The 72,089-nt window shown below is 31.8% G+C and overlaps 2 protein-coding genes and 3 pseudogenes across 4 annotated transcripts; 2 read left to right on the top strand and 3 right to left on the bottom strand.

Moving 5' to 3' along the window:
- Window positions 1–13,926: 13,926 nt before the first annotated feature.
- Window positions 13,927–45,274, top strand: LOC114749904 (hexokinase-1). Of its 3 annotated transcripts, none has more exons than XM_028938442.1 (10): window positions 13,927–14,027; window positions 14,171–14,535; window positions 15,301–15,451; window positions 15,539–15,721; window positions 16,035–16,109; window positions 16,331–16,486; window positions 16,618–16,716; window positions 16,785–16,915; window positions 20,241–20,322; window positions 20,572–21,075. In XM_028938442.1, the coding sequence occupies exons 2-10, from the start codon at window positions 14,264–14,266 to the stop codon at window positions 20,917–20,919; spliced, it is 1,497 nt and encodes a 498-aa protein (XP_028794275.1). In that variant the 5' UTR covers window positions 13,927–14,027; window positions 14,171–14,263; the 3' UTR covers window positions 20,920–21,075. The 3 variants fall into 3 exon arrangements, with proteins under 3 accessions (XP_028794275.1, XP_028794276.1, XP_028794277.1); XM_028938443.1 differs by lacking the exon at window positions 13,927–14,027 and adding an exon at window positions 45,170–45,274 and having other exon boundaries at window positions 14,035–14,535; window positions 20,572–20,926; XM_028938444.1 differs by lacking the exon at window positions 13,927–14,027 and having other exon boundaries at window positions 14,035–14,535; window positions 20,572–20,926; window positions 21,061–21,215.
- Window positions 21,802–25,214, bottom strand: LOC114749902 (receptor-like protein kinase 5; annotated as a pseudogene).
- On the top strand, window positions 26,484–45,173 carry LOC114749911 (hexokinase-1-like; annotated as a pseudogene).
- Window positions 45,275–45,924: 650 nt separating the features above from the next.
- Window positions 45,925–49,437, bottom strand: LOC114749903 (receptor-like protein kinase 5). The gene is made up of 2 exons (XM_028938441.1): window positions 46,755–49,437; window positions 45,925–46,662 (listed from the first exon to the last, which is right to left on the bottom strand). Exons 1-2 carry the CDS (start codon window positions 49,285–49,287, stop codon window positions 46,253–46,255), a joined length of 2,943 nt encoding a protein of 980 aa, XP_028794274.1. The 5' UTR covers window positions 49,288–49,437; the 3' UTR covers window positions 45,925–46,252.
- Window positions 49,438–62,682: 13,245 nt separating this feature from the next.
- On the bottom strand, window positions 62,683–65,665 carry LOC114749910 (receptor-like protein kinase 5; annotated as a pseudogene).
- Between the last annotated feature and the right edge of the window lie 6,424 nt (window positions 65,666–72,089).

The following is a 72,089-nucleotide window of genomic DNA, read 5'->3' as shown; positions in this document are numbered from 1 at the left end:
GAAACAAACCAAGGTGTTGAATTCTTGGCCATTGAAATTTAAGTGAAGCTTTTAAAAATAAAAATGAAATCGTACCTCGATGTAAAATGACTGAAATGCTTTATAAACACCAAGCCGTCAAATCTATTTATTAATCATATAATGCAAATTATGAATTTTTGAAGTTAACTTAAAATCTGCAAATAACAAAAGCTAAAGGGAAATGAAATTGGGCCTGAACTTGAGTCCTTCTCATCTCTATTTATTACTACCTCCTATTGAAAATATAAGCTAAACTTTTTTGAAAGGGTTGGTTTTTTTTATAAGATAACATTTACTTTTGTCCAAGCATTTAATGAGTTTTTTTTTCAATTTTATCTCAATATATTCTCTTTCCTCTTTAATTCATTTATTGCATCTTTTACTTATTCTCTTCATTAATAAGGGTATATTAGAAAAAATAAATATATGCCTTACACATTTATTGTTTTAAATTGATTTTAATTAGTTTCTTTATAAACATAAATGGATAAAGTTTAGCTTATATTTTGAATCGGAGGGAGTACATTTTATGAAACCCAAGTCAGCTTTCATCGCCAATTATTGGTCTCAGCCTTTTAAAATAAGGTATTGGCCATTTGACTAGATGATAAAAATAAAACACTGAAAAAGAAAATTATTAAAATTAAAATTTTATTAAGATGATGATGATGATGTAAATGAGATGAATGCCAGCTAGGATGAAAATGATTCGAGTGTATGCAAAAATTTCACATCATGGGGACTAATTCCTTCCGTTAAACCTAATTCCTATTGGTATGGTAATTCTTTATTAATTTCAAGGGGAAAAAACCAAACCGGACCGGCCAGTTCAATCGAAAAATCGGTGAAGCGGTCACCAGTCCAGTCTGGCTCACCTAAAGAACCAGTGCATTGTTGAACTGGTGGAAAATGGGTTCAACCAGTCAAAACCGATGTGGAACCCGTAACCACCAATTACCCGGTTTAATTTTTTTTGGCTGAGCCAGCTTAAAAGTGATGCTATTCTGTTTTTTTTAAAAATCTCTTAACCAAAATCTCCTCCGGCGGCCCTCACTCTCATCCAGCTTCGTCTTCGATCTTCTCATCTTCCCAAATTTGAAAATCCCCTCCCCCCAAATCGCAGTATCGTCTTGCTCCTTCTCCCATATTCAAGCCTTTCCCTCCACCGGAATCCATAGCTTTGCTGACAGCGGACCTCCTAGTTCGGCCATTCATTGATAGTGGTGCCCAGTCACATGTCTCCCTCATCGCTGATGTCCTGCTTCGCCTTCGCTGTTCACTGGCTTCGTGCTTTCCTGTTGCAGCTCACATAGCAAGTTGCACAACAAGTCGCAGCTCACTGGCGTTATGCTTGAAGGATGTTCTACTTTGCCTTTGCCGTTCACGGACGCTTCACCTTCGGTCTATGTGTTGAGTTGTATTATGATAAAATTATAAAAGATAAAAACCAATGAATGTTCAGCTTGTGGGTGAACATTTGCTGCCTTGTTTCTATAGTAACACTTCAAAGTGTTGGTAAATCGTTGAATCAAGTCTAAATTGAATTGTACCAAAAAAAAGGTCTGAATTGAATTAATTCAAAAAATTGAAAGCACATGGTTTTAAATTTGATATTATGATAAAATTATAAAAGATAAAAAAATTAATTTTTAAGATGTGTTTTTTATTAATGTTCATTTGGTATAATTAAACATTTAAACTACTTTGGTAGCTTCTTATTTTTTTTTTATAGTGATTATCATTTGTGAACTTTGTTCTATTTTAATGTTGTGAATTAAATTTTACTATTTTAATATGACCGGTCCTACCCCGGTCCGATCTCGATCCGACTAGTGACCTTTGGTCCACTGGCTGGACCGGTTTAGATCCCGGTCCGGTCTTGTTTCTTGATTAATTTCGTCAATGTTTCATATTAAATTTCCCTTGATTGAGGTGGGCTTATGGGCCCAGAAGAGATGGGCCTAATTTATTCTTCTTTTTGTCCATCACGCAGTTTAGGCCCTTTGAGGAACGAGGGGAACAAAATAAAAATAGGTTGGACCATTCCAGAAAGAAAGCCACAACCATGGACAATGGCGACCGCATCCAAGAGATTGAAGACCGATCATCGGCCACCGCCTCGCCGGTAAATCACTGACGCCACTGCCGTTTCTCTCTTTCTCTTTTTTTCTTTTATAATCTCGCTCTCTTTCTTCGTCTCCAAATTTACGAAAGCAGTTCGAGAACTTGTTCTCCTTGTGGATTCTTGTGAGAAATATAATTTTGTCGTGGGTTCGTTCCGCTCGATAGAGAGAATAACGTTTCATATTGTCATTAAGAGCGATTTGATACATATTTCTGGTTCATAATTCTGCATCTTGCAGCTTACCGTTCGTTTATGTTTACTTCTATCAGTTCAATCAAAGATCCATTGATGTTCCATGAGATTTCTCTTTCTCCTTAAATTCTGAATGAGAATACAAAAGGGGCTAAATTCCGAATCCTTCTTGGTTACTTACAGGAATGTAGCTTCATCGGATGAAAAGAACGACAAAGCTGCAATACCAGCAGGTGGATTGCAGGTTTGTCTCTGTTTATGGCCGTTTGTGCTTGTGGCATTGGTATATTCAATGTTCTTATATTTAGATCTGTTTAGTAGTACAATTCCAAATTTCATGTGTCATATTCAGGCTCCTGTGGCTCAAACAAGTGGATCCAATTTGAGGGTTCAACAAGCCAAAAACTTTGCTGTTGCACAGGCGCAAGCGGATGGTTGCACTGGGAACTACAAGATCTTTGATTCATCCTTTGGCAATTTTCTTGTGCCTGTAGTCCCATCTCGTGCAGATCTAGCCCTGTAATTCGTCTTTGGACCCAATTCGAAGCCGTATGTCTCTTATTTTATGTGAAAGGGATGGAGAAATGATAATATTGTAGAGGAGATCACGGGTTTGATTTCATTCATAATTTATCGGTTAGTGCTTTCCTTTTAATTAAAAGTAAAAACATAAAAATCAAAGAATCAAAGGTGTTGAATATAATAGAAGAAATTAGTTCTTTATACTTGGAGATCCAAAATTTGAATTCCTTTGGCCTTCTTTCAGATTTCCTAATTAGTTTAATTTTCAATTTGATTCTAAATATAAGATCTTAATCCACTTTATTTCTTTTATTTATTTATTTATTTATTTTAAAATAGTTTTTATAGTAGTTGCATATGTTAAAAATTTCATCAAATGATAGTTTTAACTAATATATATGATTAGTAATAAATTAGTCAATTAATTCTTATATTAATGACGGAAGATAGTTTCATATATAAGCTGAAGTTGCGGGAAAGTGGTCTTTAGCCCTCTAAACTTTTAAGTCCCGTTTGGTATGAAGTTTTGAAAATGAGAAGTTGAGATTGAGATTATGATTGAAAAAAATAATTAAAATAATACTTAGTATGAGTAATTGCTTGTTATATGGGATTAGGCAAACCCATGGAGATGAGATTGAGGAATATCACTTTCTGTCGTGATATTCTCCAATCTCACATTTATGGGTTTGGTTAGTCCCATATAATAAATAATTTCTTATATTAAACATTCTTTTAATAGATTTTCTTAATTACAATCATAATCGTAATTTCTCATTTTTAATATTTCCTACCAAACGTAACCTTAAATTTGTTAACTTTATGTTTTCTTAAACTATATTTTTGTGTGCGTATATAACTTCCTTAGATTTTGAGTTATACGAAAATAAAACCCTTAAATTTAAATTATTTGTAGATAAATAATGAACAAAACCAATAATATGAGAACATAAATATAAAAGTTCAAGGTTTACTATAAAGTTTCAAAAATTAACGAGTTATTTACATATAGCATAAAGTTTAATGGATTTCTAATATAATTTAGCCTATTATTAATTATTAATGCTGTTTCTTTAATGTTTTTTAATGGTAGGAATTTTGACTGAAGTTAATCATATCATTAGAAACTAATTTCTTGATAAAAAAAATTTACAGACTTGAACCTAAATTAACCAAAATTTGAGGGGGTAAATTTTATTTTAAGTAAGAGATATATTTCGAGTTTAAGCTTTCTTTGTCCCTAAATATAACTCATAACATCAAGGGTAAATATTTGGTTTTTCAGTTTCATTTTTTATTATGACCGAAATAATTAAAGAACTGAACAGAGGCAATTTCAAAAACAAAATCAAAATTAATTAACCAAATTAACAGAAACTGAATTAACTAAAATATTTTAATTCGGTCAATCGGTTAAGTGAAATATATAAATGTAAAAGGTGATTTTAAATTAGAAAATCATGATAAAACCATTGGCCAAAAAAATAAAAATAAAACACAATTACAACCATTAATCCTATTTTATTATTTAATATGATTTATTATAATGCTCCTCTGGCGCTAAATGACCCATTTTATAATGTAATGGGTTTTATATTTGAGATCTAAAGGAGTAATATTTACTATAACCATATTTATTAAATATAAATATATTTAAACTCATCGTTCAAGCTCACATACTACCGTATATATACTTATTATAACAATATTTATTAAATATAAATATATTACATATGCATTTTGGTTTTTTGGTCCTGAACTTTATTGTCTAATAACTGAATTCAACATGGAACACCGAATTGTTAAAAAATAAAATCAAATAATTAACAAAAAAATCAAAATTGAATTTGATTTGATTCAGTTTTCAGTAGGGGTGCACATGGGCAGGGCTGGGCAGGGCAAGACCCCTGCCCGATGCCCAGCCCAAAGTATGAGCGGGCTACATTTTGCAGCCCGATGCCCGGCCCTGCCCATAGAAGCCCTAACTATTTTGGGCTGGGCATGGGCGGGCTGAGCAGGGCGGGCTTTGCTGTCCAAATGGTGATGACTTGCCGATATCACATGTAAAAAAACTTTCGTCCATAACTGAAAATTACATTTCATAATTTTATATTTTCACACATTGAAATTATCTAGAAATAATTCAAAACAAGTCTTAGCAAATATCCAAATAAATAGTATTCATAATTCATTTAGAACAAAACAACTCTCAACATTGTAATTAAATCTTTGAAATTCAAACAGTTCGCATTAATCTCTAGAAAGTTGAGAAAAGAATAAAACATCTGAAAAAATTGAAGAGGGGTTGAAGCACATTGAGATATTCCATTGAAGGTCGGGGATGGTGATATAATAGAAGCTTGATTATCCATTCAAGTGGCAAAAATTAAATGTTACCTAAAAGATTGCAAAATGATATTAAAACTGAAGCCATGGGCTAACAGTAATAATATAGACCATATAAAAATAGGGTGAAAATAATTGTAAAAAAGAAAAATAAAAAATCTTATAATAATTTAATATAACCCCTTTTAATATGCAAATACTTATTATGCGATACAATGTAGTTAGCAGTCCATACAACTAAAAGACTTCTTTCCATCATATGACTTGTTCATAAAAAATTAATACAAAATAACTAAATATAAATTAAATAAAACATAAAACATGTAATTCAGATAATTAAAACCCAATTTTCTTTTCCTGCTCTTACTCCAATCTTGTTTTCTATCTTGTATAAATATTTCAAATTGTTGATTTATACAAATATATAATGTATGAACTCCATTTTTTAACAAAGAAAGTTGTTAATGGCATAGAAGGGAAGACTGACTTATAAATAGCCAACATTACAACAGCAACACACAATAGGATATACCCAATAAAACTCACTAAGAACAAGTTAAAAGCAAAATACTATTGCTTCTTTAAAAGAATTAAATCCCCTAAAATGAAAAACTAACAGACATGTGACAATAATAAATTAAATTGCAAAGGGGAGGGAGATAACTTTTTTTGGGGTAAAAAAAGTAATATATTAATATTATTTCATAAATTATAATATATATATATATAATTTGGGCAGGGTCAAATGGGCAGGGCAGCATGTCCTGCCCAATGCCCAGCCCTGCCCATGAAATGCCCAGCCCAAAGATGCCCATTCTTTTTCGGGCTCTTTTTTTTCGGGCTGGGCTGGGCAATTTTTCTTCGGGCTTGGGCGGGCTTAGCGGGCTTCTGGGCTTCATGCACACCCCTAGTTTTCAGTTATGGTTCTGTTTTGCTCACTCCCACATAATAAAGATTTTTAGATATAATTAATAATTTCTTTCAAAAACAAAATATCCCGCTTGGCATAAAAGGGAGGTTTTACTGTTAATCTTCTATAGAAACAGAGAAAGGTCTTGTTGAGACTTTCGTCTCTTTGCTGGTTCTTCTCTCAAGAGGTGGAAATTCTTAATCATAAGGATCTATCATCTCAATACAAGGAATGGGTTGATTTGAAAGTGGTTGGATGACAGGAATTACCGAATCTGAGTTTTTCTTGGAAAAAAGATCTTCATGACTTTTTTCTTTAAGTAAATCATACAGAGATAATTTATGAGAAGAAACAAAAGAAATAGAAAAATTTCATTTTTTGCAATTTTGTTTTGAGCCATGATCATAATCATCATGATGATATCTATAATTTTTTTGAGAACAGGAGGATGCATAAGTCTTCTCCCCCCCCCCTTTTTTGCTATATATCTCATATGGTAAGCCCATTCAGTTCATCTCTATCCTTCGATGTTTCCCACCAAAAAGGTTCATCTAGTGCATGATCCCATAAAAAATAACTATTTATGTGAGATACATAACAAGGTCTAGCATTCTGATCTACCCAAGTGGTTGGATGATCTCTTTTGGATGAAATATAGGCTGGAGTGATTGACAAAATATGTCCAGAAAGAACAAAAGGTCCTTCTCAACCTGGTCTGGTAAAAACGAATTTGACCATACCATCTGAGAGTCTCCTCAAGGTTGGAGATATAGAGATGTGTACTTCCTTTTGGCCATCATGAAACTGTTTTTCATAATTAGTGATCCACTTAAATGGCATCAGTTGAACAAGTTCTTCTTTAGGTATTTGTCTAGGGATCTGAATGATAGAGGTATCCTTAGCTCTTTCTGAGACAACATAAAGAGCATCTTTTGAAGAGTTAAGAAAGTAAAGATCTAAAGCATGATCTTAAAGTCTGTAGATAATTTGATGATGTAGAGTTGCTACAATAGCTCTAGAATCTTGATTTGCTTTGAATATTTGAATTTGGACTTTCAATCTATCAATCAAGGTTGGATCTAAAAGTTTTATATTGAAGTCTAGAGCAATAATGAGAATGACACTGCCATTACTAAGAGTGGTCAGTTTGAAAGTTTTATATTGAAATCTGGAGCAATAGTGAGAAACTCAATATGTGCTTCTTTTTACAGATAATGAAGAAATCGACTCTAAATCCTTATCTTAAGAAGAAGAACAATATGGGTACTTATACTCTCTTGATCAATCTGTTAATACCCTCTAGTTTCCAAATTCCTACCTGTCTAACATCACCCGTCTCTTACCCTCAAGAATTTGATTGCAGTAAGGTTTTCAAAATGTCTTATTCTATCTTAAGACAATTAAGAAACCTCAACCATTACCTCTTTATGTGTAATCCAAATCTCTTCCTAGACCTCTAGTAAGACCAACTCATTTCCCTCCATTTGAAAGTCTTTTTTAACCTTCACTTTCATATACTAAACCCATTGAACCAAAACCACCCTCTCGAGGAGTAAAAATCAGATATCCGCCATATTCTCCACCTAAAACAAGTTCTCCTCTAGATAAAGAAAAGGGAGACTTGGAGAGAATTCATGAAAACACACTTGGAGAGTTCATATAACTCCTTTTGCCCCTATCACTTGGCAGAGCTTAGTTCTTATAGACTTTTGGATTACAATACGACAAATAGACTAAAATTATTGTTACAGACATTAGAGTAAAGATTCTAGACAGACACATAACATAAAGGTAAAGATGCTTTTAATTATTAAAATAGGACAAGCACTCTTTAACTTAAAACAAATTTAAAGTAGACAAGTGACGTAAAGATACATGAGTAACTTAAAGTAGATTCATGGTAAGTCATCCTTATCTCTAGTCCTTGTGAATGTGTATATGATTTGGAGACAAATTCATGCAATGTTCAGAATCAAAGTTGTCTGGATCAGAATGATAGATTTCATATGCATAATGGAACTGGAAAAATGATGGTAATTTTGGTTGTAGAAATCAAAGTCCTTCATATTGGGTAAGTTGAATCTGTAAGTCATCCTAATAAGGATCTTGGGAGTGTTTACTATTAATTTATTTACTCATTTCATTTTCTCACTATTCATATAAAGTCAACAAACAAAAGGCTCATCCCGCTACAATTCAATGGTTCCAAGTCAGATCTCCCACGTGGCATGATGATGGCTTACACGCATATTAATAAATTGATTTTCTGATAGCAAGCATAGAGTATGGGTGGAAATTCAAGTAGGCCTAATCAGCACTGCTTATTTTAGGTTCCCTAAGCTACAAGTAAGTGTCTCCATCTATATAGGGTAACTTTTACATGGCCATTCAAGCGTCTCTGCTACATTTTAAATTATTTTAAATTATTTTTTCACAATTACTTCTCCATTACAACTGTTTTTTCAAACAGAAATTTGATTATATATATTTTTTGAAAAAAGACGCTATTTGTCGAAGTTAAGAATCACAACTTCTATAGTTGCTGGGGGCACACGTACTAATTAATAATTTGATATTAGGTAATACGAGTATAATTTTATTTGTGTCACGTTCGTTTTCATTTGAATTGTGGGACATCGTATATGGAAGATATCGAAATGATTGTACTTATTCACATCTGTTGTCCGTTAAAAAACTGCCGAGTCCAAAGCTATGCACATGCGCACGACCAATATACCAACAATATGATGGCAAAAAAATAAAAAAGGAATGGAAGCGACAATATAAGCAATAACTTTATATTCATATTTATCATAGATCCTAGTTGACCTCAATTAGTTGAGATTTTTTTTTGTGTTTTAATCATTTAATTGTATAGTTTTAATAACTGTTTATTGATAAAAATAAGCTAATAAACTAAGAAAAATTTACAATGAGTTTATATCATTGTCCTCTACTTGTGAGTTTAACAATCTTGATGCATAGATATTTTTTTAAAAGAGCATCTGCTTCAGCCAAAGTAAGCTATGATCGTGCATGCTTTCAAGCTCAAATCTAAAATTAGTCATATTTCTATTTATGTATAATGTTTAAAATTAATAGCAATTCATATTATTTATAAATAATACATAATGTTACTTTTTAAAAAAAATCTTATTTTTTGCAAAAGGATGTCTAAATTTTGAGATCCTTGAGTGTTGTTTATTTTTCAATGAATCATATTGGAGCCTTTTGTGCTTTAAAAATAAGTAATACTACTATTATTCATGATTTGAAAATAATTTAACTTAATGTAAATTTTAGATAAGATGACACATTAAATTTTTTTTAAGAAGATAATACTCCCTCCTTATTATGAGTCTCAAATAATTAATTCATAGATAACGAATCAAACTGTTAGTTAAAATTAGTTAAAAACAATAAATTAGTTAGAAATATAGTTTTGTTTTCAAATATGTCCTTATAATAAATAAGACAAAAGATAAAAAAAGAATATGTGAAAAAATGTAATAGGAGAGAGTACAATAAAGGAGGGTGAATAAATAATTAAGGATAAAATAGAAAAAATGTATTAAACATTAAGACAAAATCAAATTAAAATTTATAAATAGACTATATTCTTTTCCAAATTGGAAGCTTATAAATATGACCAGTGGGAGTAGTACTTAAGAATTTCAAAATTTGGAAATAGCAAACTATAACTAATTCAGCTTATTAGTGGTTTGGCAGATTCCTTCTCCAAGATATTCCCTTCAAGAGCCCTTACTAGTTATTAGGAAGTAGGAACATAACGATTTATTTTTCGGGTTAGTAAAAGCAGAGACCCTCTTATATTTTTAATTTGGGAGAACTAGAACAAAGGATCTATAGAAAAAAATATTGGGAAAATTAGAGAGAAGGATCAGGAGAAAAAGATATTTATTAGAAAGGATCTTAAAAACTTTAATTATTTAAAAAGACCAAATATTAAAATATAAACTTAAAAAGATTAAAATCACCCCTATTCACACCACAACCCCTATATTCTCTCACCACTTCCTATAATTTTCATATCATTTAGTAGAATAATTACAATTTATTTGAATTAATTCAAACTAATTTAAATTTTAAAGTCAGACATTGATTCTAATTAATTAAATTAATAGCAAACATTAACTAATTTATTTTTCCATTATTTTTAATTAATAATTTTTTGTGGGCTTTCTGAAAAATGAGCAGGGTAGTAAAGTTCTACCATTCACCAAAAAAAAAAAAAGTTGTTCCACATTTTTACTTATCCATTTTGTACTACTATTTTATTTGAATAAGTTGAATCCTCTTACTTAATAAAATTTAAAATTTAAAATACAAAATGACATAAGAAATTCATATTAATAAATATTTGTCATAATAAAAGTAGTTATACTAGTTTGAGTAAGAAAATTCAAGTTTAAACGTACATGATATTTTTTGTTCTTATTAATTATGGATAAGTTATATATATTTTTAATTTTTAATTCAGCTATATAATTTTGATCAGCTCATTATTTAGGAAGCTTAAAATAGGAGTTTCATTTTTTTAAAAAACTAATGGAAGAATAAATTAATTAGTATTACTTACTAATTGAATTGAATTTAATTATTTAGAATTGTTTTGTAACTTTGTAATTCCAATTAGTTTGAATTAATTTGAATAAAATTTAATTATTTTGTTAAAAAAATTATAGGATATGGTTATAGATAATATATGGGATTTTGCTAAGGGAAAATTGGTAATTTTAAATTTATATTCTAGTATTTGGTCCTCCCAAATAAATACAGTTTTTAAGATCTTCCCCCATAATTATTGTCGCCACTAGGTCCCTCTCCCTAAATTTTCCAAAAATATTTGGTGCGGAGGGTCATAAAAATTATAATTATTTTAAAAGATCACATATTAAGATATAATTTTAAAGAGACTAAATTGCCCATAACTAGTCTTCTTATATTCTCTCACATGATATCTCACTCCATGTAGATTATTTGATTCATTTATGATTAGTTGGTAAGTCTACAACCATATTTTTATATTAGGTGCCTATTCCGACCTGCCCCAAAACTGGCTACCAAGAAATGATTCTTCTCAACCTGCAAAATCAAACATGATATAGTTCAATTCATTTACCCACAAAAACTCCATAATTTGTTTGAGAACAGCGTTAATCGTTAGTGTTAAATACTTGGTCCCTCCCAACAAAGCTCCTCAAATCACAGACAGTATCTCCTTCGACATGAGACAAAAAAACAACCACCAAAATTAACCCTTAAATCAAATGGAAGTGGTGTGGAAGTTAACATTTTATGAGAATTAAACTAACATTGCCTCAAATCCTTAAACTAACATTTTATAAATCTTGCTCCATTTAGGATTTCCCCCCCTTAAATGAAAACAAGAGCAGAGGCAGAGGGAACAAAGTGGATTGGGTCAATTTGGTATTTTAAAATTTATATTTTAACATTTGGTCCTTTTAAATAATTCTAATTTTTATGATCTTTTTTACTAAATAGTTTTCTGTAAGGTCCTCTCTTCTAATTCTCCCTTTTAATTTTGAAGCCATTATTCTTTTAAAAAAGTCCCAAAATATCACGTTCTCTTGACACACACCCTCTCTCCTCTCCCTCACGCACACCCACATTGATATCTTAGTTAGGGTGGTGAATTTTTGTTGTTGAAATGGATTTTGAGAATAAAATAGATGGTTAATTAATTGATATAAAATGATAGCATAATAATGTTGGTGAAGTGGAAGTATGCTTCATTTTATGTATAAAAAAGAATTACTCTTTATTTTTTTTAGTAAATTTTTAAATCAGTCTCCATGTATAAATTTTGATATTTACGCAATGTAGAGACTTTTTTTTTATTAAACTAAAATCGAATATGCCTTTCCTGATATTTTGTGTTAGGTATACCCTTTATAAAGTTATTCTTTGCATCGAATTTAAATTTAAATTTTATATTATTATTCATGACATAAAGTAATTAGGGTATGAAATCTGCAGACATATATCCATTTGGCTAAAAAAGTTATTTAAAACAAAATCGAATATGTCTTTCCTGATGTTGTATGTTGGATTGCTAGGATACACCATCCAAAGTTATTCTATGTGTCTAACTTAAGTATAAATTTTATATTATTAATGACATATAAATAAATAACTATAATATTGATGTATGAAATTTGATATCCATTCTTGGGCCAAAAATGAATTTGAGAATTATAATGAGGTGTAAAAAAAAAAAAGTCTTATTGATAAGTTAGAAGTTATTATTTCTTACATTAAATTTTGTCATTACAGGCAGCTTAATTAAATAATTGTCATTAGAATTTTTTAATAATTATATTTTTTTATGACTTTATTGCAATTTTTCCAAAATAAAATCGGAGATAAACTGATTCTGGCAGAGGAAAAAGAAAAGAGATCCATTAATATAATGCATTGGGTTTATTTTTTATTTTTCTCATGTAGCATTGTGATCTTTTTCTTTTTTTGCCAATAATATTTTATTTCCAAGACAACATTGTATTATTTTGTAGAAAAATTAATTTTTGAATGTCGAAGTAAAACAACCACATCTTCTGATGAATGCGCCTCTAATTTGGACGTGTTTAGATATTTTAAGCCTGAGATAAGTTTCTTGGACCAGAAAAAAAGTCTGGATAAGTTTCTGTGAAGTAGTTCTTTTTCTTTTTTGTTGGTATAATTCTGTGGAGTAGTTATTAATTATGCTATTTCTTGTGGCTTGCCTCTTTCAACGGGAAAAAAAAAATTAATTTATGAAAATGAAGAATTTATTCCACTTGAGTTTATTTTTTTGAAAAAAAATCATCCATGCATATAATTTTTTGCCATTTTTAATGATAATTTTTATTTAACCAATGCAGGTCATATGGTTCGGACAAAAATTAAGAAATATGATATTTTAATGTTATTAGAGTTTCCACATTATGCTTATGAAAAAAGAGTTTTCACATCACATATAAATGACTTACAAAAATTGATTTGTTAACGTTTTTGTAGTTATATATATGGATACATAATCCCTAAATTTATATGTAAACAAACATGAACTTAGCAGTTTAAAAAAAGTTATGTAATTATATGAAAATTAAATATATTGCTATGTATATTTCCCTGAAATTAAAAAAAAATAAAATAACGAGCCGCATTAATTATGGTCTGTGAATGAATGGCATGACTTACTATGAATCTCTCATTATCCGCAGCGAGTTATCAATATCTGACTATAGTGGCATTTTTCAAAAATGTAATTTGGATTTAAACTTTTGGCTTATATGCCCATTTTATCTTATACTCATTATTTGAGCCAGTTAGTGATAATCTAAAGTTAAAGTTTATCAACATCTTGAATTATTTTTCTAAATATATTCAGCATTGTAAAATATTTTATTTTTTATTGAATATTCTGAACTATTTTCTAAGCTGGTTGAAGATATCAGTTGAACTTTAATCATTAAAGGGGTGTTTGGCAGCCCTCAAAAGTGCTTCTCAAAAGCACTTTTTGACAAAACGAAGCAAATTCCTCCACATATTTACTTCGTAAATCGTAAAAATATTTTTGAAACTATAGTTTGGTTTCTATTCTAACACCCCCTAAATTTACACTTTGACTTTTTATTGTGAAGAGGATGAAATTAAAAAGTTGCTTTTTTTTTTTACCTGAAATAAAAAAATTGCTTTACAATTTATTCAGTTGCCGCAGAACGGAAACAACATTAATATCCTGAAGTGTTGATCAGATGGGGACACATCTCCTGTACCTGGATAATGATATTTTATTTTTCCCACTGCGAAAGTTAACCTCCGATTATATGGCTTTCTCGAATATTTTTCGGGTCAAGTGGTCTCTGATTATGGAGTAACACCCCGGTAGGCGATCCCTTTCTTACCATTTCTGTCATTCTCCTAACTGGCATCAATGCAATTTTATGAATAACCCATCTTTCAGCTGCCAAAAAGAGCTTTTCCCATTAAAGTTTAGATTTAACCAACTGAGATTTTCATCTTTGAAGGAAAAAGTTTGAGGCTTTCCGAGGTTTTTCATTGGTTCATCGAGTGAGTGGCTACGCCTGGACCGTGGTTGTATTTGTTAGTGAGGAAAGCTGATGGGGAAGTTAGCGGTGGGAGTTACAGTGGCTTGCGCCGCCGCCGTATGTGCAGCCGCGGCACTGGTGGTGCGCCACCGTATGATCAGCTCCCGGAGGTGGGCCCGTGTTAGAGCTATTGTGGAGGAGTTTCAGGAGAAGTGTGAGACCCCTATTGGCAAGCTTAGATTAGTAGCTGACGCCATGGACGTTGAGATGCATGCTGGTCTTGCATCTGAAGGCGGGAGCAAGCTTCAGATGTTGATCAGCTATGTCGATAATCTCCCAACTGGGTTCGTAAATTTGTGCTGTCTTTGATGATTTTCGAGTATATTTATTTTCTTTGTGGCTTTTCATGGTTTGAATGCTTGCAACGATCACAATGGATCGAGTAGAGAATGCTCGTTAATTTTTGGGGGGGGGGGACAAAGTAAAGGCTGACCGATTCGGATTTAAGAATTATATCTCTCTCTCTCTTTTTTTTTTTTTGACATGGACATGAATTTAACATAACTTCAACTTTTTTAATATCTGTCAAATTATCGGTGCTGATGGGAAGTTTCATCCAACAATTCACTTAAACTAGCCTAGCAGTTTTTTTTTTTTTTTTTCCCCCTCAAAGAAACCTTCTGGCCTATTCTGAAACTTTACAACAACAACAATAACATATGCTTTATCTTACTAGGTGAGATCGGCTACATGCATTGTCTGACATTATTGTGTTCTGTCCAAGACCAATTCTTCTGATAAGCCATTAATTGAGAGTGATTCTGAAACTTCAGTTCTAACAAAAAATTTATGAAGTTGTTGTCAAATATATAAACTGATTCATCAGTCATGATAATATATAAATTTATCTTACTATGGGGATTTACTTCTAAACTGCACTTGATAGTAGGTTGCGAATAATCTGAAGACAACATCCGGCAATTGAGAGGTTTAATGATATGAATTACTTTGTTTCGACTTGTTGGGACGAGTATAAGTTTTTTCAACACTTGAATTTTTAAGAGATGACTTCCTTTATGGGACTGCTCACTTTGTACCATTGTTTCCAGGGACGAGAAAGGAATTTATTATGCATTGGACCTTGGTGGTACAAACTTCCGTGTTCTTCGCGTACAGTTGGGTGGAAAAGGAAAAGGTGTTGTCAGCCAAGAATTTGAAGAAGTTTCGATTCCTCGTCATTTGATGACTGGTTCTTCTGCTGTAAGTCTTTTGTGAAATCTCTAATTGTATAGGCCTCCCTCCAGAAATGCCTCTCAGATCTAATTATTCTAACTCACGACGTTTCAGGAATTATTTGATTTTATAGCAGAAGCTCTCGCAAAATTTGTTGGTTCTGAACCTGAAGACTTTCATCCTCCCCCTGGCAAGCAAAGAGAGTTGGGTTTTACCTTCTCATTTCCTGTGAGGCAAACATCAATTGCATTTGGGACTCTAATTAGGTGGACCAAGGGTTTTAATATTGTAGATGCGGTGATTCTTGTTACCTTCCCTGAGTTGTATTCCATTTTTTTTTTAAGTCGCTTTTATGTTTGTACTTTATATGCATTTATATTGATTATGATTATTGTGCATGGTCCAGAGACATGAAAGGGTTTTCTCTCTTTCTGTCATTGATTTCACAAATCACCATGCTAATTACATCATGACTCACATATGCAAATTTTGAACTCCTTTTGTAGAGATAATTTTCCTACTATTTTTTTCTTCATATTTCAGCTGTTCATTTTTTTGACCATGGTAACATAACAATTCTTCCTTTATGGCTTCTGCTTGGTTGTAATAGGTTGGAGAAGATGTGGTGGGAGAACTGACCAAGTCTTTTGAAAAGATTAATCTTAATATGCGTGTCTCAGCTCTTGTGAGTCTCACTTGCCTCTTTTAAAACCTTATTTTTCATTTCCCTCCTGTCATAAGCATTGAGAAAGCTGATGATTTAGTTATTAAAATAAAAAAGAGACGATGATTTATAAATTATCTGTCAGGAAATTGGAGTTATGACGTTCTATGGTTTTAATTATTTTATGCTTTGTGATTTAATGTCTTAAACTGGAAACAAACTGACATGGTAATGTAATTTAGGTTAATGACACTGTCGGAACATTAGCTGGGGGCAGGTTCTACAACAAGGATGTCATTGCTGCTGTCATTCTAGGTACCGGCACCAATGCAGCATATGTCGAGCGTGCTCACGCAATTCCAAAATGGCCGGGTCTTCTACCCAAATCAGGAGAGATGGTAAGTAGGATTTTGCACTTTGATTACTGTTATTGGAATGTGTTTGTGATAGTTTTGTCTTCATCATGGAAGAAAAGGTTGGTAATGATTGATTGCTGTCATATCATATTTATTTCTATTTCATGCTATAGGTTATAAATATGGAGTGGGGTAATTTCAGATCCTCACATCTTCCTATATCAGAATATGATCAAGCTTTAGATTCTGATAGCTTAAACCCTGGAGATCAGGTAACAGTCATCGATCATTAGTTCAAAACGACCAATGTGCATGTGTAACGCACTTACCCTATCTGCAGATTTTTGAGAAGCTGATTTCTGGTATGTATTTGGGGGAAATTGTGAGGAGAGTTTTACTGAAGTTGGCTGAAGAAGCTGACTTCTTTGGAGAGTCCGTTCCCCCCAAGCTAAAAATTCCTTTCGTACTCAGGTTTGATCTTTCATCCAATCAAACTTTAACTTTTTTCCTCAAGGTCCGTAGGAATTATAAATATGAAATGTTCATATTGCTCACCTTATTCTTTTTGTTGGAGGTATTTTCTTGCATATCTACCTAACTAGCAATGGTTGAAATACTATAACCTGCTCTTTTATTGCTGAAGGTATAGTGATGTTGAATTGTTGGGATGCATTCTTGTTTGTCTCATGCATTATCTTTGTATGGTTGTTTTTATTTCAACTGGTGTAAACCCGCCTTTTTTGTCTGCTTATATCTGATTTATATGGGATGCTTGACTTAAATCCTGATGCTGCTTTAACTGGTGGCCAAACTACTGGCAGATGCGAAGATTTTAATTTCTCTGGTTTATACTGGACAAAAGTTTGGAAATTGAATGAATGAAAATTATTTTCTATCTCTCTTGTTCGTCGGGTAAAATCATCTAGGAATGATAAAGTGTTATCCTGATAATAACTGTAATCCTTTTCATCCATAAATAAAGGAAATAAAAACATGTATTTCTGTTGGCATTAATTAAGACAAATATAGGTTAACAGGCAAAAGTCTACTTTTGGTTGGTTTTTTTGACATCCCACTTGCATTCATGTTTTGAGAACAGATTAAGTTGTCAAGGGTGAGATACATATAGCGACCACTCTATTGTTGATGCGTTGGGCAAAAGAAGGGGACAAGCTTAGGTCAAGCTCTTTATATTTATTATGTCAAGTTCTCCCAATATACATGGCTATGTGTCTTTTTTTATTTCATGTGATTTATAATTAAAGAGTAAAATACTCTAACCTCCCTTACATTTTGTCTTAATTACGCAGTCCCTCCTCTTTATTTTGGAAACATACACTTAAGTCCAATTGTTAACTCTGTTGAGAATATTCTAAAAATATTTTTTTTAATTAAAATTTATGTTGAACTATGTTTTTCATAATACTAAATTCCTAAAATTGGCTAATACTATTTTGAAAAATTTAAAAATTTTTCCTTGGCCTTAATCTTATTTTTTATTTTTATAAATAGTTATTTGTCTAATGTTTTTTATCATATTGGGACATAAAAAAATTGAATTGAAATTTGATTGATTCTTTAAATAATATATAACCGATTAAATAAGTTTAAAATGTGTGCTGCAGAATTTTTGTTTAAAAATTTTAAATTTTAAATTGAAATAATTTATATAATGCGCCAACCCACATAATTTATAGTATATGATGAACAAATATGCATTTAAAATATTTTCTAACCATTTAAAAGAAACCTAAATAAATGAGTTTCAATATGTCGTGAGGAATTAAAATTATATAATTTTATAATGTAATCAAAATTTATAAATTTTATAACATATGAAGAAGTTTGAAAATACATGTATTATAATTATTTTTTTTGTTTTATCAAAATTTTTTTTTGACATATATAAATGTTTAAATGATGTTTATGTTAAGGAGGGATATTTTGGTCAAAATATAAGTTTAGAGTCAAATTTAATGGGAAATTAATGGTTAGATTAGATAGAATAGAATCTCAAATATAATGGAGGTTTGTATAATATAAATTTTAATTTCAAGGAAGGTCTATATACATTTTCAAATAGAAGGGAGGTTTTGTAATTTATATAAAACAGAGGAGTAGTCAATGTTTTACTCATAATTAAACGCTATTAAATGCTAATATTTCAAAAATAGACACGTGGTGTAATTAGAGATTTTAACATAAAAGATATGAGGGAACTTGATGTAAGTATTGTCTAAAGAGAAAATATAATGCCATCCTATTATCTTGATAAAAAAAGTTTGTGGTTTCTTCGCATTCTCAAATATTTTGCCGTCACTCCCTCCAATTTATTCTCTGCTAAAGAGAGCCTTGTGTTATTTCGGGAAATGGATCCTTTCCGGTCTTCTCATGTGTCCGCTTGCTATCACTATATGTGGACCTTGTGAACAAGTGATGGTCCAGATCAATATCTAGAAAAAAGATTCCCATTAGTAATTTTTTTCTTGATTTTCTCTACTGCCTTCTTTCATTTTTCTATGCTAACTCATCCATTAAGAAAAGAAAAGAAAAGAAAAGAAAAGCATCAAGGAGGCACGGTTATCAATAGCAGTAGCGTAGGGGGAAGGAACTATATAATAGAAGGAGATCGCATTAAACTGTCATGATCTTTCTGGTAACCATTGCTGTTTGCAATTATACTCACGGGGTCTGGGACTGATGACCCTCCTCTTCAAGTCTTTTCCTGTAAGCCTTGTTGGATGACTCAGAGCATTTGTGCTCCCTCTCCTTTAGACAAAAGTAACAGTCTGTCGCCAGTAAATATGCTGGAGGGATCATGATGGTTAGTACTTGATCTTTATACAGGCTCGGCTCAATTCTAGAATCCCACAAATTCAGAGGTATTTTGCCCTTTTATGATCATATCCTCATCTGGGCATGTCTTGCTAGCGTAATAGTCACTTGCTTTCCTTCCTTGCTGTCACTTTGCATGAAAGAAATTCCTTATAATTATTTAATAAGGGAATTCCCTGCCAAGTGGATTGGTCAGTGCCAAAGCTTCGAGTGATGACCAGGACTTTGTCACTGGAGCCTTCCGTACTGAGATTGAGTGCCTTGATTTGAGGCTGCCCATTTGCTTCTCGTGACTTTGGTTTATCTGCACCGTTGGCTTGATCAAATGGTCCACAGACAGATAGAAAAGGTCAGGAGGAAATTAGACAAGAAACATTTCATTTTTCAATATTTTGGACAATTAAGCCTGTAGTTAAAATTTGAGGGATTAGACCCATCGTACCATGGATTTAGCCGTCAAAGGGTGGGATAATCTCACCAAAGGTAGGGAATTCGATTCCTGAGATTGTCGTGGCATTTGTGGAGGTAGATTCACAACCGGATAAAGCATGTAATTTGAGTTGATTCCCACGTGGTTAATGCTGTATTCTAGCCAATGACCTAGGCACACCGATGGCCGAAATGGATAGTGTGTGACTGACAGATGATTGGGTTGTCTATGACTGGCTAGTTACCCTGACCTTGGCTTGCCCGTGGCTTGTGGGTGAACCTAACCCCTTGCCTAAAAATTGATCATAAACAAAAAAAAAATTGAAAGATTGGTGGAGGTAAGTCAGCATGATTGCAAGAGAAGTTAACTGCATTCGAGTTTGCTTATAACATTATCGAACCTGTGGGTGGTCATATTTTCACTATGTTACTAATGATATCCTTTTTGAATTAAATTTACACAGTAATGCATTTATTGTAGCATGCTAGAACTTCCAAAATCCTTATTTTGCCTTGTTAATGAGATTTATAGGACACCCGACATGTCTGCCATGCACCATGACACATCTCCAGATCTAAAAGTGGTTGGAAGCAAATTGAGGGATATATTAGAGGTACGTACGCTTTATTCATGTTGAATACACATGAATATGTATGGTTGTCTGATCTTCCTTTCTAATCCTGTTAATTCTTTTTCTTGAATTGGATGCAAAAGGCAGGAGGTCAATTATGAACTAAACTAATGGGATTTACTGTCTTTGATCTGCCTGTCTGAAACAAAAGCAAGCGTATTATGTTATTGACAAAAAAGAATTGGCCTCATAGCAGTGGAGTAGTTTTCACTATGTATTTCCCTTTCTCAGATCTCTGATACATCTCTGAAAAAAAGGAAGATTGTTGTTGAGCTCTGTGACATCATTGCTACTCGTGGGGCCCGCTTAGCTGCCTCCGGAATTTTAGGCATTCTCAAGAAAACAGGAAGGGACACAGTTAAGGCGGGAGAGAAGCAAAAATCAGTGATAGCAATGGATGGAGGATTATTTGAACACTACACGAAATTTTGCACCAGCTTGGAGAATACTCTCAAGGAATTATTGGGAGATGAGGCAGCCGACACCATTGTCATTGAGCACTCGAATGATGGCTCGGGCATTGGAGCAGCCCTTCTAGCAGCATCTCACTCTCAGTATTTGGGAGTGGATGACTTTTGAAAATAAGGTTCATCCCACGCAGAAGAAGTGCAGAAGTTTCACTTTGTGTGCCATTGAACCAGTAAGTCTATACTCCAGATTGGGGCATTCTTTGGTGCTCGCTGGTTTTATTCTGTAGCCATTGATGCTGCTCTTTTGCAGGTGGTTAGGGCATTGATTCCCCCTCATTATGTTCAAGAATAAAGCGAGAGATGTGAACTATGCATTGGGTAGTTCCTGATAGCAGCTGGAGTGAATCAGGACTTTCATGTACAAACAGGGCTATTACTATCATCATCATTATCAGCATTATTGTTGTTGTTGTTGTTGTTATAATTAAAATGATGCTGCCAATATCCAATCTTCTCTCCCTCTTTGAAGTCTTCTTAGGAGAGTAACAGCATCAAAGATTCTGATTTTCTTTTCTACATAACTAAAATGGTTCTCTGCAGCGAAGCAGTGTCGGCAAAGTCACCTTCATGGAAGGCCTACTAGCTGCCTGTGTCGCTATACATATCAACCGAAGTTTGGAGACAGGAAACATTTCATCTGCGTAGCATGCTTCCTTAATTTCTTCATCTAGTACTTCTACGTCTCCATGCATTTGTCGCCTTGCCCAGTGGGGCAAGAGATTAGTGTTCACCTCCATGATTAGCTTCATTTCCAGTTGTCAGTTCCAATAGAACAACCCAAAAGTTATATACTTAAATATTCATTGATTTTTCTTGTTTGAATATACTCTGCATCTGAAGCTGAAAATTCCCCTTAGAATGTAACTTATATATGTTGGTCAGAAATTTAAATGGGTAGGTTTAACTGGAGCAATATAGTGGAATGAACTTGATATCAACTATGGGATTGCAGATTATTCTTCTGGATAATTACCTGAGATAGAACAGATGGTGGTATACTAAAATTCTTTCATATATTACATGGTGGTGATCATGTGTGAACATCTCTTTATTTCACATATAGTGACATTATTATACAACTTGAAGTTACATAATGAACTTGTTCACTTATCTCAAAGGACAAAAATCATTTTTCACTTTTGAGCTATCTGGAAGTTGAAGTGAAACCAAAATCTCCATGCTCTCAAAGTCACAAGAATCTAAAGCAATTGTTAGTTTACCTCCACTAACACCCGATTCTGACTTTGTAGAAACTAATATTGTTTGCCTTCTTCTTGCATCACCTGAAAGGATTTACTTCAACTATGAGGCTAATGATGCCATAAATCATCATCAATATCCAATCTACTTTCCCTCTTGGAATTCTTTAGCAGAGGGACAACATCAAAGATTCCAGGACTCCTTTCTCCATAACCAAATGGGTCCCTGCAACGAAGCAATATTTGTAGAACCTCCTTCATGGAAGGCCTATTGGCTGGTTGTATTTCGGTACACTTCATGCCAAGCTTGAACACACGGCATATTTCATCCATATAGCATGCTTCCTTGATTTCTTCATCTAGAACTTCTTCTACATCTCCACCCGACTGCACATGGCGACATGCCCAATTTGCGAGAGATGAATGTTCATCTCCGTAATTTGCTTCTTTTCCAGTTGTTAGTTCCAGCAACACCACCCCAAAGCTATACACATCGATCATTTCATTGATTTTGCTTGTTTGAATATATTCTGCATTTCAAAGTGAAAATTCATGTTAGATTGAAGCTGTATATGCATATAAAGACATAAATGAGATATAAATATGGTGAATTAGATATAAATATGGTGCAAGTAATTCACCTGGAGCAATATAGCCAAATGATCCAGCTACACCTGACATGGTGATGAGTTCGCTTGGCTTGATCAACATTCTTGCTAGACCAAAGTCTGCGACTTTTGCATTGAATTCCGAATCCAAAAGGATGTTACTTGTTTTAATATCACGATGAATGACCGGAGGGAAGCAATCATTGTGCATATAGGTCAGACCTTGGGCAGCTCCTATGGCTATCTGCAATCTTTTTGGCCAATCAAGAACAACATTACGGTTTAACCTATTCTTCTTGCTCAACCAGCGGTCAAGGCTATTGTTTTCTAGATATTCATACACAAGCATTAAAGAATCCTCACTTGAGATACAACACAACAGCTTCACAATATTGTTGTGACGAATGTTGCTCAAAATCTTACTTCTGCTAGGAATGCATCCTCAAGTTTCTGCTCCCACTTCTTATTGTCCATTATCCTCTTCACAGCAACATAGCCTAAACCATCTATAGGGACTTGATATACTGTACCAAACCCACCTCTGCCTATAATATTGTCATCTGTCAGTGATGATACAATGTTCATTCCACTGAAACTAAACCTGTGAAAGGAAGTCAACTTCCATGAAGTATCCAGTGCCTGCTTTCTTGATTTGTATACTCTAATAATTAAGAGTAAACTCAAGAAGGTTGCTAAAGAGGCCACTATCACTAGGCCTATGGTCAAAGCAGGAGACACAGATGATCTGTTGCTTGATCCTTGAAGGTCAGAACCAGAATTGCACAAGGGAAGGTTTAGCCTTTTGGTATCAGCACAGAGACCAGAATTGTTTAGAAAGCTATCAGAATAGACAAGGTTTTCAAATTCACTAGGAATCTTCCCTATGAAAAAATTTGAGGAGAGATTGAAGTTTGTGAGGGTCATTGACAATTTGCCAAGTTGAGGTGGAACATGACCAGAGAGCTGATTATTTGACAAATCTAATTGTTCTAAGACAGGTAAACCATCAAAAGAATATGGGATTTGTCCAGAAAGTTGATTGTGACTCAAATTTATAGCATTGAGAGATTTCCAAGATATGATTTCTGATGGAAGTGGTCCTGTTAGCTGGTTTTGATCAAGCAACAATTTCGTTAGCTTAGGAAGAGTCGTAAGCTCTTGTGGAATACTTCCATTGAAGAAATTCTTACTAGCTTTAAACTCGATCAGATTCTTCCAAGTAGATACTCCTGTCGGAATTCTACCAGAGAATTGATTGTTGCTGATGGACAAACTTGAAAGATTCCAACCCAATCTTTGAGGGAGCTCGCCGATGAACTTGTTGTTGCTGACCATTAAAGTCATCAAATTTTGTGATCTCCAAAGGCCGCCAGGGATTTTGCCGAAAAAATTATTATTATCAAGAAACAAGTATTGTAGGCTATTGCAGCTCCCTAGTGATTCTGACAGCTCCCCACTTAGATTGTTGTCATAAGCACTTACACCAACTAACTTGCCACTGTAACATAAATCCTCTGGCAATTTTCCTGTCAATCTATTGGATGGAACCTGAAAGGTTTCGAGTGGCGAATAACGACCGAAGTAAGGAGGAAGAGTGCCTGATAGATGGTTTTGAAAAACCATGAAGTCTACTAGAGCTGGAAGATGAGCAAGGCTTTCAGGTATCTCTCCTGATAGTTGATTCATATCCAAACTCAAGCCTGTTAGCTTTTTGAGCTTCCCTAAACCATCTGGGATTTTTCCAGTAAGCATATTGCGTGAAACATCGAGTATAGTCAGATTTAAAGCTTCAATTTTTGCAGGTATTTCCCCAGATAGCCTGTTTTTCCAAAGATACAGTATGTTGAGATTCTTTAGAGCAAACAAACCACTGGGGATTTGCCCACTTAAGCCATTCTGCGATAAATCCAATTCCACCAAACTGACCAGTTCTCCAATACTTTCTGGAATTCTCCCAATCAAATTCTCGTTTCCCCACAAGTGTAGCAATTCAAGATTGGACAAGTCGCCTATTTCATCAGGGATGCTACCGTTAAATTCACACCAGTGAAGTTGAAGACTTCTCAGCTCCTTCAACCTTCCGATGCTGGTCGGAATGTTGTCGGAGAATAGGTTGGCGCCAAGATTAAGGAAACGCAGGTTGGTCAATTGGTCAATGTCATTTGGAATCGGACCCGAAAGGTTGTTTTGGGAGAGGTCAAGGTACTCAAGCTTGGAGCAATTGTAGAGAAATTTTGGGAACTCCCCATGGAAATAATTAAGCTGAAAATCAATAAAGGTGAGATTTTTGAGGTCACAAAGGAAAGGAGGTATCGTTTTGGTGATGTTCAAGTGACCAAAATCTAATTTTGTGACAGAATCATGGGTGCAGTTGATGCCAAGCCAAGAACAATGAGAGGAATCCGATGGGGCCCACTGATCAAGGAATGGATGAAGGTGTTGTTTCACGTTCAGAAGGACTGCATGTTCTTGATCATAGAGATGAGACTTGTTAGTCTCAGCATCACTCAGAACAATAAAAAACAAACGGAAGAAGAAGAAAATGGAGTACAAGTAATGCGGCATTTTGGCAAGCAATTTGCTTACAAGTTATTGTTTTACTCTCACCAAATTACTGCTCCATGAAGATGAAGATATAAGAGATGCGCCTCGAACTTGCCTGACGACTCAAAAAAGGGAGTCAACTAAAGGTCCAAAACCATCATTAATTACTTGATTGATGATGACTGGTGAATCGATAGTGGCCCTCATGAGCATATTTCCTCTTGAACGGACAGGTGCAAAAAGAAGGTAAATCCTTTGAAGGCAAGATAACATGGAGTTTTTATATTGGTTACTGATACGGAGAGATCGAATGGAATCTCATCTTAGCACTCCCACATTTGACTTGAAAGGTTCAGACCCACGTGGAATCAAATTATAGGGAATTATTTAATGATGGTAATTATTTAATGATGTGATGTGAATATATATATATTTTAATTTAGCTGAATTGAGTGCTCATCGCGACTGGGGTATTCTTTTAAAATTCAAAAAGTACTTAAAAAATACTTATATATAACCTATCAATCAGTAAGATTATGAGTTGATTCTTTGACGGCTAGATCAATTTTCATAAGAGACGTAGAGGCAATTATGAAGCAATTTGGAATTCGCGTTTGATGACAGCGAATGAGTGAGGTCCACACTGTTGTTAAAAAGTCAAGTAGGATAGGACCGGGGAGAAATTCTTGTGTACTGCAGTGCACCAAGTCATTGGTGCTCCACCTTAGCAATTTTTAATCTCAGTGTCATCCATATTTCTTTCTATTTCAGTTTTTGACCTCTTCACTTTTACAAATTAACTTTTCTTCTCACCTTTTTCTTTCCCTCTTTTCCTGTAAAAACAACACCGCTAATCTTAATCTCTTGATAGTAAAGTTACAAGACAGGACTTCTTCATCAATATCAAAGATTAAGTCGAAAGTTAGAACAAATAATCATGGCCTCCTAATCGGCAGCATGACTTGGTAGACCAAAGAAGAAGCCAAAATCATAAACAAAAATCATAGCTTTTCTAATCAAATGCGCCAGCTTCATGCACCTTTAATTTACCGAACACAATTGTCGCCTACATCGAACACCCACAACTGTTCCTTACACACAGTATCTTCCTGGGATTATTTAGGGAGGGGTTCAATTTAGGTTGAATCAGATGAAACCCACACTTTGAGAAAGAGAGGAGAGAAAGAGAAGGGAATAGCAAGACTGATGAAGTTACCTGCTTAATGGGTGGCATGGCCAACGACTGATACCTATAGTAATAGACGGCGAGAACGTTTCAAGGTGGAGCTTCATTGATGAAGAGGATCGCTGATAAACGATCTATGGATTGGCAGAGCTTGAGAAGGAAATCTGGAGAAAAGGGTTTGAAGAAGAAGGGAGAAGTGGAGACTTCTACAGTTCTACGGGAGGAAAGAGGGAAAAAGAGGTGGGGAGAAAAGTGAATTTGTAAAATAAAGAGATAAAAACTGAATATTGAGTAAAAATAGAAGTGACAGCTAAGATTGAAAGTCATTGAGGTGTTGAAGTTTTATTAGTTAGAGCTCAAGTGACGTGGTACACTGGGAGTATACAAGAATTTCTCCCGGGAGCACGCCCTTGTTGAAGCTGAAGGGGTCACGTTTGAGATGTCGACGTTTTTCAGTGGAAGACCTTGACTTGCGCAAAAAGCCAAGTCAACAAACCATTAGTTGTTCCTCGGCTGCAAATTTTCTGCGTTCGTTTTTACCCGTGGTTTTTGAATATCGGAACTAATTAAATACGATACTTAAGAATTGAATAATTTGGAGTGATTAAAAAAATAATAAATTATTTTAAGTATTTATATTTATTTTAAAACTATTATCTTACTTATAAATTAATATATAATCTAATAAAGCATATAAGTATTTTAGAGATATTATGTGACATATATTATAATTAAGTAATTTAATAACTTTTTTTAATTTTTTAAATTATTTAACTGACTCTTATATTAATTAGTAAGAACCAGAAGTAGTAGTTTTTATCTTAAATATAAGATTTCAATCTATTTTATGATTTTATCTTTTATTTTTGTGATTTTTCTTAAATTAATTTATTTAATTTATAAATTGGTAGATAATATAATGTTACATTAGAGTATTTTAGGGAGATCATGCCAATTTGCTAGTTAGTATTACGTTTTTCTAAAAACTAATAAATTGATTGGAAAATTGTTTAAACATCTATTGCAAAATTTATTTTCCAACGGTATTTAGAAATTTAGGTTCGACTGTTCTTCACTTCTGTATGTCATATTTTAAGCTACGCAAACAGTTAAAAATATGTTGTACACATCTAAAAAATAGTTGGTTGACAAAAAAAAAATCTAAAGAATAGTTGGGGCCAAAAATATTGTAATTAGCTTTTTAAACAAGTTTCAAATACATAAATGGGGAGTTTGTTTTAACAATTTTCTTAAATTAATCAAAGAATGATACCTAAAGCGTTCCCTTTTTAATAAATAATATGATTTTTTCCCTTTATTCTGGCTCTAAATAAAGCATTCAGTGGTAAGGAAGACCCCTAATTTCTTCATTCATCAATCTGATTTTTCAAAACGCAGGACCAAGGCTGATTAATCCGAAGAATCGTGCATGAGAATTATGGAAGGAAATTAATTATTTTGAAAAAATCATGAATTTAAAATTCAAAGAATGATCAATATCTTTGTAAATCCAAATGGATAAAATTTCCCTTGTAATTAGTAACATGGCTGTAAACTTTATAAGTTGATTGTAAATCTCGGAAGATTAACTGAAATTTTTAAAAGATTACTTGCAAATCAGTTTGTAAATTATGAAATGGTTGCAAGTAATATAATACCATTAGATAATAGTGGATTTTGAAGCCGCCCTTATAAGTTTGTGATTTAACGAGGTCATCTAGCTTAACTAAATAATATTACTTTAATTAATATTTATTTACTATCAATCAGATTAGTTTTAACTAATAGAAAAACATATTTAAAATTGATTTTATCCAAATGAACATATCTTATTAAATTAATTATTGTAAGTGATTGAAAAACATTCCTAACATCTATCGTAATTTCATCATGAATGGATTCATTGATATTGTAACTTAAAAAATTAGGCAAATATATCCTCAAATAAGTGCAATCAAATTATTTATAAGGGAAAATAAGGCTCTTCAGATTTTAAATTATATTATAAAATGAATTTTATATTTAGAATTGAAAGCGATATTAGATAGGTTTTGTTTGGGAATTGATTGATGTCAATAGACTTGGATTCTCTCCACTACTCTTCTCATCTTCTTTCCCTCCACCATCCTCTTTTTCCCTTAACCACTATTAGATCAAAACTCCAAGATTCCACATTTAATATTTTATAACATTTTATAAAAAAATATTATTATTAAAAATAGATAAATAAATTTAAATTGTTAAAATTTGATCTGATCAGTTCATAGTTGCAGACTGTAATTATAGAGCAAATTTTTTTCAATTTTTTTACTACAGTTATGAACTGTACATACCAAATTTTAACAATTTAAATTTATTTGTTTTTTTAATAATATTATTTTTATAAGATGTTAAATCTGAACTATTAAAATTTTAATCCAATGATTATGAAGGGAAAAAAAAAATAGTGGAAGAAAAGAAGATAGAAAAAGTAGTGGAGAGAATCCAAAGACTAAGGCATTAGTTTTCTCTATTGCAATTGAATGATCATGATAAGTCTGCTCCTGAGCAAGACAGCTTAGCGCCACTTGCTGCCAGAGTTGGAAATTGATTTATTAGATTGCAATATTCTTTCCAATCTTTTTTTTTTAAAAAGAAATATAAACTTCAGTTTTTTAAGTGGATTGTATAAGTTACCCTTTCAAAATGTCTAAATATTTAATATATTTATTTAATTAATTATATGTTTCTCTTATCTCTGTTTTTCTACTCATTCTCTTTTTTACTCACACTCTCCATAAATAAAAATTTATTTTTTCATATATTTATTGTTTTTGAACAATTTTAACTAATTTTAATATTGAATACTATGACTTGAAAATGTATACATTTATATGAAAAAGTTAGTACTATGACTTAGAAAAAGTTGGTACTATGACTCAGAAATAAAATTAAAAAAAAATCATCTTCCTTATAAATATAACAGGAAGAGTATAGCTGGGCTTTTGCCTTGTAATTGATTAAAGCCTCAACATAAAGTGGTAATTGTGATGAAACTTCTTAGTTCTTAGCATGCATGACTACATTCTAACAAAAGCAACATTTTATTTATACTAAAAAATGAATACAAAGTATCCCCGAAAAAATAGAACAGTAGCAACCAGAAACAGAAAAAAAAAAATTCAAAATACAGAGCAAAAAAAATACAGAGAAAAAGAACAAAAGGAGCAAGAAAAAATTGGGAATAAATCCCTAATTGAGAATTTAATTGGTAACTGATACTTAAGGATCTTGTGTAATGTTTTAATAAAAAAAATTTAAGTGAATTGAGTCCCGTGAGTTTATCAGGACTAGGATATGCTTTCAAATTTAAAGAGCACTTACAAATTACTCACTAACAAAATCTTTATCTCGATAATAAGATTTAAACTCACAATCTCGTAAGTTATAAATTGATTCTTTAATAACTAAATCAACTTTTTTATTGATGATATGAATATAGTTAATTATGAAGCAACTTGGGATTCCTGACACATTTGATGACAGCGAACCCAGATGAGCAAAGCCCACAAGCTTGTTAGAAGTCAAGTGGGGAAGGAGCACGCCTTTGTTGAAGGCATCACGTTTTAGAAATTTCCGCCGTGGAAAAGAAGACAAAAGATGTCGACGTGGGGGGGGGGGGGGGAGTGGAAGACCTTGACTTACGCAAAAAGCCAACAACCCATTTGTTATTCCTCAGCTACAATCGTTTTCACTCATAGTTTTTGAATATCAGAACTAATTAAATGCTACTATAATTAAGAATTGAATAATTTGGAGTTCTTGGTAAAAAAAAAAAAGAACAATTTGGGGTGGTTAAAAAATAATAATAAATACTTTAAAATAATTTATATTTATTATTTTTATTTAAACTAATTTGTTTCACTTATGAATTAATATATAATCTAATAAGACATATAAATACTTTAGAGATATTATGTGACATATGTTATAATTAAGTAATTTAATAATTTTCTTAACTTTTTCAAATGATTCAACTAGTTCTTATATTAACTATTAAAAACTGGAGGTCGTAGTTTTTAAGGAAAATGACAATTAGGTTCCACTCAAGGGAATTAAATACAAAAAGGTCCTTTGAAATCATGAAATTATTTTAAAGTCCCATAAATTTTTTTACATTAAATTTTATTTATTTACTTACCAAATTACTTTTTTTTTTTAAGTGTGCATTGACAACTAAAAGAGCAGTGGTTGACAACTCAGGGTGCGAGGATTGACAACTATCGCGGCTGGTTTATTGCGGCTGGTTTTGACAACTTATGGTATGATATGCTGAAAAATGTGTTGTTAAACCAGCCGCGATAGTTGTCAATCCTTGCACCCTGAGTTGTCAACCACTGCTCTTTCAGTTGTTAATACAAATTTAAAAAAAAAAGAAGGGTAATTTGGTAATTAAATAAATAAAATTTATTGCAAAAAGGTCCCTTGGGACTTCAAAATAATTTCATGATTTCAAGGAACCTTTTTGTATTTAATTCCCTTGAGTGGGACCTAATTGCAATTCTCCCTAGTTTTTATCTTAAACCTAAGATTTTATCTTTTATTTTTATTATTCTTCTCAAATTAATTTATTTAATTTATAAATTGGTAGATAATATAATATTATATTGGAGTATTTTAAAAAGATCATGTCAATTTGTTAGTTAAATAACTATTAGGAGTATTACATTTTTCTAAAGACTAATAACTTGATTGGAAAATTGTTTAAACATCTCCTATTGCAAAATTTATTGTCCCAACAGCATTTAGAAATTCAGGTATTTGAGTGAATGCAACTTTTCTTTAGTTGTGTGTAACATATTTTAAATGATGCAGAAAGTTAAAAATATGTTGTAATTGGCTTTTTAAACAAATTTCAAATACATAAATGGGGAGTTTTGTTTTAACAATCTTCTTAAATGAATCAAACGATGATATCTAAAGTGTTCCCTTTTTAATAAATAATATGATTTGTCCTCTTATTCTGTCTCTAAATAAAGCATTCGATGATAAGGAAGACTCTCAATTTCTTCATTGATGAATCTGATTTTTCAAAACCCAGGAGCAAGGCTGATTAATCCGAAGAATCGTGCATGAGAATTATGGAAGAAAATTAATTACTACCTTTGGTCTTAATCATAAGATCTTGTTTGTATACTATAAATGAGGTCTTAATTATAAAATCTTGTTTGTGTACTACAAATGAAGTCTTGTAATTAGAACCGGAGGTAGTATTTTAAAAAAATCGTGAATTTAAAATTTACAAAGAATGACCAATATATTTATAAAATCCAAATGGACAAATTTTCTCTTGTGATTGGTAACATAGTTTGTTGTAAATTTCATCAGTTAGGTTGTAAATTTCGGAAGATTAACAGTAATTTTTAAAAGATTACTTGCAAATCAGTTTGTAAATTATGAAATGGTTGTAAATAATATAATACCATTAGCCAATAGTGGATTTTGAAGCCGCACTTATAAGTTGTGATATTTAACGAGGTTATCTAGCTCAACTAAATAATATTACTTTAATTAATATTTAATTCACTATCAGTTAAATTAGTTTTAACTAAATAGAAGAACATATTTAAAATTGATTTTATCCAAAACGAACATATCTTATTAAATTAAATTATTATAAGTGATTGAAAAACATTCCTAACATCTATCATAATTTCATCATGAATGGAATCATTGATATTGTAATTTAAAAAATTAAACAAATATATCCTCAAATAAGTCCAATCAAAATGTTTATAAGGGAAAATAACACTCTTCAGATTCTAAATTATATTATAAAATAAATTTTATATTTAGAATTGAAAAAAGATATTAGATAGGTTTTGTTTGGGAATTGATTGATACCGATGGTCTCCACCACAATGCAAGGACTCATTCCCTCTTTCCGATCTTTTTTCTTTGTTAAAAAAAGGACATAAACTTCAATTTTTTAACTGGATTGTATAAGCTAAACTTTCAAAATGTCTAAATATTTAATATTTTTTAATTAATTGTATGTCTCTCTTAAATTTGAGGGACCACAAACTTCAGGACCTTGACCAAAGTTGACCCAAACTAAGGGATTGGAAACTGGGTTTTCCCTTTCGTATTTGTTACTGATATAGAGAGATCGAATGGAATCTCATCTCAGCACTCCCAAGTTTGACTTTAAAGGTTCAAACCCAAGTGGAATCAAATTATTGGGAATTATTTAATGATGTGACATGAATATAGGTTTTTATTATTTTTAAAAAAGTTTAGGCGAATCAGATTCAAACTCAAAAGAGCACAACCTCATAGATCATGAACTGGCTCCTTGTAACTAGACCAATCATAAATATAGTTAATTATGAAGCAACTTGGAATTCTTGATGATATGTTTGATGACAAGGAACCCCGGATAAGGGAGGCCCACAGCTTTGTTGACGTCAAGTGGGGAAAGAGCACGCCTTTGTTGAAGCTGAAGGCACCACGTTTGAGAAATTTCCACCGTGAAAAATACGCAACAGATGTTGACGTTAGGGGGGACAGGGGAAGACCTTGACTTGCGCAAAAAGCCAACAGCCAACTTGTGATTCCTCAGCTGCACATTTTCTGCCTTCGTTTTCACTCATAGTTTTTGAATATCGGAACTAATTAAAAGCTGATCCTTATTTTTATTTTAATCTTATATACAAGATCCTAATTTATTTTATTTATCATATTTATCTATTTCTTTAAAATAATCTTTATAATAATGGTAGTTTTAATCAATACACTTGAGTAATGAGAATATTTTAAGAAAAACAATATCTATTTATTACAAATATAATTTTTTTTAATTTATTCAAATTTGTAAATTAGCTCTTATATTAAAAATCAAAGGTAGTACTATACTTAAGAATTGAATAATTTGGATTGATTAAAAAAAATAAAGTATTTATATTTAGATTTATCATTTTTATTCAAATTAATTTGTTTCACTTATAAATTAATATATAATCTAATAGGACATATAAGTATTTTAGAGATATTACATGACCAATACCATAATTAAGTAATTTAATAACTTCATTAATTTCATAAATTATTCAACTGGTTTTTATATTAATTATTAAGAAACGGAGGTAGTAGTTTTTATCTTAAATATAAGGTTTTTTATCTATTTTATGATTTTATCTTCCATTTTTGTTATTTTTCTCAAATTAATTTATAAACTGGTAGATAATATAATGTTACATTGGAATATTTCTTAGTTAAATAACTTTCAGGAGTATTACATTTTTCTAAAGACTAATAAATTGATTGGAAAATTGTTTAAACATCTGCTATTGTAAAATTTATTGTCCAACGGTATTTAGAAATTCAAGTTCGACTCTTCTTCAGTTCTATATGACATATTTTAAGCTATGCAAGCAGTTAAAAAAATATTGTGCGCGCATCTGAAGAATAGTTGGGGCTAAAAATATGTTGTAATTAGCTTTTTAAACAATTTCAAACACATAATGGGTAGTTTTTGTTTTAAACAATTTTCTTAAATTAATCAAAGAATGATATCTAAAGCGTTTCCTTTTTAATAAATAATATGATTTTTCCTCTTATTCTGTCTCTGAATAAAGCATTCGATGATAAGGAAGACTCCTAATTTCTTCATCCATCAATCTGATTTTTCCAAAACCCAAGGGCGAGGCTGATTAATCTGAAGAATCGTGCATGAGAATTATGGAAGGAAATTAATTATTTTGAAAAAAATCATGAATTTAAAATTTACAAAGAATGACCAATATCTTTATAAAATCCAAATGGATAAAATTTCCCTTGTAATTAGTAACATGGCTGTAAACTTTATAAGTTAGGCTGTAAATTTCGGAAGATTAACTGTAATTTTTAAAAGATTACTTGCAAATCAGTTTGTAAATTATGAAATGGTTGTAAATAATATAATACCATTAGCTAATAGTGGATTTTGAAGCCGGCCTTATAGGTTGTGATATTTAATGAGGTTATCTAGCTTAACTAAATAATATTACTTTAATTAATATTTAATTTACTATGAATTAAATTAGTTTTAACTAAATAGAAGAACATGTTTAAAATTGATTTTATCCAAAACGAACATATCTTATTAAATTAAATTATTATAAGTGATTGAAAAAGATTCCTAACATCCATCATAATTTCATCATGAATGGAATCATTGATATTGTAATTTAAAAAATTAAACATATATATCCTCAAATAAGTCCAATCAAATTATTTATAAGGGAAAATGATACTTTTCAGATTCTAAATTATATTATAAAATTATTTTTATATTTAGAAGTGAAAGAAGATATCAGATACGTTTTGTTCGGGAATTGGTTGATACCAATGGTCTCCGCCACAATGCAAGGACTCAAGCATTAGTTTTCTCCATTGCAATAAGTCTGCTCCTGAACAAGACGCTTGCTGCCAGAGTTGGAAATTGGTTTGTTAGATTGCAGTATTCTCTCCAATCCTCTCTTTTTTTTAAAATATAAAATTCAATTTTTTAAGTGGATTGTATAAGGTACACTTTCAAAATGTCTAAATATTTAATATATTTTTTTAATTAATTTTATGCCTCTCTTATCTCTGTTTTTCTACTCATTCTCTCTTCCACTCACACTCTCCATAAATAAAAATATATTTTTTTATATATTTATTTTTTTTATCATTTTAACTAATTTTGATATTTAATACTATGACTTGAAAATTTATACACTTATATGAAAAAGTTATTACTATGACTTAGAAATAAAATTAAAAAAAAAACAACATCTTCCTTATGAATATGACAGGAGGAGTGTAACTGGGCTTTTGCCTTGTAATTGATCGAAGCCTAAACATAAGGTGGTAATTGTAATGAAACTTCTTACTTCTGAGTCTGTATTACTACATTCTAACAGAAGCAACATTTTATTAATACTAAAAAATGAAGAGTTAATTAATCTGCAAGTTCTTATAACTTTAACCAATTTTGAATCAGGTCTCTATAGTTTTTTTTTATCAGGTCTTTATACTTTCACCTATTTTTAATTAGGCCCTTACATTTATTTTTCTTTTTATTAAGTCCTCTTAATTCACTAAATTTTAATCAGGTCCATGTGGTTTTAATTTTTATTTATTAATTAAATATAAAATTAATTAAATAGAGTAATACTGAAATATAAAATATTAATAATTATATAATAAAAATAAGTAATATAATTAATTAATTCAGGAAAATTTTTTAGAACAATTAATTTTTTTGCTGAAAAAACAAAATTATTATAATAATTCATTATTTTTAGAATATTATTGTTTATAAACTAATATTAAATAATATATACTATTTTATGTTTATTGAATAGTACTATTAGAATTTATAAAATAAAGAATAAAAAATTCAGGGACTTAATAAAAAATAATGTGAACTTATGAGGACTTGATAAAAAGAAAAATAAATGTAAGGATCTAATTAAAAACAGATGAAAGTATAAGGACCTGATTCAAAATTGATTAAAACTATAAAGACTTTCAGATTAATTATCCCAAAAAATGAATATAGAGTATCCCAAAAAAATAGAACAATAGCAACCAGAAACAGCAAAAAAAAAAAAAACATTCAAAATACAAACAGAACAAAAAAATATAGAGAAAAGAGAACAAAAAGAACAAAGAAAAATTGGGAATAAATCTCTAATTGAGAATTTAATTGGTAAGTGGTAACTAAGGATTTTGTATAACTTTTTTAATTAAAAAAAATTTAGATGAATTGAGTCTCATAAACTCACCAAAACTAGAACATGTCTTCAGATTTAGAAAGCACTTATAAATCATTCATTGACAAAGTGTTTATATTGATAATAAGATTTAAACCCATAATCTTATAAATTATGAATTGATTTCTTATCAACTAGATCAACTTTTATTAATGATATGGATAGAATTAATTATGGATATGGATAGAATTAATTATGAAGCAACTTGGGGTTGGAGATGCGTTTGATGATAGCGAACCCCAGATGACCGAAGCCCACAAGTTTGGTGAAAGTCAAGTAGGGAAGGAGCACGCCTTTGTTGAAGGCATCACGTTGTGGAATTTCCACCGGGAGAAGAAACAAAAGATGTCGACGTGTGGGGGGGGGGGGGGGGGTGGGAGACCTTGACTTACGCAAAAAGCCAACAACCCATTTATTATTCCTCGGCCACAAATTTTCTACGTTCGTTTTCCCTCATAGTTTTTGAATATCGGAACTAATTAAATACTACGTACTATACTTAAGAATTGAATAATTTGAAGTGGTTAAAAAAAATAATAAATTACTTTAATATTTTTATATTTATCATTTTTATTCAAACTAATTTGTCTCATTTATAAATTAATATATAATCTAATAAGGTATATAAGTATTTTAGAGATATTATGTGACACATGCTATAATTAAGTAATTTAGTACCTTTTTTAATTTTTTTAAATTATTCAACTGATTCTTATATTAATTATTAAGAACCAGAGGTAGTAGTTTTATTTTAAATATAAGATATTATCTATTTTATGATTTTATCTTTTATTTTTATTATTTTTCTCAAATTAATTTATTTAATTTATAAATTGGTAGATAACATAATGTTATATTGAAGTATTTTAGGAAGATCATGTCAATTTGTTAGTTAAATAACTATTAGGAGTATTGCATTTTTCTAAAGACTAATAAATTGATTGGAAAATTCACAATTGTTTAAACATCTCCTATTGCAAAATTTTTGTTCAACAATATTTAGAAATTCAGGTTTTTGAGTGGGAGCAACTCTTTTTCCGTTGTGTATAACATATTTTAAGCTATGCAAACGGTTAAAAATATGTTGTACACGTCTAAAGAGTAGCTGGGGCTAAAAATATGTTGTAATGGGCTTTTTAAGCAAATTTCAAATACATAAATGAAGAGTTTTGTTTTAACAATTTTCTTAAATTAATCAAATGATGTTCCCTTTTTAATAAATACTACCTCCGGTCTTAATTATAAGACCCAATTGACTAATTTGAGGAGATTAAGGAAAGAAGTTAAATTAGTTATTTGTAATAAATAGGTGTTGTCTTTCCTAAAATATCTTTGCTAATCAAGTGTATTAACTAGAACTATAATTATTAGAAGGACTATCTTGAAAAAAATTGAGTAAATATAAGAGACAAAGTGGATTGGGGTCTTATATTTAGGACCAAAATAAAAGTCAAACAGGATCTTATATTAAGGACCGGAGGTAGTAATATGATTTTTCCTCTTATTCTGTCTCTAAATAAAGCATTCGATGATAAGGAAAACTCCTAATTTTTTCATCGATCAATCTGATTTTTCCAAAACCGAAGGACGAGGCTGATTAATCCGAAGAATTGTGCATGAGAATCATGGAAGAAAATTAATTACTTTAAAAAAATATAGAATTTAAAATTTACAAAGAATGACCAATATTTTTATAAAATCCAAACGGATAAAATTTCCCTTGTGATTGGCAACATAGTTGGTTGTAAATTTTATAAGTTAGATTGTAAATTTTGGAAGATTAACTGTAATTTTTAAAAGATTACTTGCAAATCAGTTTGGAAATTATGAAATGGATGTAAATATTATCATACCATTAGCTAATAGTGGATTTTGAAACCGCCCTTATGGGTTGTGATATTTAATGAGGTTATCTAGCTTAACTAAATAATATTACTTTAATTAATATTTAATTTACTATGAATTAAATTAGTTTTAACTAAATAGAAGAACATGTTAAAAATTGATTTTTTATCCAAAACGAACATATCTTATTAAATTAAATTATTATAAGTGATTGAAAAACATTCCTAACATCTATCACAATTTCATCATGAATGGAATAATTGATATTGTAATTTAAAAAATTAAACATACACATCCTCAAATAAGTCCGATCGAATTATTCATAAAGAAAAATGATACCTTTTCAGTATATTATAAAATAAGTTTTATATTTATAATTAAAAGAAGATATTGGATAGGTTTTGCTCGGAAAATGATTGATACCGATGGTCTCCGTCACAATGCAAGGACTCAGGCATTAGTTTTCTCCATTGCAATTACTCCTCCGGTTCTTATTATAAGACCCAATTTGACTTTTTATTTGGTCCTAATTATAAGATCCAATCCATTTTGTCTCTTATAGTTATGCTTTTTTCCAAGATAATCCTTCTAATAATAATAGTTTTAGCCAATATACTTAATTAGCAAGGATATTTTAGGAATGACAACACTTATTTATTATAAATAACCAACTTAACTTACTTCCTTAATCTCCTCAAATAAATCAATTGGGTCTTATAATTAGGACCGGAGGAATAAATGATTATGACAAGTCTACTCCAGTCCTGAACAAGACCGCTATCAGCTTAGCCGAAAAAATTCTAGGTGCACCCAGAGCACCACGTCATCTATGCACTGCCTGATAAAATCACAGTATATCAGATGTCTCTATCCGACATTTTAACTTAGCTGCAATGTTTTAAAAGCCGGACCGGAAGTCGAACCGGAAAGATCAACGGGTCATGGTTCAATCGGTCGGATCGGTTGGGCCGTTTAATCGAACCGGTGACATAATAATTAATTTAAAATAATATTATACACATATAATTAGTATATATAAAAAATATCAAATTATTAAATAATTTAGAAATGCATTTAAATAATCTAAAATTATAATGAAATCATTGAAAAAGGACTAAAACCTTATATATTTAAATTTATGTATGTTTAAAATATTTAATGATATTACAAATTATCAATTCATTTAAATCAAAATATTTTTTAAAAAAAGACCAAATATCAAAACAAAAAGACTAGCGACTCACGATTTTAAACCACAATATATGAAATTTTCAATGAAATAATACTATATGGTTATAAATAGTCTAAAAATATATTAGGATATTAAGGGGATCAATTTTTTTATTTTTCTTCTATTTTTTTAAATTTTTTAGTATTTTTTAGTCAGGCTAAAAAACCGTCCGGTTTTCTGAAAACCGTTCCGGTTCCCGGTCCAACTCCGGTTTCCGGCTCAACTCCGGTCCAATCCGGTTCAACTATGTGAACGGTTTTTTTGGTCCAAACCGAGCCGTTAACGAGTTCGGGTGACGGTTTAACCGGTCCGACCGTCCGGTCTGGTCCGGTTCTTTAATCATTGCTTAGCTGGCAACTTTCTGAATCACAATTTTCTCTCTCTGGCTTTGCAAATTCACTGGCTCTCTCCTACTTTTTTTGTGATCAGTTGTCCCGTCCTTCTTCTCTCTCTTCCTTTCTCTCTCTCCTTTCTCCCAAGTGCCAACTCACAGCCGCCTATCGTCCTCCTCTCTCTCTTTCCCTTTCTCCCAACTCAAACCACCCAGACATGGGCATCTTATGATGCTTCCTAGTTCCTATTAAAAATATCTAAATTAAATGCTTTTAAAATTTATCAATAACTTATGATATTATCTCTCTTTTTAATATAATCATTTACTTTGAAAAAAGGTTAACACTATTTTAGTTTTTGAATTTTCACTCTATTTTAATTTATGTCTTGGAAGTGATGTTGTTTTAGGAACTAAAAACACTATTTCAAAAATCAAAAATTGTTAAACTAATCAAATTAAATTAAATTGGGCAGTGCATAGATGATATTGGGTGCACCTAAGAATTTCTCCAGCTTAGCCCCACTTGCTGCCAGAGTTGGAAAGTGGTTTGTTAGATTGAAATATTCTCTCCAATCTTTTTTTTTTTTAATGTAAACTTCAATTTTTTAACTGGATTGCATAAGCTACACTTTGAAAATGTCTAAATATTTAATAGGGAAAATTCTAATTAAATCTATTTGAAATAGCAAAATTCTAATTTAAGCCTACACTTTTAACAAATTCTTAATTAGTCCAAGAGGTCTAATTGGGAATTTTTAAAAGACCAAAATACCCTTCATAATTAAAAAGCCTAATGTTAGTTTTAATTCTTTTAATTGAATTTAACTAACATGTTTTTTCTTTAAACACTATCACATGAAAATTTGGCCAAAACATTATCATATAAAAAACAAAAAAAGAAAAATCATGATTATGACCAATAAAAAGTAATTGAAAATTCAAGATAAAAAAATACATAATTTCTAGATATCTACAGAATTGCAAAAATATGGGAACTAATAAAAATTTTATGATTTCAAATGTAAAAGATTAACAAGATCAATTTTTTTTTTTGTGCGAGAAAAAATCAAAACAAAGATTCATGGAATTGTTGAATATCTATCAAAATTAATTTTACTATTTCACAACTTACATTGAAACTCATCAATTCATCTTCAATTTTCCGGTCTCCAAAATTTATTCAATATCAAATTTTTATTATATAAAAAAAACTAAAAGGCCATAAATTCTAGAGTTGACATAACGTTCACAATTACAAAACACACCTTTGACATAAAATCTAAGAACGATCACGTCCTCATTAGTAAATTTACTAGAATAATTAAAACTAAAATCAGATTTACACCTACTTTCAATTTTCCTTAGCTTTTTTTATTACAAAGAGGCATTCCGGTCTTTCAGCAACATTTGAAAATCCCTAATTAGGCCTCTTTGCCTAATTAGGAATTCGTTAAAAGTATAAGCCTTAATTGGAATTTCATTATTTCATATGGATTTAATTGGGATTTTCCCTATTTAATATACGCTTTTAATTAACTGTATGTCTCTTTTATCTCAGTTTTTCTTTACTCATTCTCTCTTTCACTCACACTCTCCATAAATAATAATATCTTAAATATTTTTTATATTTATTATTTTAATCAATTTTAACTACTTTTGATATTTAATACTATGACTTGAAAATTTATATATTTATAAGTTAGTACTATGACTTGGAAATAAAATTAAAAAAAATCATCTTCCCTGTAAATATGACAGGGGGAGTATAGCTCGGTTTTTGCCTTGTAATTGATTAAAGCCTAAACATAAATTGGTAATTGTAATGAAACTTCTTAGTTCTTAGTATGTATTACTACATTCTAACAAAAGAAACATTTTATTAATACTAAAAAATGAATACAAAGTATCCAAAAGAAAATAGAACAGTAACAACCATAAACCAAAAAAAAATCCAAAATACAAACCGAGCAAAAAAAAATAGAGAAAAAGGAACAAAAAGAACAAGAAAAAATTGGAAATAAATCTCTAATTGAGAATTTAATTGGTAAATGATACCTAAGAATTTTGTGCAACTTAACATTTTCAGTGTGCAACTTAACTTCCTTTATGTACAATCATGTTTCCTCGTGTCACATTTTCTCTTCATGAAACTAAACTTCTCATGTGTGCAACTAATCTTTCCTTATATGCAAGTTATCATCCTTCTGCGTAAATTAACCTCTTGTATCTGAATAATATTTTGTGCAAATAATTTTTTTCTATCTGCAACTCAACTTCCCTTATATGTATTTTATTTTTCTTTGTGCAACCCATCGTTCTAGGAACTATTTGCTAATAAATTTTCTAATGAGGAATTCATTACCAATTTTGCAAAAGAACAAAGCTAATCTTCGAAAAATGTATTACTACATTTTAAAATACATTAGTTCACATTAGATGTTCTTGAGAAAACTGAGATAAATCTTCATTTGAAAAATTTACTGAGGATTGGTTCTTAGAACTTTGTGAACAAGCCCAATCCTTCAAGATAGATAAATTTGCTCATAACATGATCACAGTGCCCTTAGGGTACATGTACATGTACAACTCGTAGATCTCGTTTATTTAATACAATCTCCCATGGTAATCACCATTCCAATGTAAATATATATTTTCAGATTTTAGTATAATATAATCATGTCTGATTAATTATAATTATGTAATTAATCTCTTGGAAAGCTGGTCCTTGCTAAAGATATAAAACCCAATCCCAAGGAAAACCATTTTACCAATAAATTCAATACATCTTTCTTATATAAAATGTAAAAAAAATAGGCCGTACTATGCACAATTTGCGAGGAACAAAAAACTGAACTAAACACTAAACCGATTGGGGTAATAAGTTAATAGCAAGTGGGTTAAATTAGGATCAACTCAGAGTTAAACTAGTCATATTAAAATAATATCATTTGATTGAAAATAGCAAAGTGCAATAACATTAACAATTACTAACAATAAAATACAATAATAGTTTAATCATAACAAAATAAAGTAGAATAACATTGAAAATTTGATCTTTATGATTCTTTAATAATTAAAATTAATAATAATTGATATCAAAATTATTATTAAAATTTATTCAAATTTATAATGATTGATGTATTAGGAGTTGAATAAGAAAAAGTAAAACTAAAAGCAACATAATCATCCAAACTAGTTTACATTAGTTTTCACCAGTTCAACTTCTGGCCAGTTCAATACTCAAACCAAATCAGATTGCTGGCTGGTTCATCAATTTTTTGAAAAAATAATAAATTACTTGAAAGTATTTATATTTATCATTTTATTTAAACTAATTTATCTCACTTATAATTAATATATAATCTAACAAGGCATATAAGTATTTTAGGGATATTATGTGACACATGCCATAATTAAGTAATTTAATAACCTTCTCAATTTTTTCAAATGATTCAACTGGTTTTTATATTAATTATTAAGAACCGGAGGTCGTAGTTTAAACATAAGATTTTAATCTATTTTATGATTTTATCTTTTATTTTTATTATTTTTCTCAAATTAATTTATTTAATTTATAAATTGGTAGATAACATAATGTTATATTGGAGTATTTTAGGAAGATCATCTTAATTTGTTAGTTAAATAACTTTCACGAATATTACAATTTTCTAAAGACTAATAAATTGATTAGAAAATTGTTCAAACATCTCCTATTACAAAATTTATTGTCCAAAAGTATTTAGAAATTCAGATTTTTGAGTGAGTGCAACTCGTCTTCAGTTATGTGAAATATATTTTAGGCTACGCAAAATTAAAAATATGTTGTACATACCCGAAGAAGAATACTCGGGCTAAAAATATGTTGTAATTGGCTTTTTAGACAAATTTCAAATACATAAATGGGGAGTTTTGTTTTAACAATTTTTTTAAATTAATCAAACGATTATAACTAAAGTGTTCCCTTTTTAATAAATAATATGATTTTTCACTGTATTACTAATTACATCCTTTTTGAATTAAATTTACAGAGTAATGCATTTATTGTAGCATGCTAGAACTTTCAAAATCCTTACTTTGCCTTGTTAATGAGATTTATAGGACACCCGATATGTCTGCCAAGCACCATGACACATCTCCAGATCTAAAAGTGGTTGGAAGCAAATTGAGGGATATATTAGAGGTACGTACGCTTTATTCATGTTGAACACACATGAATATGTATGGTTGTCTTATCTTCCTTTCCAATCCTGTTAATTCTTTTAGTGTGATTCATCAAGCCTGCTAACCCAATATGCCCATCCGAGCCCGTGAAAAAATAGTCCTGCCTAGCACGAAAAAAAACAGCCCAAAGAAAAATGGGCATTTTTGGGCTGGGTATGTTATGGGTAAGGCTGGGCTATGGGCACGGTATGCTGCCCTGCCCGTTTGGCCATGCCCTTGATATATATATTTATAATTCTTTTTTTTGTCAGAAATACTTATAATGATATATAATATATATAATAATACATATTATTCTCCCCTCTTCTATTTGTCCCAGATACATTTAGTGGTATACGTAATTCTTCCCTCTTAGTATCTTTTTAATGTTTTTCTAATCTGGTTTAGTATCTTTTAGTTTGTTTTCATTGTTGGTTGTCTTGCAAAGATGCAAAAGCAAGCTCACTTTAGTGTTATATTAAAAGATATATCAATTTAAGACAAATCAAAGTTAATGATTTGTTGAATTTATTGTTTATTCAAGTATTTATTTCTTTATAGTTGTTATAAGATCCCCTTACTTTAACTAAAAAAATTTTCACTAAGGTATCACTATTTGGGCTTGGAAGCTTGCCCTGCCTAGCCCAAAAAGGGTTGGGGCTTCTATAGGCAGGGCAGGGTAGGGCGAGCTATAATGCAGCCCGCTCATCTTTCGGGCCGGGCATCAGGCATGGGGCATGCCCTGCCCAGCTCTGCCAATGAACACATCTAATTCTTTTTCTTAAATTGGATGCAAAAGGCAGGAGGTCAATTATGAACTAAACTAATGGGATTTACTGTGTTTGATCTGCCTCCCTGAAATAAAAGGAAGTGTATTATGTTATTGACAAAAAGGAATTGGCCTCATCGCAGTGGAGTGGTTTTCATTTTGTATGTCCCTTTCTCAGCTCTTTGATACATCTCTTTAAAAAAGGAAGATTGTTGTTGAGCTCTATGACATCATTGCTACTCGTGGGGCCCACTTAGCTGCCTCCGGAATTTTAGGCATTCTCAAGAAAACAGGAAGGGACACAGTGAAGGCGGGAGAGAAGCAAAAATTAGTGATAGCAATGGATGGAGGATTATTTGAACACTACATGAAATTTCACACCAGCTTGGAGAATACTCTCAAGGAATTATTGGGAGACGAGGCAGCCAACACCATTGTCATTGAGCACTCGAATGATGGCTCGGGCATTAGAGCAACCCTTCTAGCAGCAACACACTCTCAGTATTTGGGAGTGGATGACTTCTGAAAATAAGGTTCATCCCACGTAGAAGTGCAGAAGTTTCACTTTGTGTACCATTACACCAGTAAGTCTATACTCTATATTGGGGCTTTCTTTGGTGCTCGCTGGTTTTATTCTGTAGCCATTGATGTTGCTCTTTTGTAGGTGGTTAGGGCATTGATTCCCTCATTATGTTCAAGAATAAAGCGAGAGATGTGAACTATGCATTGGGTAGTTCCTGATAGCAGTTGGAGTGAATCAAGACTTTCATGTACAAACAGGGCTATTACTATCATCATCATTATCAGCATTATTGTTGTTGTTATTATTATTATAATTAAAATGATGCTGCCAAGCATTATCAATATCCAATCTTCTTTCCCTCTTTGAAGTCTTATTAGGAGAGTTACAGCATGGAAGATTCTGATATTCTTTTCTACATAACTAAAATGGGTCCCTGCAGCAAAGCAGAGTCGGCAAAGCCACCTTCATGGAAGGCCTACTAGCTGCCTGCGTTGTTGTACACATCAACCCAAGTTTGGAGATAGGAAACATTTCATTTGCATAGCATGCTTCCTTAATTTCTTCATTTAGTACTTCTACGTCTCCACCAAGCTGCATTTGTGGCCTTGCCCAGTGGGGTAAGAGATTAGTGTTCATCTCAATGATTAACTTCTTTTCTAGTCGTCAGTTCCAATAGAACAACCCAAAAGTTATATACTTATCTTTTCAGTGATTTTTCTTGTTTGAATATACTCTGCATCTGAAGCTGAAAATTCCCCTTGGAATGTAACTTATATATGTTGGCGAGAAATTTAAATAGGTAGGTTCAGCTGAAGCAATATAGCAAAATGAACTTGAGATAGCCTATGGGATTGCAGATTATTCTTCTAGATAATTACTTGAGATAGAACAGATGGTGGTATGCTAAAATTCTTTCATATATTACGTAGTGGTGATCATGTATGAACATCTCTTTATTTCGCATATAGTGACGTTATTATACAACTTAAAGTTACATAATGAACTTGTTCACTTATCTCAAAAGACAAAAATCATTTTCCACTTCTGAGTTATTTGGAAGTTGAAGTGAAACCAAAATCTCCATGCTCTCAGAGTCACAAGAATCTAAAGCAGTTGTTCTTTTACTTCCACCAACACCTGATTCTGACTTTGTAGAAACTGATATTGTTTGCCTTCTTCCTGCATCACCTAAAAGGATTTACTTCAACTGTGAGGCCAATGATGCTATAAATCATCATCAATATCCAATCTACTCTCCCTCTTGGAATTCTTTAGCAGAGGGACAACATCAAAGATTCCAGGACTCCTTTCTCCATAACCAAATGGGTCCCTGCAACGAAGCAGTATTTGCAGAACCTCCTTCATGGAAGGCCTATGGGCTGGTAGTATTGCAGTACACATAACCCCAAGCTTGAACACGTGGCATATTTCATCCATATAGCATGCTTCCATAATTTCGTCATCTAGAACTTCTTCCACATCTCCACCCAACTGCACATGGCGACATGCCCAGTCTGCAAGAGATGAGTGTTCATCTCCGTAATTTGCTTCTTTTCCAGTTGTTAGTTCCAGCAACACCACCCCAAAGCTATACACATCGATCATTTCATTGATTTTGCTTGTTTGAATATATTCTGCATTTCAAAGTGAAAATTCATGTTAGATTGCAAGCTGTATATGAATATAAAGACATAAAAGAGATATAAATATGGTGCAAGTAATTCACCTGGAGCAATATAGCCATATGATCCAGCTACACCTGACATGGTGATGAGTTGGCTTGGCTTGATCAACATTCTTGCTAGACCAAAGTCTGCAACTTTTGCATTGAATTCCGAATCCAAAAGGATGTTACTTGTTTTAATATCACGATGAATGATCGGAGGGGAGCAATCATTGTGCATATAGGTCAGACCTTGGGCAGCTCCTATGGCTATCTGCAATCTTTTTGGCCAATCAAGAACAACATTATGGTTTAACCTATTCTTTTTGCTCAACCAGCGGTCAAGGCTATTGTTTTCTAGGTATTCATACACAAGCATCAAAGAATCCTCGCTTGAAATACAACACAACAGCTTCACAATATTGTTGTGACAAATGTTGCTCAAAATCTTAACTTCTGCTAGGAATGCATCCTCAAGTTTCTGCTCCCACTTCTTATTGTCCATTATCCTCTTCACAGCAACATAGCCTAAACCATCTATAGGGACTTGATATACTGTGCCAAACCCACCTCTGCCTATAATATTGTCATCTGTCAGTGATGATACGATGTTCATTCCACTGAAACTAAACCTGTGAAAGGAAGTCAACTTCCATGAAGTATCCAGTGCCTGCTTTCTTGATTTGTATACTCTAATAATTAAGAGTAAACTCAAGAAGGTTGCTAAAGAGGCCACTATCACTAGGCCTATGGTCAAAGCAGGAGACACAGATGATCTGTTGCTTGATCCTTGAAGGTCAGAACCGAAATTGCATAAGGGAAGGTTTAGCCTTTTGGTATTAGCACAGAGACCAGAATTGTTTAGAAAGCTGTCAGAATAGACAAGGTTTTCAAATTCTCTAGGAATCTTTCCTGTGAAAAAATTTGAGGATAGATTGAAGTTTGTAAAGGTCATTGACAATTTACCAAGTTGAGGTGGAACATGACCGGAGAGCTGATTATTTGACAAATCTAGTTGTTCCAGGACAGTTAAACCATCAAAAGAATATGGGATTTGTCCAGAGAGTTGATTGTGACTCAAATTTAGAGCATTGAGAGATTTCCAAGATATGATTTCTGATGGAAGTGGCCCTGTTAGCTGGTTTTGATCAAGCAATAATGTCGTTAGCTTAGGAAGAGTCGTAAGCTCTTGTGGAATACTTCCGTTGAAGAAATTCTTACTAGCTTTAAACTCGATCAGATTCTTCCAGGTAGATACTCCTGCTGGAATTCTACCAGAGAATTGATTGTTGCTGATGGACAACCTTGAAAGATTCCAAGCCAATCTTTGAGGTAGCTCGCCGGTGAGCTTGTTGTTGCTGACTACTAGAGTCAACAAATTCTGTGATGTCCAAAGGCCGCCAGGGATTTCACCTGAAAAACCATTATTGTCAAGAAACAAGTGTTGCAGGCTAGTGCAGCTCCCTAGTGATTCCGACAGCTCCCCGCTTAGATTGTTGTCATAAGCACTTACACCAACTAACATGCCCTTGTAACATAAATCCTCTGGCAATTTTCCTGTCAATCGATTGGTTGCAACCTGGAAGGTTTTGAGTGGCGCATAACGACCAAAATAAGGAGGAAGAGTGCCTGATAGGTGGTTTTGGAAAACCATGAAATCTATGAGAGCTGGCAGATGAGCAAGGCTTTCGGGTATCTCTCCTGATAGTTGATTCATATCCAAACTCAAGCCTGTCAGCTTTTTAAGCTTCCCTAAACTAGCTGGGATTTTTCCAGTAAGAATATTGCGTGAAACATCGAGTATAGTCAGATTCAAAGCTTCAATTTTTGCAGGTATTTCCCCAGATAGCCTGTTTTTCCAAAGATACAATATGCTGAGATTCTTCAAAGCAAACAAACCACTGGGGATTTGCCCACTTAAACCATTCTGCGATAAATCCAATTCCACCAAACTAACCAGTTCTCCAATACTTTCTGGAATTTTCCCAATCAAATTCTCATTTTCCTCCAAGCGTAACAATTCAAGATTGGACAAGTTGCCTATTTCATCAGGGATACTACCGTTAAATTCACACCAGTGAAGTTGAAGACTTCTCAACTCCTTCAACCTTCCGATACTGGTCGGAATGTCACCGGAGAATTCGTTGGCACCAAGATTAAGGAAACGCAAGTTGGCCAATCGGTCAATGTCATTTGGAATTGGACCCGAAAAGTTGTTCTGGGAGAGGTCAAGGTACTCAAGCTTGGAGCAATTGTAGAGAAATTTTGGGAACTCCCCAGTGAAATAATTAAGTTGAAAATCAATAAAGGTGAGATTTCTAAGGTCACAGAGGAAAGGAGGTATCGTTTTGGTAATGTTCAAGTCACCAAAATCTAATTTGGTGACAGAATCATCGGTGCAGTTGATGCCAAGCCAAGAACAATGAGAGGAATCCGATGGGGCCCACTGATGGAGGAATGGATGAAGGTGTTCTTTTATGTTCAGTAGGACTGCGTGTTCTTGATCATAGAGGTGAGACTTATTAGTCTTAGCATCACTGAGAACAATAAAAAAGAAACAGAAGAAGAAGAAAATGGAGTATAAGTAATCTGGCATTTTGGCAAGCAATTGGGTTTGCTTACAAGTTCTTGTCTTACTCACCAAATTATTGCTCCAAGAAGATGAAGATATAAGAGATGCACCTACTAGTTTGCAATCCTCGAACTGGCTCGACGACTCGGAGAGTCAAGGCCATTAGAGTGGCCCCGTGCTGGAAAGTGGAAGATAGACCAAAGTCCAAAACCATCATTAATTATTTGATTGATGGTGGCTGGTGAACCGATAATGGCCATTATAAGCATATTTCCCGTTGAACGGAAAAGTGCAGAAAGAAAGTAAATACTTTGAATGAAAGACAACGTGGGGTTTTTATATTTGTTACTGATACAGAGAGATCGAATGGATTCTCATCTCAGCACTCCCAAGTTTCACTTCAAAGGTTCAAGCCCATCGGTAAGGGCATGTCTCTAAAACTTAGAAAGTACTTACATGGATTCAAATTTATAACCGTCTTTTATTAAAGAGATCAACTCGAATATAGGAAATCGTGAAGCACCATGGAATCCGCGTTTGATGACAAGGAACCCCAGATGAGTGAAGCCCACATGTTTGTCAAAAAAGTCAAGTGGGGCAGAAGCACGCCTTTCTTGAAGTTGGAGGCGCCACGTTTGAGAAATTTCCACCGCGAAAAAGTCAAAAGATGTCGACGTAAGCGGGGGGCAGTGGAAGACCTTGACTTGCGCAAAAAGGCAACAACCCATTTGTGATATGATTCCTCATTCCTCAGCTTCTAATTTTCTGCTTTCGTTTTTACTCATAGTTTTTGAATATTGGAACTAATTAAATACTATACTTAAGAATTGAATAATTTGGATTGATTAAAAAATACTAAATTATTTTTAAAATATTTATATTTATGATTTTTTAAAATTAATTTACCCCACTTATAAATTAATATATAATCTAATAAGGTATATAAGTATTTTAGAGATGCTCCTTCCATTCCTTATTATAAGATCCTTTTAATTACATTGTACGGTTTAAAAAATAATTAAAATTAGTTTGAAGAAATTAATATGTAGAAAATAGATTTTTTCCAAATATACTCCTATATATAAATGGGTAAATGTGTGAGAGTAATAGTGGAGTATTAAATGCATTAAGTTAGGGGGTAAAATAAGTAATAATATATTAAATGCTCAGACAAACTTAAAAAGGATCTTATAAAAAGAAACAAATACATTCAAAAAATTATATCTTATAATAAGGGAAGGGGGAGTATTATGTAGCACATGTTATAATTAAGTAATTTAATAACTTTTTTAATTTTTTTAAATGATTCAACTGGTTCTTATATTAGTTATTAAGAAGCAGAGGTAATAGTTTTCATCTTAAATATAAGATTTTAATTTATTTTATGATTTTATATTTTATATTTATTATTTTTATCAAATTTATTTATTTAATTTATAAATTGGTAGATAACATAATGTTATATTAGAGTATTTTAGGAAGATTATGTCAATTTGTTAGTTAAATAACTTTCAGGAGTATTAAATTTTTCTAAAGACTAATAAATTGATTGGAAAATTGTTTAAACATCTCCTATTGCAAAATTTATTGTCCAACAGTATTTAGAAGTTCAGGTTCGACTCTTCTTCAGTTTTGTATAACATATTTTAAGCTATGCAAACAGTTAAAAATATGTTGTACATCTCTAAATAATAGTTGGGGCTACAGATACGTTGTAATTGGCTTTTTAAACAAATTTCAAACGCATAATGGGGAGTTTTGTTTTGACAATTTTCTTAAATTAATCAAAGGACGATATCTAAAGCGTTCCCTTTTTAATAAATAATATGATTCTTTTCCTCGTATTCTGTCTCTAAATAAAGCATTAGATGATAAGGAAGACTCCTAATTTCTTCATCCATCAATTTGATTTTTCAAAACCCAGGAGCAATGCTGATTAATCCGAAGAATCATGCACGAGAATTGTGGAAGAAAATTAATTATTTTGAAAAAATCATGAATTTAAAATTTACAAAGAATGACCAATATCTTTATAAAATCCAAATGGATAAATTTTCTCTTGTGATTGGTAACATGGTTGTAAATTTCGGAAGATTAACTGTAATTTTTAAAAGATTACTTGCAAATCGGTTTGTAAATTATGAAATGGCTGTAAATAATATAATACCATTAGCTAGCTAATAGTGGATTTTGAAGCCTCCCTTATAAGTTGTGATATTTAACGAGGTTATCTAGCTTAACTAAATAATATTACTTTAATTAATATTTAATTTACTATCAATTAAATTAGTTTTAACTAAATAGAAGAACATAGTTAAAATTGATTTACCCAAAACGAACATATCCTATTAAATTAAATTATTATAAGTGATTGAAAAACATTCCTAACATCTATCATAATTTCATCATGAATGGAATCATTGATATTGTAATTTAAAAAATTAAACATATATATCCTCAAATAAGTCCAATCAAATTATTTGTAAGGGAAAATAAGACTCTTCAGGTTGTAAATTATATTATAAAATGACTCTTATATTTAGAAATAAAAAGAGATATTAGATAGGTTTTGTTTGAGAATTGATTGATACCGATGGTCTCCACCACAATGCAAGGACTCAGGCATCAGTTTTCTCCATTGCAATTAAATGATTATGGTAAGTCTGCTCCTGAGCAAGACCGCTATCAGCTTAGCCGCACTTGCTAGCAGAGTTGGAAATTGGTTTGTTAGATTGCAATATTCTCTCCAATCTTTTTATTTTTAAATATAAACTTCAATTTTTTAACTGGATCGTATAAGCCACACTTTCAAAATGTTTAAATATTAATATATTTTTAGTTAATTATATGTCTCTCTTATCTCTGTTTTTTTTTACTTATTCTCTCTTTCACTCACTCTCCGTAAATAAAAATATCTTTTTCTATATATTTATTATTTTTTATCAATTTTAACTAATTTTGATATTTAGTGCTATAACTTGAAAATTTATACATTTATATGAAAAAGTTAGTACTATGACTTAGAAATAAAAAAAAAATCATCTTCCTTATAAATATAACAGGAGAAGTATCGGTGGGCTTTTGTCTTTTAATTGGTTAAAGCCCCAACATAAATTGGTAATTGTAATGGAACTTCTTAGTGCTTAGTATGTATTACTACATTCTAACAAAAGAAACATTTTATTAATACTAAAAAATGAATACAAAGTATCCAAAAGAAAATAGAACAATAGCAATTAGAAACAGCCCAAAAAACAAAAAAGGAAACAAAAACAATCCAAAATACAAACAGAGCGGAAAAAAAACAGAGAAAAAAGAACAAGAAAAAGTTGAGAATAAATGCATAATTGAGAATTTAATTGGTAAATGGTATCTAAAAATTTTGTGTAATATGATGCCCAGCAACCACTTTTAGAACGAAAGAGGGTACAAAAACACAACACAGAATCTGGAAAAACAAATAACCAAAAAAGAAAGACAAGGAAAGAGAGAGTATGGAAAACAAATGAACGAGGAGGAGGCGAAGGTGAAGATTACCAACTCTGGCCTGTTTCGATAGCAGGCCAAACCATGATTTGGTTGGAAAAAAAATCATCCAAACATACACAAATTATCTGAAACCATGGTTTAGGTCAAAACTATGGTTTTGGAACCCAAAACTATGGTTTCGGGAGAAGTGAATCCATTCTATTTCTAACTCAAATTGAAGAGTATGATTGTGCCTATTAGAGTAAATCTCAACAATAATATGACTTTAACACCCCTTAATTAATTTTTATAAGCATATTTAATTTTATATCTTATAAATAAATATACACATATTAATTATTTATTAATTAAATTATCTTATGTATTATTAATTATGTTGGTAAAAAAAATATTATTAACAATTTTGTTCCTTCAAATTAAAATATATCATACAATCTATGTTTTATATAATTATCATATTAACTTATGCTTTTTTAATAATTTATACATATAAAAAGTGTTGCTTATAACAACTATCCAAACACTTGCACTTCTCAGAATTACTTTTTCACAAAATCTATTCTTCACAAAATCTATTTTTTTCAGAAGCTATTCTCCAAAAACTATTCTCCAAACTATAGTTTGGTTTCTTCCAAACCTCCTCTCTCTGCCACCACCAAACCCTCTTCTTCTTCTTCGAACATCTACACTCTCTTGGTGATCTCAAGCCTCCTTTGTCCATCCCAAGCCTTTCACCATCTCTACGCTCTCCTTCGATGATATCTGCCCTCTCCTCCACCCATCTCTCTTCCCACTCGCTAACATCGCCGCTCTTCTTCGCCGGTCACTCCGTCTCTGCACGCCTCTCTTTGTTCCATACCTGTGTTTCTTTTTGTTTTTTGTTTTTTCGATTTAAAATGCCAAGTCATCTACCCTTAAATGACAACTCATTATTTTTTGCCACCTAATCATGCCACATGATCATCATTAACACTGTCAGTGCACATCAGCACCATTAATAAGTAGAAGGACCAAGGGTTTAAGTTAACAGTTCTAAATTTGAGGGACCAATTCCTTAAAAAACAAACTTTAGAGATTTTGACCAAAGCTGACCAGAACTATAGGGACTGGAAACTGGGTTTTCCCTTTTTTATTTGTTACTGGTATAGAGAGATCAAATGGAATCTCATCTCAGCACTCCCAAGTTTGACTTCAAAGGTTCAAACCCACGTAGAATCAATTATTATTTAATAATGTGACATGAATATAGGTTTTTATTTTTTAAAAAGAGTTTAGGAAACTCAAGAAAGCTAGAGTATGTCTCTAAGCTCAAAAAACGCTTATAACAAATTTATAATCTTATATAGATTATGAACTAACTCTTTGTAACTAGACCAATTATAAACATGGTTAATTATGAAGCAACCTAGAATTCTTGATGATACATTTGATGACAAGGACCCCAGATGATGGAAGCCCACAGGTTTGTTAACAGTCAAGTGGGGAAGGAGCCCGCCTTTGTTGAAGTTTGAAGGCATCACGTTGGAGAAATTTCCACCGTGGAAAAAAGACAAGATGTTGACGTAAGGGGGGAAAGGGGAAGACCTTAACTTGCGCAAAAGCCAACGACCCGTGATTCCTCAGCTGCACATTTTCTGCCTTCGTTTTCACTCGTAGTTTTTGAATATCAAACTAATTAAATACTAATCCTTATTTTATTTTAATCTTAAATATAATATCTCAATTTATTTTATATTTTTTAAAGATAATTTTTATAATAATAGTAGTTCTAATCAATACACTTGATTAGTAAGAATGTTTTAGGAAAGATAATATCTATTTATTACAAATAATTAACATAATTAATTTTCTTAATTTATTTAAATTAGTAAATTAGCTCTTATACTAAGACTTAGAAGTAGTACTATACTTAAGAATTGAATAATTTGGATTGATTTAAAAAATAATAAAGTATTTATAATTGTATTTATCATTTTTATTCAAATTTATTTGTTTCACTTATAAATTAATATATAATCTAATAAGACATATGAGTATTTTATAGATGTTATGTGACAAATAATATAATTAAGTAATTTAATAAATTCATTAATTTTATTAAATTATTCAACTGGTTTTTATATTAATTATTAAGAATCGGAGGTAGTAGTTTTTATTTTAAATATAAAATTTTAATCTATTTTCTGACTTTGTCTTTTATTTTTATTATTTTTCTCAAATTAATTTATAAAATGGTATATAATATAATATTATATTTGAATATTTTTTAGTTAAGTAGCTTTCAGGAGTATTGTATTTTTCTAAAGACCAATAAATTGATTGGAAAATTGTTTAAACATCTCCTATTGCAAAATTTATTGTCCAACGGCATTTAGAAATTCAGGTTCGACTCTTCTTCACTTCTATATGTCATATTTTAAGATACGCAAACAGTTAAAAATATGTTATACACATCTAAAGAATAGTTGGGGCTAAAAATATGTTAATTGGCTTTTAAAACAAATTTCAAATACACAAATGGGGAATTTTGTCTTAACAATTTTTCTTAAATTAATCAAACAATGATATCTAAAGTGTTCCCTTTTTAATAAATAATATGATTTTTCCTCTTATTCTGTCTCTAAATAAAGCATTCGATGATAAGGAAGACTCCTAATTTTTTTATCGATCAATCCGATTTTTCAAAACCCAGGGGCGAGGCTGATTAATCTGAGGAATCATGTATGAGAATTAGAGGTGTTCAATTTGTCCTGTTCTGATTGTCCCGTCGTCCTGTCCTGGTCCCCGTGAGTTCGGGACGGGACGGGATAGTAACCGAGACGGGATAAAAACGAGATGAGACAGGACAGTAACCGGGACGAGACGGGGTCGTCCAGTCCCGTCCCGTCCCGGGTGTTTTTTTCTTTTAAAAATTATTTATTAATAATAATTATTAGATTATTCAATTTACTTATTAATAATAACTCTTATTTTTATGTTGATTTATAGCTCTTAAGTTGTAGTATTATCTCAACAAAATCTTCTTCCTCAATAAAATAATTCATAAAGTCATTATGTAGTGTTTTTTTTACAGTATTATTTTTACACCTTTTTTATGCTATATAATTGAGTTTTCTACATAATATTTTTTTTATAATGTTTTTATCTTTAAACGCCCAATAAAAAATAAGTATTATAACATAAAAAAATTCATATAAAAATTATAGTATTTCTTTTTTTTAAAAAAAAAAGGGAAGTGGGACGTTCTGGTCTCGTCCCGATTCCGTCACGGGACGGGACGGAACGGGACACAGGACAAAATCCCTGTTCCGTCCCATCTCGTGAACACCCCTAATGAGAATTATGGAAGAAAATTAATTATTTTGAGAAAATATTATGGATATAAAATTTACAAAGAACGACCAATATCTTTATAAAATCCAAATGGATGAAAATTCCCTTGTAATTAGTAACGTGGCTGTAAACTTTGTAAGTTAGGTTGTAAATTTCGGAAGATTAACTGTAATTTTTAAAAGATTACTCGCAAATCGGTTTGTAAATTATGAAATGGCTGTAAATAATATAATACCATTAGCTAATAGTGGATTTTGAAGCCGCCCTTTATAAGTTGTGATATTGAACGAGGTTATCTAGCTTAACTAAATAATATTACTTTAATTAATATTTAATTTACTATGAATTAAATTAGTTTTAACTAAATAGAAGGACATGTTTAAAATTGATTTTATCCAGAACGAACATATCTTATTAAATTAAATTATTTTAAGTGATTGGAAAACATTCCTAACATCTATCATAATTTCATCATGAATGGAATCATTGAAATTGTAATTAAATTGATATTGCAATTTAAAAAATTAAACATACATATCCTTAAATAAGTCATCAAATTATTCATAAAGGAAAATGATAATCTTCCGGTTCTAAATGAGTCTTACATTTAAAAAATTAAAAAAAAAAATATTGGACAGGTTTTGTTTGGGAAAATGATTGATACTGATGGTTTCCGTCACAATGCAAGAACTCAGGCATTAGTTTTCTTCATCGCAATAAAACCATTGTGAAAAATCTACTCCTGACCAAGAACGCTGTCACCACCGGCCGTTTAGCCTAGTGGTATGCGTGTGTGGGGTGTGCGAGTACGGGTTCGATCCCTTCTCTTGTAACTGAAAATAAGAACGCTGTCAGCTTGGCCGAGAAATTCTTAAGTGCACCCAGAACACCACATCATCTACACACTGCCCAATAAAAGCACAACATATCAGATGTCTTTATCCTATATGTTAACTTAGCTGGCAGCTTTCTGAGTCACAATTTTCTCTCTACGTTGCAAATTCACCGGCTCTCTCCTACTTCTTTACTAACCAGTGATCCCGTCGCTCTTCTCTCTTCCCTATCTCCCAAGTGCCAACTCATAGCCACCCATCGTCCTCCTCTCCCTCTTCCCATCTCTCTTCCCTTTCTCCCAACTCAACCACACAGACGTGGGCATCTTATGATGCTTCCCATTAAAAATATCTAAATTAAATGCTTTTACAATTTATCAATAACTTATGATGTTATCTCTTTTTTAATATAATCATTTAATTTGGAAAAAGGTAAACACTATTTTAGTTTTTGAAATTTCACTCTATTTTAATTTATGTCTTTGAAGTGATGTTGTTTTAGGAACTAAAAACACTTTCAAAAATAAAAAAAAATGTTAAACTAATCAAACTAGATTAAATTGGGCAGTGCATAGATGATATTGGGTGCACCGAAGAATTTCTCCAGCTTAGCTCCACTTGCTGCCAGAACGTGGTTTGTTAGATTGAAATATTCTCTCCAATCTTTTTTTTAAAATATAAAATTGAATTTTTTTAACTGGATTGCGTAAGCTACACTTTGAAAATGTCTAAATATTTAATATCTTTTTTTAATTAACTGTATGTCTCTTTTATCTCTTTTTTTTAAACTCATTCTCTCTTTCACTCACACTCTCCATAAATAATAATATCTTAAAATATTTTTTATATTTATTGTTTTTAATCAATTTTAACTCCTTTTGATATTTAATACTATGACTTGAAAATTTATACATTTACATGAAAAAGTTCGTACTATAACTTAGAAATTAAAAAAAAAATCATCTTCCTTATAAATATGATAGGAGGAGTATAGCTCGGCTTTTGCCTTGTAATTGATTAAAGCCCAAATATAAATTGGTAATTGTAATGAAACTTCTTAGTTCTTGGTACGTATTGGTATTGCTACTTTCCAACAAAAGCAACATTTTTTTTTTCCATTAAAACAGATTCATTCCATATAAACCAAAGATACATTGATCAAAAACATTCAACAAGAAATCTAAGAGAACTAGATTATCCTATATCAAAAGAAACGGATTGAAGGCCAATTTCAATAGGCTTCCATAACTCAGCTGGTGGACGACACACCCAGTCAGATGGGCAAGACCCAATTAAAGAGGCTCTAGCAACCCAATCAGTCACAGAATTTTATTAATACTAAAAAATGAATATAAAGTATCTAAAAGAAAATAGAACAGTAGCAACCGGAAACAGCTAAAAAAAAAACCAATTCAAAATACAAACAGAGCAAAAAATATAGAGAAAAAAGAACAAAGAGAACGAGGAAAAATTGGAAATAAATCCTAATTGAGAATTTAATTGGTAAATGGTACTTCTCTAGTCCTTAATATAAGAATAATTTAACTAATTTGATTAGATTAAGAAAATTAGGTAAGTTAGTTAATTATAAGAAATATGACACGTTTTTCTTAAAATGCCATAATCATCTTTTTTAATACCCTCTTTTCATATTCTACTTGATCGTGGTTGAAGGAGTATCCATAGGGGTAATTTAGAAAAAATTGATAAATATGAGAAATGAGTCTTATATTTAAGACCAAAACCAACTTAACAATTGGGTCCTATATTAAGGATCGAAGGAGTACTTAAGGATTTTATGCAACTTAACTTTATCAATGTATAGTTTAACTTCCCTTATTTGCAATCATGTTTTCTTGTGTCACATCTTCTTTTTGTGCAACTGAACTACTCATGTGTGCAACCCGTTGTCCGATATATGCAAGTTATCATCCTTCTATGCAAATTAGTTTCCTGTATCCGAATAATGTTTTGCGGAAATAATTTTTTTCTATATGCAACTCTACTTCCCTTATACACATTTTATTTTTCTGTGCAACCCATTGTCCTAAGAACCATTTTCTAATGAGGAATTCATCACCAATTTTGCCAAAGAACAAAACTAATCTTTAAAAAGTGTATTACTACGTTTTAAAATATATTATTTCACATTAAATATTCTTGAGAAAACTGAGATAAATTTTCATTTAAAAAATTTACTGAGATTGGTTCTTAGAACTTTGCGAACGAGCCCAATCCTTCAAGATGGATAATTGCTCACAAAATGATCACAGGGCCCTTGGGGTCCATGTACATGTACATGTACAACTCCTAGATCTCGTTTATTTAATAACATCTCCCATGGTAATCACCATTCCAATGTAAGTATATATTTTTAGATTTTAGTATAATATAATCATGTCTGATTAATTATAATCATGTAAATATTCTCTTGGAAATCTGGTCCTTGCTAAAGATATAAAACCCAATCCCAAGGACAACCATTTTACCAATAAATTAAATACATCTTTCTTATATAAAATGCAAAAAAAAAAAAAAAAAGGCCGCACTATACGTAATTTGGGAGGAACAAAAAACGGAACTAAACATTAAAACGATTGAGGTAATAATTCAATATTCAATGGGTTAAATTAGAGTAAATTCAGCCATATTAAAATAATATCATTTAATTGAAAATAACAAAATATAATAACATTAACGATCACCAATAATAAAAATAAGGAAATACAATAATAGTTTGATCGTAACAATAATAAAGTAAAATAACATTCAGAATTTTGATCTTTATGATTCTTTAATAATTAAAAATAATAATTATTGATACCAAAATTATTATTAAAATTCATTCAAATTTATAATGATTGATGTATTTGGAGCTGAATAAGAAAAAATAAAACCAATAACAATATAATCATTTAAACTAGTTTATATCAGTTTTCACCAGTTCAACTTTTGGCTAGCTCAGTACTCAAACCAAATTGGAGTACTAGCTGGTTCATTGATTTTTTGGTTAAAAAAATAAATTACTTTAAAATATTTATATTTATCATTTTTATTCAAACTAATTTATCGCATTTATAAATTAATATATAATCTAATAAGACATATAAATATTATAGAGATATTATATAACACATGCTATAATTAAGTAATTTAATAACTTAATTTTTTTCAAATGATTCAACTGGTTCTTATATTAATTATTAAGAACCAGAGGTTGTAGTTTTTATCTTAAACATAAGATTTGTTTTAATCTATTTTATGATTTTATCTTTTATTTTATTTTTTTCTCAAATTAATTTATTTAATTTATAAATTGGTAGATAACATAATGTTATATTACTATTAGAATATTTTAGAAAGACCGTGTCAATTTGTTAGTTATAACTTTCAGGAGTATTACAATTTTCTAAAGATTAATAAATTGATTAGAAAATTGTTTAAACATCTCCTATTGCAAAATTTATTGTCCAAAAGTATTTAGAAATTCAGGTTTTTGAGTGGGCGCAACTCTTCTTCAGTTGTGCGTAATATATTTTAGGCTATGCAAAATTAAAAATATGTTGTACATACCTGAAGAAGAATAGTTGGGGTTAAAAATATGTTGTAATTGGCTTTTTAAAAAAAATTCTAAATATATAAATGCGGAGTTTTGTTTTAACAATTTTCTTAAATTAATCAAACGATTATGCCTAAAGTGTTCCCTTTTTAATAAGTAATATGATTTTTCACTATAATTACATCCTTTTTCAATTAAATTTACACAGTAATGCATTTATTGTAGCATGCTAGAACTTTCAAAATCCTCATTTTGCCTAATGAGATTTGTAGGACACCCGACATGTCTGCCATGCACCATGACACATCTCCAGATCCAAAAGTGGTTGGAAGCAAATTGAGGGATATATTAGAGGTACGTACGCTTTATTCATGTTGAATACAAATGAATATGTATGGTTGTCTTATTTTCTTTTCCAATCCTGTCAATTCTTTTTCTTGAATTGGATGCAAATTAAAGGCAGAAGGTCAATTATGAACTAAACTAATGGGATTTACTGTCTTTGATCTGCCTGTCTGAAATAAAAGCAAACATATTATAATATTGACAAAAAAGAATTGGTCTCATATCAATGGAGTGGTTTTCATTTTCTATTTCCCTTTCTCAGATCTCTGATGCATCTCTGAAAAAAAAGGAAGATTGTTGTTGAGCTCTGTGACATCATTGCTACTCGTGGGGCCCGCTTAGCTGCCTCCGGAATTTTAGGCATGCTCAAGAAAACAAGAAGGGACATAGTTAAGGAGGGAGAGAAGCAAAAATCAGTGATAGTAATGGATGGAGGATTATTTGAACACTACACGAAATCTCGCACAAGCTTGGAGAATACTCTCAAGGAATTATTGGGAGACGAGGTAGCCGACACCATTGTCATTGAACACTCGAATGATGGCTTGGGCATTGGAGCAGCCCTTCTAGCAACATTTCGCTCTCAATATTTGGGAGTGGATGACTTTTGAAAATAAGGTTCATCCGACGCAGAAGAAGTGCAGAGGTTTCACTTTGTGTACCATTGAACCAGTAAGTCTATACTCCAGATTGCGGCTTTCTTTGGTGCTCGCTGGTTTTATACTGTAGCCATTGATGCTGCTCCTTTGCAGGTGGTTAGGGCGTTGATTCCCTCATTATGTTCAAGAATAAGGCGAGAGATGTGAACTGTACACTGGGTAGTTCCTGATAGCATATGGAGTGGATCAAGGCTTTCATGTACAAACAGGGCTATTACTATCATCATCATTATCAGCATTATTATTGTTGCTATTATTATTATAATTAAAATGATGCTGCCAAGCATTATCAATATCCAATCTTCTTTTCCTCTTTGAAGTCTTATTAGGAGAGTTAAAGCATCGAAGATTCTTATATTCTTTTCTACATAACTAAAATGCGTCCCTGTAGTGAGGTATTGTCGGCAAAGCCAACTTCATGGAGGGCCTACTAGCCGCCTGTGTTGCTATACACATCAACCCAAGTTTAGAGACAGGAAACATTTTATCTGCATAGCATGCTTCCTTAATTTCTTCATCTAGTACTTCTACGTCTCCACCAAGCTGCATTTGTTGCCTTGCCCAATGGGGCAAGAGATTGGTGTTCGTCTCCATGATTAACTTCTTTTCCAGTTGTCAGTTCCAATAGAACAACGCAAAAGTTATATACTTAAATCTTTATAGTGATTTTTCTTGTTTGAATATACTCTGCATCTGAAGCTGAAAATTCCCCTCAAAATGTAACTTATATACGTTGGTCAGAAATTTAAATGGGTAGGTTTAGCTGGAGCAATATAGCGGAATGAACTTGAGATAGACTATGGGCTTGTAGAGTATTCTTCTGGATAATTACCTGAGATAGAACAGATGGTGGTATGCTAAAATTCTTCCATATATTACATAGTGGTGATCATGCGTGAACATCTCTTTATTCACATATAGTGACCTTATTATACAACTTGAAGTTACATAATGAACTTATTCACTTACCTCAAAGGACAAAAATCATTTTCCACTTTTGAGCTATTTGGAAGTTGAGGTGAAACCAACATCTCCATGCTCTCAAGGCACAAGAATCTAAAGCAGTTGTTCTTTTGCTTCCACCACCACCAGATTCTGACTTTGTAGAAATTGATCTTGTTTGCCTTCTTCCTGCATCACCTGAAAGGATTTACTTCAATTGTGAGGCCAATAAGATTATAAATCATCATCAATATCCAATCTACTTTCCCTCTTGGGAATTCTTCAGCAGAGGAGCAACATTAAAGATTCCAGGACTCCTTTCTCCATAACCAAATGAGTCCCTGCAATGAAGTAGTATTTGCAGAACTTCCTTCATGGAAGGCCGACTAGCTGGTAGTATTGCAGTACACATCACCCCAAGCTTGAATACGCGGCATATTTCATCCACATAGCATACTTCCTTAATTTCTTCATCTAAAACTTCTTTTACATCTCCACCCAGCTGCATGTGGCGCCATGCCCATTCTGCAAGAAATGAGTGTTCATCTCCCCAATTTGCTTCTTTTCTAGTTGTTAGTTCTAGTAAAACCACCCCAAAGCTATACACATCAATCTTTTCATTGATTCTGCTTGTTTGAATATATTCTACATTCCAAAGCGAAAATTCGTGTTAGATAGAATCCCGTATATGCATAGAAAAACATGAAAGAGATAGAAACATGGTGCAAGTAATTCACCTGGAGCAATATAGCCAAATGATCCAACTACACCTGACATGGTGAGTTCATTTGGCTTGATCAACATTTTTGCTAGACCAAAGTCTGCGACTTTTGCATTGAATTCCAAATCCAAAAGAATGTTACTTGTTTTAATATCACGATGAATGACAGGAGGGAAGCAATCATGGTGCATATAGCTCAGACCTTGTGCAGCTCCAATGGCTATTTGCAATCTTTTTTGCCAATCAAGAAAAGCATTACGGTTTAACCTATTCTTCTTTCTCAACCAACGATCAAGGCTATTGTTTTCTAGATATTCATACACAAGCATCAAAGAATCCTCACTTGAAATACAACACAATAGCTTCACAATATTGTTGTGATGAATGTTGCTCAAAATCTTAACTTCTGCTAAGAATGCATCCACAAGTTTTTGCCTCCTTTTCTTGTTATTCATTATCTTCTTCACAGCAACATAGCCTAAACCATCGATAGGGACTTGGTATACAGTACCAAACCCACCTCTGCCTATTATATTATGATCTGTCAATGATGGCACAATGTTTATTTCATTGAAACTTAACCTGTAAAAGGAAGTCAACTTGCATGAAGTATCCAATTCTTGCTTTGTTGATTTGTATAGTCTAATAATTAAGGGTAAAATCAAGAAGGCTGGTAAAGAGGCCACTACCACTAGGCCTATGATCAAAGCAAGAGACACATATGATCTGTTGTTTGGTCTTTGAAGGCCAGAACCAGAATTGCACAAGGGAAGGTTTAGCCTCTTGGTATCAACACAGAGACCAGAATTGTTTAGAAAGCTGTCAGAATAGACAAGGTTTTCAAATTCACTAGGAATCTTCCCGGTGAAAAAATTTGAGGAGAGATTGAGGTTTATGAGGGTCATTGACAATTTACCAAGTTGAGGAGGAATATGACCAGAGAGCTGATTATTTGACAAATCTAGTTGGTATAGGACATGTAAACTTTCAAAAGAATGTGGGATTTGTCCAGAGAGTTGATTGTGGCTCAAATTTAGGGCACCGAGAAATTTCCAAAATATGACATCTGATGGAAGTGGCCCCGTTAGCTGGTTTTGATCAAGCAACAATTCTCTTGCGGAATACTTCCATTGAAGAAATTGTTACTAACTTTAAACTCGATCAAATTCTTCGAGGTAGATACTCCTGCTGGAATTCTACCAGAGAATTGATTGTTGCTGATAGACAGACTTGAAAGATTCCAACCCAATCTTTGAGGTAGCTCGTCGATGAACTGGTTGTCGCTGACTGCTAAAGTCATCAAATTTTGTGATGTCCAAAGGCCGTCAGGGATTTTGCCAGAAAAACTATTATTATCAAGAAACAAGTGCTTCAGGCTATTGTAGCTCCCTAATGATTCTGACAGCTCCCCGCTTAGATTGTTGTCATAAGCACTTACACCAACTAACTTGCCATTATAACATAAATCCTCTGGCAATTTTCCTGTCAATCTATTCGTCGCAACCTGGAAGGTTACGAGTGGCAAATAACGACCGAAGTAAGGAGGAAGAGTGCTTGATAGTTGGTTTCGGAAAACCATGAAGTCTGCTAGAGCTGGCAGATGAGCAAGGCTTTCGGGTATCTCTCCTGATAGTTGATTCATATCCAAACTCAAGAGTGTTAGCTTTTTGAGGCTCCCTAAACCATCTGGTATTTTTCCAGTAAGAATATTGCGTGAAATATCAAGTATAGTCAGATTCAAAGCTTCAATTTTTGCAGGTATTTCCCCAGATAGCCTATTTTTCCAAAGATACAATATGCTGAGATTCTTCAAAGCAAACAAACCACTGGGGATTTGCCCACTTAAGCCATTCTGTGATAAATTCAATTCCACCAAACTGACCAGTTCTCCAACACTTTCTGGAATTTTCCCAATCAAATTCTCGTTTTCCTCCAAGCATAACAATTCAAGATTGGACAAGTTGCCTATTTCATTAGGTATACTGCCGTTGAATTCACACCAATGAAATTGAAGACTTCTCAGCTCCTTCAACCTTCCAATGCTGGCCGGAATGTCACCGGAGAATTCATTGGTGCCAAGATTAAGGAAATGCAGGTTGGCCAATCGTTCAATGTCATTTGGAATCGGACTTGAAAAGTTGTTTTGGGAGAGGTCAAGGTACTCAAGCTTGGAGCAATTGTAGAGAAATTTTGGGAACTCCCCAGGGAAATAATTAAGCTGAAAATCAATAAAGGTGAGATTTTTAAGGTCACAGAGGAAAGGAGGTATCGTTTTGATGATGTTCAAGTCACCAAAATCTAATTTTGTGACAGAATCATTGGTGCAGTTGATGCCAGGCCAAGAACAATGAGAGGAATCCGATGGGGCCCATTGATTGAGGGATGGATGAAGGTGTTGTTTTATGTTCAATAGGACTGCGTGTTCTTGATCATAAAGGTGAGACTTATTAGTCTCAGTATCACTCAGAACAATAAAAAAGAAATAGAAGAAGAAGAAAATGGAGTACAAGTAATGTGGCATTTTGGCAAGCAATTGGGTATGCTAACAAATTCTTGTTTTACTCACCAAATTATTGCTCCAAGAAGATGAAGATATAAGAGATGCACCTCCACTTTCCAATCTCGAACTTGGTTGACGACTTAGAAAAAGGCAATGTACAAAAAACCGGACCGATCACTAAACCGATTAAGATAGTGGGTTAAGGGTTAATGGGTCAGATCGGGGTTGAACCGGATTCAAACCGGTTATAATTAAAAATAAAATAATATTTAAAAATTACCATATTAAATAGTAAAAATATTACATATTACATAAAAGAACGTGTGATATTAATATTTTATTTTTATGTAAAGGATTAGAGGAGGAGAGATCAGAGATCACGTGCTGCACTTTCAAAATAATAATAATTAAAAACCTAAAATGATGCAAGACATGTCATAGCCTCATAGCTACAGATTAGCCATCATTACTTCAGCCTTCCTCTTTTCTTGTTCCATGAGTTTATCTTCCCAATTCCATCATTCACATTAGAAAAACACAGCTTTTTTTCCTTCGAGCTTCATGCCCCAAGCCCATTTTATTCTCCCAGGCATATTGATATGTATTTGCACGATCTATGTCACACCTTACTTATATAGTACCTTAGTAGTCATTTAGAACCATTCCAAACCACTTTGGATGGTCTTAAACTTGAAAATTTTAATTTGGACGTTAATTTTCGGAAAATTACTGTTCACTGTCTAGTTTTCATATTACAGGTCCAACTTTGAAAAATCATAACTAATTCTAGAAAAATCGTATGGAGGTGTTCCAAAATTCTACGGAAAGCTCTTTCAATACTCTTTAAGGGAAAAATATTCAACTGAACTCATCCTCATTGAAAACGTACAGTTTATTGGATTAAGATTACTATTTGTTTGGTAAAATCTGGACTTTTCAGATTCTGCGCCTTAACTTTGAAAATTCATATCTCTTCGTATACACATCCAAATGATGTGTTCTACCCATGGATTTAAAGCTCACAGAGTGTACTTTAAGCATGCCAAATTTCAGAACCAGATATGAACAGTAACTAATTCAAAAAAGCCATCAAATCAGCACGTAATTCTTCCAATTTTCACATAGATCCACTTGGATCTACCATACTTTGAAGTGTTCTAGCAAGATCTAACAACCAAACTCCCTTCCCCACTCATCAACCATTTCGACCAGCCATCAAAAGGAAGAGAAGACAGATTTTTCAACCTTAAAAGAGAAGGAAAACAAGACAAGAACACATCTAGAACCAAGATCTCACCTTGAATCCTTGATTGATGACCAAAGTTGATAGCTTTTCCTTGGTTCTCCTTCAAAACCCTCTCTTTTCCCTCTTCCTCTCACTTGGACAAAATTCCATCAGCAATTAGGAGGAGAAGAAGCTCATTAATGTGTACAAAATATCCCACCAACCATCATTAATGTTATGCCAAGTGTCATTAGCCTACTTAATCTTAATCCTCTCTTTTAATTAACTTAAATCATAATGTAATTAAATTCCAAAGTCAAGATCCTCTCCATTGGTAGCTTGACACTTGGAAAGCTTTAATTACCATCCATTAAAGGCTTGACAAGTGGCAACTTGTGGCCCAAGTAAAGTGCAAGACTCTGATTAATACTTTATTGGTGCACTTTTACTCCGGGTTTAACTTCTTTTCTCTAATTACAGTGCTCTGGCCTCTGTAATTATTTTCTGTCAGATCCATAAATTCTCTTTAATTCTAGAGAGTATCTATGAATTTTCTTAGCCCATAACACTTCCTTTAAGCCTTGCATAAAATTCATTTACTAGAATACCCTTTTATCGGCAAAACCGGCTCTTTAATTTCTTAAAGCCACTTTACTGGCCTTTTGGTTGCGGGACTAATTTTATAAATTAGTACAACCTTTCAACCATTTAACCGCATTTTTGTATACACTTTTGAGGTCTCTTGCTATTTCAAATAATTACCTCAAACAGTATACTTTTTACCGGTCACAACCTCATAAATTCAATTTAAGCTGCCTTAGGGGTATTTTCATCTTTTCTCTTCATAGAAGAGTCTTAGAATATTATTTTCCATTTTCTGGGATTTTCTTGGAATTTTCTGTACACTCTTCCATTTTTGCCCTTGCTGGTCATAACTTTTTGAATTTACGGTTTTACCCCTGCTTAAGCCTAACCTCATAGAACCATCTCTTTGAGGTTTCTAACTTACCCATTGGCCTGTATTTAGCCTCTTTTCTCTTTTTGGGCCTTCGAGACTTTACTGGAGCCTTTAACCTTAATTATACTCGAGCCCCTGAAAACTTTTACTTTGCAGTTTAGTCCTTGAAACTGCTTTAACTTCCTTTCTCGTCTTTGGGACTTCTGCTCACAGGGGTCTGGTAACCTATTTAATTTAGGCTATTTTTGGATTCTAGGCCTAAAAGTCTGGATGTTACAATCTACCTGGCTCATCTTCTCCGATCTAGCCTTTTGTATAGCTACCCTTACTTCTGTCAATATCTTCTCTAGAGCAGTGGACTTGGTTTTTTCATCTAGCTTCTTCACGTTAAGTACCGAGGCATTTTTCTTGTTTGAACCAATATGGAACTTCTTTATCAACTTTTGCTCGGAGTACTTGATTCACGGCTTTCTAGCTACGTAGATCCTCATCGGAGTGCTTCTTTCTCCTTCTCTAACTTCCTTCTCGTTTTCTTTTTCAGTGACTCACTGACTCCTTTTTCTTTTTTGAGCTCTGCGTTTTTTTTCCCTTCCCCCACAAAGTGAACCGGGTAACCCACCAAACCCAGCGGTTTTCCGGGTTTTGACCGGCTTGCACCGGTTTAACCGGTTCACCGCCGATTTAGATTCTTCCCGGTTCAAGAGGTGAACCAGACCGGACAAGTGGCCGATTCACCGATTCCTAGTTTGAACCGGCCGGTCCGGTCCGGTTTTTTGAACATTGGAAAAAGGAGTCAAGGCCATTAGAGTGGCCCTGTAGTGGAAAGTGAAAACAGACAAAAGATGTCGACGTAAAGGGAGCAGGGGAAGACCTTTACCTGCGCAAAAAGCTAACAACCCACTGAGCCGGATTTGGATTCTCTCCATTTCTTCTACCATCCTCTTCTCCTCCACTTCCTTTTTTGTTCCCTCACAACCATTGGATCAAACAGTTAATAACTATAATAAAAAAAAGTTGAAAAAATTTGCTCTGTAAAAACAGTTTGTAGATATGAGCTGTTTAAATTAGATTTTAACAGTTTAAATTTATTTATCTATTTTTATAATTATATTTACTTTTATAAAATGTTGTAAAATATTAAATCTGGACTATTGAAGTTTTAATCCAATGGTAGTGAAGGGCCAAAAAAGTTAGTGGAGGGGAAGGGAATGGGAGAAGAAGTGGAGAGAATCCAAATCTCACTGAGCCTCGCAATAAACAGATTTTTCAAGACCGCTCCTTTTCCTCAGACTCTATAGTTCACTCTATGACTGTACTCCCTGAAAACACTCTGAGAGCTAGGAATATTTTGGATTTATCTATGAACAGGTGACTTCGTTTTTGTTCCACGCTCTCGGTTTGGCTTTTGTAAAGTTATCTGATTTTGATTAATATAAACAAACCTTTCATTTAAAAAAAGAAGAAGCTAACAACGCATTCGTGATTCCTCAGCTGCAAATTTTCTGCGTTCGTTTTTACTCATAGTTTTTGAATATCGGAACTAATTAAATGCTATACTTAAGAATTGAATAATTTGGAGTGATTAAAAAAATAATAAATTATTTTAAAGTATTTATATTTATTATTTTTTTAAAACTAATTTACCTCACTTATAATTTAATATACAATCTAATAAGGCATATAAATATTTTAGAGATATTATGTGACTTATGTTACAATTAAGTAATTTAATAATTTTTTTAATTATTTAACTGATTCTTATATTAATTATTAAGAACCGGAGGTAGTAGTTTTTATTTGAAATATAAGATTTTAATCTATTTTATAATTTTATCTTTCATTTTTGTGATTTTTCTCAAATTAATTTATTTAATTTATAAATTGGTAGATAATATAATGTTACATTGTACTATCTTCGGTCCTTAATACAATATCCTGTTTAATTTTTATTTTGGTCCTAAATATAAGACCTTAATCTATTTTGTCTCTCATATTTATTCATTTTTTACCAAGATAGTCCTTCTAATAATATTAGTTCTAACCAATATACTTAATTAGTAAGGATGTTTTAGAAAATACAATACCTATTTATAACAAATAACTAGCTTAACTTATTTTCTTAATCTACTCAAATTAGTTAACTAGTTCTTATATTTAGGACTGGAGGTAGTAGTATTTTAGGGAGATCATGCCAATTGTTAGTTAGTATTACATTTTTTTAAAAACTAATAAATTGGTTGAAAAATTGTTTAAACATCTCCTATTTCAAAATTTATTGTCCAACAGTATTTAGAAATTCATGTTCGATTCTTCTTCAGTTCTGTATGACATAAATAGGTTGTACACATCAATAGTTGGGGCTAAAAATATGTTGTACTTGGCTTTTCAAACAAATTTCAAATAAATAAAGGGAAAATTGCAAATAAAGACCCCTCAATATATAAAATAGCAATCAGGGACCCTAAATTTGAGAAATTGCTCACAAGGACCCGGTCCCAATTTGCAATTATGAAATCATGGTCAAATTACCAAAATACCCCTCTTTAATTTTTTTTTCCAAAAAACAACACCACTGCCTCGCCGGAATCCGGCCGCCGGCGCCGGAGTTCCGGCGGCCGGAGCTCCGCCACCTCGATCGCCGGAGCTCCGATTCCGGCAGCCTTCCTTTATTTTTTTTTGAAATTGTTTTTTTTTTTAAATTTAAAATTGGGGGGAAGTGAGGTTGGGGGGATTTGATCCCCCAACCTCATGCTTTCCAAAATTAGGAATGACCATTGAGCCAACAAATTTTTGCTAACATTATAATACCAAAAAAAATATAAGTTAACTCATTTACTCTTGTTCCAGGTGATAACAAGAATACATTTGAAAATAACAAGTTCTGATTATAAAATAACAAGTTTGGGATTAAAATTTAACAACATGTTTTTTTTATAACAACACACCCTGTTGCAGGTGATAACAATAATACATTTGAAAATAACAAGTTCTGATTATAAAATAACAAGTCTGGGATTAAAATTTAACAACACATTTTTTTTTATAACAACACACTCTGTTGCAGGTGATAACAACAATACATTTGAAAATAACAAGTTCTGATTATAAAATAACAAGTCTGGGATTAAAATTTAACAACACATTTTTTTATAACAACACACTCTGTTTCAGGTGATAACAACAATACATTTGGAAATAACAAGTTCTGATTATAAAATAACAAGTCTGGGATTAAAATTTAACAACACACTCTGTTGCAGGTGATAACAACAATACATTTGAAAATAACAAGTTCTGATTATAAAATAACAAGTCTGGGATTAAAATTTAACAACACATTTTTTTTATAACAACACACTCTGTTGCAGGTGATAACAACAATACATTTGAAAATAACAAGTTTTGATTATAAAATAACAAATCTGGGATTAAAATTTAACAACACATTTTTTTTATAACAACACACTCTGTTTCAGGTGATAACAACAATACATTTGGAAATAACAAGTTCTGATTATAAAATAACAAGTCTGGGATTAAAATTTAACAACACACTCTGTTGCAGGTGATAACAACAATACATTTGAAAATAACAAGTTCTGATTATAAAATAATAAGTCTGGGATTAAAATTTAACAACACGTTTTTTTTATAACAACACACTCTGTTTCAGGTGATAACAACAATACATTTGGAAATAACAAGTTCTGATTATAAAATAACAAGTCTGGGATTAAAATTTAACAACACGTTTTTTTTATAACAACACACTCTTTTCAGGTGATAACAACAATACATTTGGAAATAACAAGTTCTGATTATAAAATAAGAAATCTAAAATTAAAATTTAACAACACATTTTTTATAACAATTAATTATTTTATACTTTTGAAAAATAAATTATTTATAACTTATAAAAGTATTTTAAATCTATTTAATTTGCTAAAAAAATAATTTTTATCTCCAATTTATAATCAAAACTTGAAGTGTAATTTATTATAGATTAAAAATACTTTTTTATTGTTCAAATTTATAAATAAAATTTAGGGAAAATGACAACACACTTTTTAATTTTTTTTAAAAAATTTTTAATCTATATATCTATACAACTCATTATAATATTTTTATATTATTTCATTCTTTAAATATTAAAATTTATTATTAAGTATTTAAATATTATAGTATAATTTATTATTTCATTCTTTAAATATTAAAAATAGTTTTATATTTAAAGAAAAAAAATAGTATTTTTAATTATAAAT

Source organism: Neltuma alba, unplaced genomic scaffold, assembly GCF_004799145.2.
Source record: "Neltuma alba isolate B1F8T4 unplaced genomic scaffold, ASM479914v2 tig00006221_pilon, whole genome shotgun sequence".
Lineage (NCBI taxonomy): Eukaryota > Viridiplantae > Streptophyta > Magnoliopsida > Fabales > Fabaceae > Neltuma > Neltuma alba.
Note: the sequence above shows the minus strand (reverse complement) of the source record. Positions and strands in the feature narration are given on the sequence as shown.

Bases quoted from the DNA above. Each gene is read 5' to 3' on its own strand.
- LOC114749904 (XM_028938443.1), top strand. From the start codon at position 14,264: ATGGGGAAGTTAGCGGTGGGAGTTACAGTGGCTTGCGCCGCCGCCGTA. The intron at 15,452-15,538 runs GTAAGTCTTTTG...ACGACGTTTCAG, and splicing joins TGATGACTGGTTCTTCTGCT to GAATTATTTGATTTTATAGC. The intron at 20,323-20,571 runs GTACGTACGCTT...TCCCTTTCTCAG, and splicing joins AATTGAGGGATATATTAGAG to ATCTCTGATACATCTCTGAA.
- LOC114749903 (XM_028938441.1), bottom strand. From the start codon at position 49,287: ATGCCAGATTACTTATACTCCATTTTCTTCTTCTTCTGTTTCTTTTTT. The intron at 46,663-46,754 runs GTGAATTACTTG...TTTGAAATGCAG, and splicing joins ATATGGCTATATTGCTCCAG to AATATATTCAAACAAGCAAA.